The 72,089-nt window shown below is 37.0% G+C and overlaps 2 protein-coding genes, 1 long non-coding RNA gene and 2 pseudogenes across 5 annotated transcripts in view; 3 read left to right on the top strand and 2 right to left on the bottom strand.

Annotated features, from left to right (window-relative positions):
* Window positions 1–16,946: 16,946 nt before the first annotated feature.
* On the bottom strand, window positions 16,947–26,076 carry LOC148869867 (uncharacterized). 2 transcript variants are annotated; one of them, XR_016106454.1, is made up of 4 exons: window positions 24,633–26,076; window positions 24,403–24,459; window positions 17,336–17,569; window positions 16,947–17,197 (listed from the first exon to the last, which is right to left on the bottom strand). It is a non-coding gene; the product is annotated as an uncharacterized LOC148869867 (long non-coding RNA). The 2 variants fall into 2 exon arrangements; XR_016106453.1 differs by lacking the exon at window positions 17,336–17,569 and having other exon boundaries at window positions 24,633–25,371.
* A 5,979-nt stretch (window positions 26,077–32,055) lies between these two features.
* LOC148869866 (EG45-like domain containing protein) lies at window positions 32,056–33,547 on the top strand. Its single transcript, XM_088968755.1, has 3 exons — window positions 32,056–32,161; window positions 33,087–33,366; window positions 33,458–33,547. Exons 1-3 carry the CDS (start codon window positions 32,056–32,058, stop codon window positions 33,462–33,464), a joined length of 393 nt encoding a protein of 130 aa, XP_088824881.1. The 3' UTR covers window positions 33,465–33,547.
* A 3,698-nt stretch (window positions 33,548–37,245) lies between these two features.
* Window positions 37,246–38,108, top strand: LOC148869865 (EG45-like domain containing protein). Its single transcript, XM_088973891.1, has 3 exons — window positions 37,246–37,322; window positions 37,504–37,783; window positions 37,881–38,108. The coding sequence occupies exons 1-3, from the start codon at window positions 37,256–37,258 to the stop codon at window positions 37,885–37,887; spliced, it is 354 nt and encodes a 117-aa protein (XP_088830017.1). The 5' UTR covers window positions 37,246–37,255; the 3' UTR covers window positions 37,888–38,108.
* Window positions 38,109–53,238: 15,130 nt separating this feature from the next.
* On the top strand, window positions 53,239–54,131 carry LOC148869864 (V-type proton ATPase subunit G 1 pseudogene; annotated as a pseudogene).
* Window positions 54,132–69,846: 15,715 nt separating this feature from the next.
* LOC148869863 (RING-H2 finger protein ATL13 pseudogene) overlaps window positions 69,847–72,089 on the bottom strand; it is a 2,759-nt pseudogene continuing 516 nt past the window's right edge. The window contains exon 1 of the transcript XR_016108226.1: window positions 69,847–72,089. This exon is cut by the window's right edge and continues 516 nt beyond it. The product of XR_016108226.1 is annotated as an RING-H2 finger protein ATL13 pseudogene (transcript).

Below are 72,089 nucleotides of genomic sequence, written 5' to 3'. Positions count from 1 at the left end.
GCGTCAGATCCTAAGTCAGTCAAGTGTGCCCTCAGGATACGGACTCCTTTGGTGTCAGGTACGGTTGTTTAGTTCGACGGCCTGGAGACGAAGTGCCGGAGCGATGTGTGAGGTGAAGTCTTGAGTTTGGATAGAAGTGTGGCCCGAACTGCCCTGGGGTGGGCCAGTTCGGGTTGTTGCCCTTTGCACTCCTTGTAAGGCTCGAGGTCAAAGGGAGAGTTCGGAATCCTTTTGAGGAGTTCGGACCGCTGGTTCCTCCTCTCGGAGCTCGCGCCTTGAGCGTACTACCGTGCCGAGCTGTTGCTCATGCCAGGCCACCCTCGGTTGCTTCAATGTGTTGGGTGGCCAAGAGGTCGGGCCAAATCTTCCTCCATCAATTGCCCCCCACTCCTCACGCTAAGGGTCTTGCCCTAACGTGGGGAGTTCGCGAGGTGACGGGTGGATTTGACCTGTACTTCAACCGGTTGACTGATGGCGCGAAGTGTGCATATGTCAGGAGATTTTTGGATTCCTCGAGCGCCAAAAAGTCAGAAAACGTGCCAATCCGTCTTTAAATGCTGGGAGATGTGACGGCGGGCGTTTTATTTCAAATTCAAAAAACGTGCCACTGTTGCCTTCAATGCTAGGATACGTGATAGTGGGTGTTGTTTCAAATTTGAAAAATGCGCCACTGTCAACTTCAACGTTGGGAGACGTGCACCGACGCTGCTTCGATTTCCAAAGACGTGCGGCCAGTCACGTCTCAGTCTTAGGAGGCGTGCGGTCAGCTTGATCATGGGCCGTTGGGTTTGCCTCGATCAGAGCCATCAGTTTTCGGTCACTGTGGGTATAAATAGTGGGGGACCCCTAGTCGCTTTCCATTGCCATTCTCCTGCGTTTGCTTCTTGAGCTCGCGTCAACCCTCCGTAGTCTGTTTGTTTTTTTCGAGTGAGTCAGTACTTTCTTCATGGTATTCTTTTCCTCCCGATGTCTAGCTTGGACAGCATAGATAGTTTCTCAAGGGGGTCAGATGCAGGTTCTATGAACCGAGCTGCATCCCCCGACAGCCTTAGTGAGCCTGAGGTAGAGCTCGAAGAGGAGCTCGAGGAAGAGTTCGAACCCGTAGGCCGAGTCACCTCGGGTAGTTTGGCATCCTCCTCCCGTCGAGGTCGAACGTTAGACAAGTTTGGGCCCTCAACCATGACGCTTGAGGGGCTTTACTCCCTTATCACTCAGTTCAACCTGCCTAGGGAGTATACTTACTTTATACCCTCGGGCGACTTCCCTTGGGAGCACGATCCTGACGAGATCGTGATATTCCAGGAGCGGCTCGTCGCCAGGTTGCGCCTACCTTTCCACCATCTCATCGTCAATGTTATGAACCACTTCGGCGTCACCGTTGGTCAGCTCCACCCGAATTCTATCCGCAATTTGGTTGGGACTATCTCCCTCTTTTGTGAACACATTCTGCCTTTAGACCTGAAGATCTTCTCTTCCATTCTCATGCTTAAGAAGCAAGCGGGTCCCCCTCCCAGGCGTAGGCGGACATACTACCTGTCTCCTCGCCCGGGGTTCAAGCTTTTACACGATCTTCCCAACAAGGTCCCGGTGTGGAAACGGGACTACTTTGGGGTACAAAGTGCAACGGGGTGGCCGTTCCAAACTGGGTGGGGGTTCGATGCCCCCGACCTCGGTGTTATGCTAGATAGGGAGATAGCGAAGGGCCTCCAGAAATGGGCCTAGCTCGGGCTAAAATGCCACCATTATCTGACGGAGGCCAAGCTTATCCAGGTCGGCCTAAGTTTGGGTAGGTTTCTTGCTCAGATGCTTACCTTTTGTTTTGCTTTCCGTTCTTTCGTTTTCCTGACGCCGAGTTCTTTTTGCGGCTGTGATGGACACAAAAAAGACTCATGGTGGGAACCTGTTTCATGCCATGAAGAGGAGGAAGCGAGTTGTCAAATGGACTCATGCCGAATTGCCCCGAGATGCGGAGCCCGAGGTACCAAGCTATTCGCCAGTGGATTCGCCCAGGGAGCCCGAGATGGCCCCTCCAATACAAAAAGCGATAGGGGCCTCTTATGCCGAAGCTGCTTATACGACGACTCCTTACGCTGAGGCTGCTTATACAGGGGCTCCTTACACTGAGGCTGCTTATACGCGGGCTTGGCCTTCAGGCTTGGGAGGCCAAGGCGAGTTTAGGAGCATGCTATCGCCGAACCACGCTCTTCAAAATAGTAGGGAGGCCATTTACCCTGAGGAGGTTGCGGCGTGGACCGAGTTTCCTTTGAACCACGTAGTCGGGCGTGTTGCCTCTTATGCCATGGTGGTAAGTCAACGACTTCTTATCGGGCTCCTTGTATTTACCTTTCTCGCTATTGCTCTTTTAACATTCTCATTATTTTTCCTTTCGGTAGGTGAACTCCTCCATCCATGCCTTAGCGGCCCAAGCGGAAAGGAGATCGAGGCGACACAAGCTGCCGAAGAGACTTCCCGCGTTGCCGAAGCGGCTTCCCGGGCTGTCGAAGTGGCTTCTCGCACTGCATAGGCCAGGTTGGTGAGGTCTCAGAGAGACACCAAGGCCATGGGAGTGGCGGTGAAGCACATGGCGGACCTGAGGCTGGACTTGCAGCATCAGGTCGAATACCTTCAGGAGGATATTAGAGAGAGGACAGAGATCTTTTCTCAGGGCATCGAGGATGCCAAGAAGAAGGTCGTTGATGACTATATCGCCTCGCAATGCTTTGACGACCTGATGGTGGGCTCGTACAGAAGGGGTTTTAAACTGAGCCGTGGATGATCAAAAACACGTACCCCGAGCTCTACATCAGCGCCATAACTACTTCGCGCATTACTCAAGAGATGGCCAACACGGTTGATGGTGAACCAGATTCTGAAGATGAGGCAGGACCCTCGGGTATCGTTGAAGTGCCTTCCGAGGGTGAGGGCTGAGATTGTCGGACTGCTGGAATATATATATATATATTGCAATGTAAGCAAAGTATTTTGTAATGAAATGTTCTTTTGATTAAGTGTTGTTCTGTCACCCTCTTTTTTCCGAACTGACTATATTGCCGAACTGACTATATGCCTTTGATGATGAGATGCCGAGGTCCTTATCAGCTTGCTGTTAGCACTTTGCCTGTCAGCTTGGTGTTAGCATTTTGCCTTTGCGTGCCCATGCTGAAGACGTGACTAAGTCTTATGGTGTCGAGGTCCTTGTTAGCTCGACATTCTAACCCTCAGGCTCTGGTAGCGACTCCTAGTCCACTTCGCTTGGTGATTTATAGGTAGTATCATTTTAAGTTAACGACGTTCCACACTCGGGGTACTTGTTTGCCCTCTAATGTTTCGAGCTCGTATGCTCCCCCGAGCGCTCTCTTTACTCGATAGAGCCCTTCCCAATTCGGTCCAAGTTTGCCCACACCAGACTCGGGTGCCATGATCTTATGGAGAACCAGGTCACCAATGCGGAAGTTTCACTTTTTTACTCTGGCATTGTAGTACTGAGCTACTATTTGATAGTAAGCTGTGGTCCGGATGTATGCGAGGTCTCTTACCTCATCCAGTAGATCGAGGTTGGTACGTAGCTCATCTCCGTTTGTCTGATCATTGTATGCTTCTAGTCACAGTGTAGGTACTTCGGTCTCCGTCGGGATTACTGCTTCAGTGCCATAGGTGAGGTTAAATGTGGTCTCTCCCGTGGCAGTTTTTTTCGTAGTTCGGTGAGCCCATAGAACACTTGGTAGCTCGTCTGCCCAAAACCCTTTAGATCGGTCTAGTCGCGCTTTCAACATGTGGAGGATAGCTCTATTCATCAATTCTATTTGACCGTTTGCCTGCGGGTGCGCGACCGATGTGAAGTTCTACCGAATCCCCATATCTTGGCACCATTCCTGAAATTTGATGTCCTCGAACTGCTTTCCATTGTCGAAGAGGTAACCCAAAGCGACATACTATGTTCTTCCAAAAGAAGTTCTATATGTTTCGAGCTATGACTGTTGCGAGAGGTTTAGCTTCTACCCACTTTGTGAAGTAATCTACTGGCACCACTAGGAACTTCCTCCCACCTGTTGCAGGTGGGAATGGCCCTAGGAGGTCGATGCCCCATTGCGCAAAGGGCCATGGATTGGTGAGATACTTGAGGTCGACGACAGGCTGATGGTGGATATTGGCATGCTTCTGACACTTGTCGCATTTTCTAACGAGCTCGATGGCCTCTGCCTTCATCGTTGGCCAGTAGTACCCTTGTCGAAGTGCCTTTTGGGCGAGGGCCCTGCCCCCCAAGTGTCCATCGCACAGACAAACATGAGTGTCGCGGAGTTCGAACTCGGCTTCGGCAGGTCGCAAGCAATGCAGGTAGGGGAGCGTGTAGGGTTTTTGGTACAGTCGTTCGTCTATTATGACATATTTGGCTTCCTGGCGTTGCACCCTTCTGACTGCATTGCGATCTACAGAGAGGGTCCCATCTAGCAAGAAGCTCGTGAGTGGGTCGATCCAGCTCGGCTCTGTTTCAAGGATGGGAGCGACCTCCTCTGCCCCCCCCCCCCCGAAATGCTAAGCCGAGGTAAGTCCTCTATGTACACGGTTCTCATGGCGTTGTTACTAGTGCTGGCTAACCAGGACAGGGCGTCGGCCTCAGTGTTCTTTGACCTCGGGATTTGCTTGATGAAGTGTGACTGGAAGTTGAGCAAAGCCTCCTTTACCTTTTCCAAGTAGGCGATCATAGTTAGCTCGCGTGCTTCGTATTCGCCCATAACCTGATTGACCACAAGCTGGGAATCGCTGCAGATAACTATGCGTTTCGCTCTTACCTCTTGCGCTAGGGCCAACCCGACTATCAATGCCTCGTACTCCGTCTCATTGTTAGACGCTGCAAACTCAAAGCGTAGCACGTATTCCAATTTCGTGCCACCCGGGCTATGTAGGACTATTCCAGACCCGCTGCCTGGTTGCTTCGAGAAGCCATCTACGTGAAGGATCCAAGGCTTCTCATCCCAGTTCGCGTTTGGCCTAACTAGGAGAGGTGCCATTCTAGTTGCTACCTCACGGGGTTCGGACTATATTGGCCTGGGAGCTTCGGGCTCACCCGAACTGGGGATATCGGGCTCAACCGGCCTAGGGACTTTGGGGCTGAACGTGCATTCGGCGATGAAATCTGCTAAGGCTTGGGCCTTAATAGCAGTTTGTGGCTTATACTGGAGGTCGTACTCGTTGAGCTCGATGGCCCACTTCGTCAGCGGACCGGAAACCTTGGGCTTGAGTAAGACTTGCCTCAGAGGTTTGTCAGTCAAGACGATGATAGTGTGAGCCTAGAAATATGGGCGGAGTTTCCGAGCTGCAATTATTAGTGCATATGCCAACTTTTCTATCTGCGGGTATCTTGTCTCTGCTCCCTACAAAATTTTAATAACATAATAGATGGGTCATTGGACCCGGTCTACTTCCTTTATTAGTACCGAACTGACCACCTCGTCGCTTGCCGAGAGGTACAGTTCTAAGACCTCGTCCTCCTCGGGCCTGGTTAAGACTGGCACACTAGCGAGGTAGTTCTTTAGCTCGTCGAACATGAGCTGGCAGTCTCGGGTTCATTTGAACCCTTTGCCTTTAATTGCTTTAAAGAAAGGCAGGCATCGGTCTACCGACTTGGACATGAAGCAGCTCAGGGCGGCTATGCGGCCATTTAGTCTCTGAACCTCTTTTACTTTTCAGGGTGGTCTCATATCTAGGATGGCCTTTATCTTGTCCGGATTGACCTCAATACCGCACCGGTTGATGATGTACCCTAGGAACTTACCCAAGTGACACTGAAGACACACTTGTTTGGGTTTAGTTTCATGCTAAATTGATGCAAAATTTGGAAGACAGAGTGAAAGTCTTGTATTAATTCATGCGAAAACTTTGTCTTGACGACCATGTCGTCTATATAACATTCTATCTTCGTGCCAATTAAGGGCTGAAACAGCTTATTCACGAGTCTTTGGAAGGTCACCCCAGTATTCTTCAGTCCGAAGGGCATGACCTTATAGCAATACAGGTGAACTTGGTTATGAAGGTGGTTTTTTCCTTGTCGGACTGGTATATCCTGATTTGGTTGTGGCTCGAGTAAGTGTCCAAGAAGCTTAGCAACTCATGTCCCAAGGTCACGTCCACTAGGTGGTCAATTCTAGGAGGGGGAAGCAACCTTTCGGGCAAGGTCGGTTCAGGTCGGTGTAGTCGATGCACATGCGCCACTTTCCATTTGCCTTTTTTACTAGAACTGGGTTGGCTACCCAGCTCGGGTAATGAACTTCCCTTATGAAGTCTGTTGCAAGAAGCTTCTCGACCTCCTCATCAACCGCCTTCCAGCGTTCTGGGGCTAAGTTGTATTTCTTCTGTCTAATGGGTCTAACTACAGGGTCAATATCAAGTTTGTGAGTTATAAGGTTGGGGTCAATACCAGGCATGTCGGCCGTGGACCATGCAAAAGTATCTAAATTTTGAAGTAAGAAACTTACCAGTTTGGATCGTAGAGGTTCCTGGACGGAAGCACCGATATGAAGCGTCCAAGCCGGGTCCGTAGCTGAAGTTGGGTTTGCGATCGTTTCTTCTGTGGGCGCAGCTCGTTCTTCGCCTTGCTCCATAGGCCGCTCCAGTTCGAGGTCGTTGGCCACTTTGGTTTTTCCCTTCAGGGTGGCAACATAGCACTTGCGGGACTCAAGCTGGTCGCCCCGCGCTACCCCCACACCGAAGTCTGTAGGAAACTTCATTGCCAAGTAGTAGGTGGAGACCACTACCTGTAGGACATGAGTGATTGGCCGCCTTATTATGGCATTGTATGGGGAGGGGGTCGCGACCACCAAGAAATCGTGGTTGAGTCTGACCGCACAGGGCCATGTGCCGACTTCCACAGGTACTGTTATTTTCCCGGGGGCCTGACTTCCTCTCCGCTGAAGCCCACCAGAGGAGTGTTTGTGGGCTTCAACTCGCTTCTCTGCAACTGAAGCTAGTCAAACGCCGACTTGAAGAGAATGTCCGCCGAGCTGCCTGAATCAACAAGTACGTGCTTGACTTCAAAGTCGCTGATTCTTAATTTTATGACAAGCGCATCATCATGGGGGTAGTGGATCCCTCGCGCATCGTCTTCCGTGAAGAAAATCGGTTCCTCCATCTTCGGCCTCTTTGGAGGGGACCTCCCACTATCACGTGGATGGTTCCCTGAACTGGCATCTCTTCCAGAGGCTGTCTTTGCAACTGTTCGGTCGGCCTGCTGCTGGACTCGGGGGCATCCTTACCGTGCTTCACTTGCCGACCTGTCTTATTATTATTATTATTATTATTATTATTATTATTATGCTGTACAAAATTTCTTAAGTACCCGCGACGGATGAGTCCCTCTATCTCATCCTAGAGATTATTACAATGTTTGGTACTATGACTGTGGTCTCTATGGAAACTGCAGTACAAGTTTTTGTTCCTCTCGTTTGGGTTCCCTTTTAGGCGAGGTGGCCACTTTACGTACGGGGTGTCTTTCATCATCATCAAGATCTCAGCCCGCTTCATGTTCAAGGGCGTGTAGTCTGTCCGACCTACCATGGGAGCTCAGAACGACTGGCTTGGTTTTGACGCCCAAGCTGGATCCTTTCGGTTGTCTCTTTGATTGGGGAGTTCTTCTCTCTTCCTTTTTTCAAACCCGCCCCCAGTCCTTTGGTTGATCTCCTCATCTGTTCGCATGAACTTGTCCACGAGCTTAAGGAACTCAGTAATGGTCGCGAGTTGGTTGGCCACTATGTGCCACTTGAACTCCTTGTGTGTTACCCCCATCTTGGCTGCCGCGAGCTGAACTGCGGGGTCCAAGCGTGGGATCTGTAGGCACACATCGTTAAACCGCTTGATGTAGCTGCGGATGGGCTCCCCTTCCTTCTGGACCATGCCGATGAGGCTCTCCTCGGTTCGGGGGCACCGCTTGCTGGTGATGAAGTGCGGGGTGAAGACCTGCACGAATTGGGCCCAGCTCCTTACTGACCTGGGGGCTAGGTTCCTGCACCAAGTGCGAGTCACTCCTTTGAAGGTGGTAGTGAAGGCTATGCACATATAGGACTCGCTGGCCCTAGCCAGGTGCATCTGGGACTGGAAGGCATCGACATGGTCGCTGGGGTCAAAGGACCCATCATACTTGTCGAGTGGGGGGAGTTTGAAGTCTCTGGGCATAGGAACTGCAAGGAGTTCTGATGACAGGGGGAAGGGACTGAGAGGATTGGGGCAGCCTTTACCCCTTTCAAGCTCGCTTCTTCTTCACCTCGGAGCTCGGGTAGGATGGGGGTTGCGGTTTAGCGGGTTCGTCGGCGGCGCCTCTACTGCTTGGAAGGCCCGGCGTTGGCACTGCTTGCCTCGATGCTTCCAAGCTCGATGGGCGTGGACTGCTGGAGGTAGTCCGTGGCTGAGGCGCTGAACCAGTTTTCAGTGTGCAGGTGCCCATCCTGAGAGCATCGAGGTGATGCTAACTTGATGGACCGGGTTTCTGGTCTGCCGGCGCGTGGTGAGGCGGGGGCAGCCGCTCTTTCTCTCTCCTATCGGGGGATGAAGCATGGATTCTAGAGGGTCTCCGAGCCTGGGGACCCGAGCTTGGGAAGCCTCCTGGTGGGGGCGCCCGCCTTGAGGGGAGGGCTTGGCTCGCCTAACGGCGGGGTGCCGAGGTAAGAGCCGACTTTGAGGCAATTGGGGGAATTGTTGCTGGTAGTGGTATTGGGATACATGGTGCAGCATTTGCTGCTAGTAGATTTGATGTTGTTGAAGCTGCTGCATTTGGGCTTGGATGGCCCGCATGCCATGCACCAGGTCATCAAGCTGGTTCTGGCTAGTTGCCGGGGGAACAATGGTTGGTTCAACAAAGGTGGTTCCAACAGAGGGAGGAAGGGGGACGTTCATGGTGAGAAGATTCACGGGTGCCACTGTTCGTGGCGTATTTAGGCCGGGGATCCCATCCACCGGAAGGGGGATGGTGAACTGTCCGATGCACACCACGGGGACTTGAGGTTGTTCCCCGGTGGCGTTCATCTCCGTGCTATGCCCGACATTGCTAGAAGAAGCCATGGGTGTTGGGGTTTTTTGGAAAAAAAGTGTTATAAGAGTTTTAGAGGGAGGCTTTTAGAAGTGTTTCCCACAGACGGCGCCAATTGATGGAGTGCAATCCGGTCGGTCCTAGTTGTCAACGATCTTGCCTCTGACTGGAGAAAAAGGTGCCTGAAACGGGGAAGAAAGCGAGTAGTCTCTGGGGAGGAACCTGGTGAGAGTGCTCCGAAGCTCAAATCAGTATTTCCTCAAAGACAAGATAAAAAACCAGATGGCGCAAAGTTATCACGTACCTCTCTTCTTGGGGGGAAGGGGGCCTTTTATAACCACTTCGCGCACTCACTCCCAAGCTCCTGTCAGGTCGGGTATCATTGCCTTTGCACTTCTGCCAGTTCGGGTGTCATCATCTCTGTTGGGGCAGACAACCGCCACTGCTCTCTTTGTCAGAGTTGTTTCTGTAACTGGAGGTGGCAGTGGTAGGTGGCCGTTGAAGTGCGACTGTCAAGTGTCAGATCCTAAGTTAGTCAGGTGCGCTGCCTCAGGATACGAACTCCTTTGGTGTCAGATATAGTTGTTTAGTTTGGCGGCTTAGAGACGAAGTGCCGGAGTGGTGTGCGAGGTGAAGTCTTGAGTTCGGATAGAAGTGTGGCCTGAATTGCCCTGGGATGGACCAGTTCGGGTTGTTGCCCTTTGCACTCCTCGTAAGGTTTGGGGTCAAAGGGAGAGTTTGGGCTCCTTTTGGGGAGCTTGGACCGCTGGTTTCTCCTCTCGGAGGTCGCACCTTGAACGTATTGCCGTGCCGAGCTGTTGCTCATGCCAGGCCACCCTCGGTTGCTTCCACGTGTTGGGTGGCCAAGAGGTCGGGCCAAATCTTCCTCGATCATAACTCCAATTTTTACTTCTTTTCAATATTCAATGTATCGTAGATTCTTGGAAGCATGGAAATGGTCTCCAACTAGGGACTTGAAGATGAATGAACTTACTATTGGGTGTTAGCATCTTGCTCTATAAAGCACATTGTTTCTAGGAAGTAAGACTTTAAGTTTGTAAAATACCAAAAAAACAATAATATTTACTTAATTTGGTTTCAGGGGGCTACCCTATAATTTTCCCAACTTGGAGGGACTTTTAGCAACAAAATAAAAAGAAAAACATATAAAGACTAAACCTAAATGTTTAGTTTCGAATGCAGGACTTTTTTTTTTCTTTCTTGTTTGAAACTTAAGAGAATTTTATCTTTTCTATTAGACGAAGGAGGGGTTCAGTCCTCAGAGACTTAAAGAAGGATTGATTTAGATTGAGATCTTTGCTGCAATCAATCATCTAGGCAAGTTATTTTTTCCTTAAATCACTGAATTGTGATTTCTCTTGCATTTTAGGATTAATTTTAAACAAAGAATTAGGATTTTTTGTTGAGCGCTCATTTCCAGTAAGAAAAATGATTTTAATTGAAGCCTCATGCCATTAGAATCCCAACAAATCTAATTTTGTAGCATTTGGATTTGTAGATTTAAAATTAAGTTAATTTTAGATTGTAATAGAGTGGATGTCAACCAAATTTAGGCCACTAGAAACATGCCCTCTGGCAATGTTTTTTACTAGATTTTGACTCCAAGCTATACTTCTTGGTGAGCTCTTCAAAACGGAAGGTAGAACTCCTCATTAGGATTTCTGGGTAAAAAGCTATGATCTTGAGAAGAAGGTATGTTCAAGATACTAAACTTGGGAAATTTAGAAAGAATGATGATTAACCAATTTTAAACCACCATAAAAGGGCCATATGGTGATTAAAATGGTCAAAATTTTTGTCTAACTCATAGTATGTCGCAAGGTCTTTATAATAGTAGGTTATATTCTCAAAACGAATAATCAAATTAGAAGTTATGGGCTTGAGAAACCAGGTACTTGATCATGACAAATCTGGGTATTTTGGAAATAGTCAGTTAATCAAATTTGGGTAGCCTAAAAATAGTTTTTTGTAATATTTTTGGGTGAAATTTGATTCTATTTTATGCCTAGTTGTGGGGAGCCTATATTTAAAGGATAAATTTATAATGTCATTAGATAATGAATTATAAATGTTGGAAACCGGCCCTGAGATGAACATGTTGGTTGAAAATTAGAAATTAAAGAAACTTAGAAGCCCAAGTGATAAACCATTTTAAATTTAGTTGGATTTGGGTAATAAGTTAGAGGAATATGTATCATGCATATAGAATCTACAATTCTAAATTTGTCGTAATAATTCTATTTACAAATTTATTTTTCTATTTATTATTATAGGCTTTCACCACACATTTTGACTTGGAATATACATTTGGTACTTGGAATTTAGCTTATGAGGTATGCAACCTTCCATCTGTACAGTTAGTTTGGAAATATTAATTGAATAAAAAGTATATAATAGTTAGTTGTTTCTTTTTTTTTTCTTTTTTTTGTTTACTTACACAAATAGGATTAAGCAGGAGAAAATATTTAACCTTATGAAACTATGGATTATAAGCAAAAATTTTTAGATAATTGTAATTTAGAATTATGTTGATTACATTGTTAACTATTCGGAATGATTTATTTGATACTTTATCTTTCTTAAGTATTCTATTGATTTTTGTGAATATTTGGTATTCAAGTTGGATATGTTTTGGTTATTATTATTGAATATGCTATTAAGACCCATGCATGGATTGTTATATCTATTTGCATTCTAAGATTAAGCGACTTCGCTTTAGACCCTACCAGTATGTTTTGGACCCTCACCGCAAAGCATATATGTGGTTCTAGACATTGCCATTGGGTTAGAGTGGTTGTAGTATACTTTATGAATCTGTAATGTGATATCCATTACGTGTTATGTGTTTTAACCATTTTTTTCTAGTATGTGAGTTTTGTTTTCTAACTAATAGAATATATATTGATTTATCTGAATTTTCTGATAAAGCATTTTTTATCAGATATCAAATTATTATAATGATTTTTAGCATCAGCATGATCCAACTGGTGGGATGAATTTCTAATTACTGATTAGTGTATTCATTCATTTTCTTTCCACATTTTTAGACACCGAGGAGTAGCTTTTGCAAATTTACTTAGGTGTGGGAAGAGTAGGGAGCTTGTTTCACTAACACATTGGTCTTGAGATCTCATTAGTTATTTATTTATTGTGTTTTAAAGGAACATTCTTTGAAGTTAATTATTAGTTCAATAGTAATTTTGATCTACTTGTTAACTTTAGAGTAACTTAGGTTATTTGATTTGACTAACTCTACTTTATTATTGCTTAGTTAATTTTTAGATCATAAATTTAGTACACTTGCTATACTGAAATAGTAAATATTTGGAACAATTTATGTGATTAACTCATGATTTCAACATTACTATTTGATTCAATAGGTCACTATGCCTCCCCGCTCAAAGAAGATTGTCCTTGAATACTCCCATGCCGTAAATATCGAAGTCATCAATCTAGGGGTCCCCATCAACAAGATGAAGTTAATGATTTTGTTGGTAATGCTAGGAAAATTAATGGAGATTAGATACCTCTGCCTAATGTTGTGCCCCAACCTAGTGTTAAGAAAACTTTTGAGATATATTAAATGCTACAACAAATTGTTGGACTCGCCTAATAACAAAATACTACAAATGACAACATATCTACATTATTAACTATTAGCAACAACAATTTTAGAACTATCAAGTATCAACAACAATTGGAACAAAACTTGATGGCATAGTGGAAGCAACATAACGGGTTTTTGGAATTTAAGAGGATCACTCTACCACCTTTTGAGAGTACCATTGACCCTATCGAGGCAAAGAAGTCAACCATATCTAAGAGATGGAGAAAGCTCTTAAGGTGTTTAAGCGCCCAAAGGAGGATAAGGTAGTATATGCAACCAACTCACTACAAGGAACCACTAACGATTGGTGGAGAACACAAGAAGGGGTGTGTGAGAATGAAGGAAATTGCACTTGGGACACATTTGTAAATGCTTTTTATGAGCATTACTTCCTTAAGAGTGTTGGTTGACAAAAAGAAAGGTATTTCCTTGATCTGATGCAAGGTAACTGAAGTACTGAACCATGGCCAAATATGAACTTCTCTAAATTTGCTCCTAAATTGGTGCCAAACTAGGAGAGTCGTGCTCACAAATTTGAAAAGGGATAAAATCCCTACATCAAATAAATAGTTGCTGCAGTTGAATTGAAGGCTTATGTTTAGGTGCTTAGTAAAGCATTACTAGTAGAGGGGGGCATTGTTCAAAATCAAGATACTGGCAACAACAACTAGAAGAAGAAGCAGGGATAATATGGGAACCTTGATGGTTAGAGGTTAGGGAAACAAGTTAAGAAGCTTGAAAATTAGAACACTAGAAACAAAAACCAACAAGGTGGGACACCTAAGTGTTGTAAGTGCTAGAAGCATCATTCTAAAGCAAGTTGTTGATCCACTTAAAATCTATCTAGCCTAATAGCCCATTATTACACATATTATAGGAAACGTGAAATATGATTCTTACCATGGTTTTCACCTTTAACCCGGTATTTTTCTAAAAGCCATTGACTTGGTTAGCTATCACTGACCCAAACAATTAAACCATCAATCCGTTCAACCCAAATAATGGTTTTGACTATTTTTTGATTTAATATTTTAATATTTTTTATTTTTTTAAATTGCAATGAATCACCCATTTAGACCATGGGGTTGAACCACTGACCTAAAAACTGGTGGCTGAAGCGGATCTAATTCTGGATTGGCTTTTAAAACACTGATCCATACAAGAGTCTCTTATCTAAGATCCAAGCCCAATAATTATTCATTTTGTTCAGGATTGGCTATTCATTGTCATTAGTTGGTAGCGTAATCAAGGTGGACTCCATAACTAGGTTAGGCCTCTAAAAGGAGAGAGAAAATCTACGTCCCCCCATAGTAATAGGTCTATTGTGGGTTATTGATAATTGGTACCCATATAGGTACGGGGCCCCTATTTATAATGTTTTGGGCCTCCCATATCTTGAAATCTTGCAATTTTCTTTTGTCTATATTACCTTTTAACTATTATTCTAGAAAGTTTTAGCACTTAAGTTGATGCTAATAGTTCTAATTAAGTAAATAATTGATTTGAACCGATCTATTCTTAAAGGTGGTGTTGAGCTCACCTCCCCCTCTCCTCCTAAAAGCCCCACACTAAAATCCAAAAGCACAATGCCTGGCCCAAACAAAGAGCTTACGTTCAAGATGCTCAAACAGAGAGTTGTTTTTAATAGTTAAGTGGTTGAATTGAATGACTTATTATATTGATTTTTTGGGGGTAAAACTAGAGGTGATCATTTCGGTCTGACCCAACCTCGAAATTCTAGGTTTGGGCTTAGGTTTTGTATTCAAGCCCAATCCATCCCACATATATTTAAATATATGTATTTGATTTATAATGTATAAATGTTTATATACGTCATTTTATGTTATATTATATATATTGTATTAAATATTATAATAGGACACTTATAATTTATATTAAAAATAATAATTTATATTATATAATATATAAAACATATTTATATGCACATTATATGCCATTTAAATATAACAAACACACACATATTGTGTGTGTGTGTGTGTTATTTTGTATATAGGAGACATAGGTCAAGAATCAATCCCAGCCCGACCTAGACCAAGGCTTATTTTTAGGCCTAGAACCTAGGCTATGTTGGTGCCATCCCTAGGTTATAGCCCTTATTTTAAGTGCAAAGCCTGCCCAGCCCATGGTCACCCCTAGGTAAAATACAAAGAATTACCCTATACTTTGGAGGTGGTGACACATTTAGGTCCTTGAAGTTTTATTTGTGACAAAGAACTACCCAATAGTTTTAGATTCCAACATTCTACTCCTATTAGCATTCCATCAATTTTGAACTTTTATGAGAGCATTTTACACTCTCCTTCATTACATCTCCAAAATCTATGTTTTGAACTTTATAATTGATACTCTACCTCTTTCAACTCTCTTTCATCTTTCTTTTCTCAATAGGTGAAACAAAAAAAAAAGACAGAAGATAAGGAAAAAAAATTAAAAATTTAGGCTTTGGAGATACATTAAAGAAAGATGGCAAAGAAGTCTCATAAATATTTAAAGGGCAAATTTCTTAAACTACCTCTACTATTTGTGAAATTGACTAACTATACCTTGTCTTAAACAGTTAAACTACCCTTCAAGTTTTTTTGACAACTGTCAAACACCTTCCTTACCATTAGTCGACACATGTGACACCACATGACTAATAATCTTGTATAAAATTCCTAAAATACCCTTTTATGATTGAAAATGCCCTTTTCATTTCAGTTCATTTCATTTTGAGCTCGTTCAAGGCTAGATTGTTTCTTACATTAGCAGTAGTGTGGTTCTGCCTCTAATAACCATCGGTGTCCCCTTACAAGGAGGAGCTTTGGCACTATGGTGTCGGTGAAGGAGCAAAGAGGAGGCTGGAGAGCTCAGTCTTGTTCTCTCTCAAACCATTTTTGTCACTCTCGTTCCTGAGTGGGGTATGTTGACTGACATCTTCATCGTGAAGGTGATTGGAGAGGTTTCTACAGTCCACTTGTCAAACAGATGCAAGCATTGACTGCCACCTTCAATGGGTTTGAATGACATCTCTATTAGGTTCGAACAAATGTAGGTATTAACTAGCATCCGTTCGACAAAATAGCACACAACCCCAACCCTCTTGTCGCATGCATACCCATCCCCTTCCTGTCACACACATGCCCATCCCCCTCCCCTCTTGTTGCACGCCCAGCCCGCCCTTCCATGTCGCACGCCTAGCCCCCCCTCGCGTACAGTCATCTCAGCCCCTCACCCCCCACCTTGCACAGTCATCCCAGCCCTTACCCCTAACCCGCACACACGGTCATCATAGCCCCCCACCCCTACTCCATGAACACATCATGTTTGTTCGCTCGATGAAATGTGCTAATAAATAATTTTTTTAATTTTAGGCACACCAATTGTATTTTCTTGAACTGTCACCATGAATGTTGTGTGTTCATGTGGTGGAGAGTGCATCATTATTGTGGCTAAGCATGGAATGACTGAGAACGTAGGTTGACAGTTCTATGACGGCCACTACTATGTATGTTAAAAGTTATGCACATGTTATATGTTGAATAACCTATGTGTATTCATTGTAGCTCATCCCTGATAGACGATGCAACTTCTTATGGAATGATGAGACAAAAATGTGTCGTTATGATATTAGGCTATGCAGAGTATTCACATCCAAAAGGCCTGGTAGCCAAGGGAAATAGTTTCGAATATGTGCAAAACTTCAAGTATGAAAAATTTTGTAGGACGCAAGTGGCTATAAATTCTTTTCATGGATAACTTTAGTGGAGAATGTCAAACTAGCATGGGGAGTGTAACCATGAAAGGAGATGGATCAAGACCTTATGGCACTACTGGAAAATTCATCTATAGAGGCAGCCAAAAAATGCCTCTAAAGGTTATAGGAGACGGCCAACTAAATGCCTCTAAAAGCCCTATCGCTAAATGTTTTAGAGGCACTTGGTTAAGCATTAGATGCAGATTAAATTAGACTCTAAATTAGACTTTTAGAGGCACATACAACTACCTCTATTGCTCTGACGCTAAAAGTCCTATATAAAGGCAATTAAAAATGCTTCTAAAAATTCAATTTAGAGGCACATTCGAATGCCTCTAAAGGATTTTATGGCAATTTTATGTGCCTCTAAAAGAAATCTAAGAAAAGGAAAATCTGTATTTAGAGGCACTTTTGGCCGCCTCTAAAAAGGATCAAATTTTTTTTAAGTGCAATATATTGTGAATATTATTACATATAAATTCCAATTGATACACATGCATAAAAATATATGCAATCAAAACATAGAACTTGTATGAAAACATATATAAAATGCAAAAAGATAAACCTTATCCATAAAATTCCAATTGACTTCCATCATCATTTTAAGAACAAAAAAAAACAAAAATAATACAATATTCAACCCTCATTATATTCATTCTTCCTTTTGAATACATGTCTTCTTTTTTTAACAACCTACAAATCATATATAGAGTAGTCCAAAAGAAAAATCTTTTTATCTCAAAAAAAAAAAAAAAACTCTTTGTAGTCTTCATCCAATCCTTTCTTCCTCTACAACCTACAAAGAAAAGCAATAAAAAGAAAAAACAAAGTAAATATCTATAATCTTTGTAAATTAATAGCCATTGACTAACTAATCACATATAGCAACAAAAAATGAAATAAAAATAATTATACATAAATTTGTAATATTTACCAAAAACGAAGGCCAAGCAATAGTAACTCCAACAAATGTTCCAATTGTCTTATGACGTCCATGGGGTCTTAGTAAAGGCTCCTCACGAATTATCAGTACCTCAACATATACCTCTCAAAAATCTTGACCCAATTCAATATCTTCTACTTTTTTACATGGGTCTTTGCTTATAACAACTGCTTTGGCCACAACTTCTTACTTCCTAAAACTCTTCAAAAGAACCTTAATCATATCCTACAGTCATTTTTTTTTTTTTTATCAAATCCAAGTCATCAAAATAACATAAGAAAATAAATATATTTCTCTTCAACTTAATTACTAGATAAGAAAGCATACTTAATTGTAGGTTCTTGGACATTTTGGATTTGTTTATGCAATACAGTCTTTACTTGTTGAACATGGAAAGTCCATTTCAGATTTGGCATTTGACATCCAAGTCTTTGGCAATGTGAGTTTTTGGACATTTGCTAACAAAGGCTTTACTTGTTGAACTGTAAATCTTTTTTAGGGCTTTAGCAATGTGGGTTCTCATTGGCCATTTCAGATTTGACATTTGCCATCCAAGTCTTTGGCAGCAAAGCTCATTCAAGAGAGAAGTTTTTGTGAAATGAGTGGTTGCTGCAAAGCTGCTCCAAAAGGAGCGGATGGCTGGGTCCAACTATCAATATTACATGAGTTTCTTTGGTTTTCTAGCTGGTGGAGACTACAAGCTAGCTGATTCCAACCATGAGTATTACATGAGTTTCTTTATGACCAAGGGAGCATTCATATTATGTGGGCTTGTACTTCAATTAAATTAAATAAACCAACTATATATTGAGAGTATTGATAACATTGATAGTTATCACATTTTAGAAATATTTTGCTTTTAACTTAAAATTATTGACACACATATATACACAAATGCATTTGTACATTAATATATTGATTCATACTTGTATATTTAAATACATGTGTATTTAAGATTATGCATACAAATATAAGGTTAAATCTGATTCAGGTTGGATTGGATTGGACAAGACTTCAAACCCAACCAATATTATACTTTTCAATAATCTGACTTTTTTCGGGTCCAGTTCGGGAAAAAACTGCCCAAATTGCACCCCTGGGTCAAGAGAAAACATGACTATTAAAATGGTTCTGGACTTTGGGGGACCCATAGCCTACCACCTATCCCATGTTTATCAGAAATATGACCCTGAGCAAAATGATAAATGCGCCAAAAAATACTATAATTAGATGACAAAGTCTGCACATTTGTGCCTGATTTCTTATCTTCTACTAAATTATAGCTTTAGTCTTCGTTGCTTTTTGTTTTTTTCAAGTTGTTTTTTTTCTTTCTACTGCTGTATTGGCTTCGGCCTTCCTTGTTAGTTTAATGAATGGCTGTTCTACTTGAGGAAAAGCAAATTGGTGTATGCAGTAATAGGGGTGAGCATTGTTTGGTTAAAACCGAAAAATCAAACTCAAAATTTTGGTTTCAGTTTCACTTTTCAGATTTGGAAGTTCAGTTTCAGTTTCAGTTTCAATTTTCAGGTTTGGTGTATTTAGTTTCAGTTTTCAGGTTTGGTTAACCAAACTTTATTATTTATAATATATTAATAAATTGATGAACTGAGTGGTCCTTATTGTTTCTGCCTGAATAAAAATGGTTCAGAACTTTGGCATATTGGCATTTCAAAACTTTCTATCATCATCTCAATTCCCATCCGCAATACTTTACTATATGCTTACCCTTTCTTCCTGTTAGTAATATCCACTTGAAATTCTATTGGATAGGAAATACAAATTTTAATACAATTTATTAATGACTACCCAAACCTTGGCATAGGAGTATTCTCCAATTACTTTTTTGCTGAAAGAAAAAAAGAAGCCACTCATTTTGTTTCTTATTATAGAACTGAAACTTTTTTATTCCTTCTATTCTTTTTTCACTATAGTGCTTACATATTTACATCTTATAACTATTAACACAATGGTACGGGCAAGTTGGGTGGGCTGAGCCGGGTTTTAGCTCAACCTACAACCAACCCTAAGAGTTGGACTTAAAGCCCAAGCCCAAGGTCAAGGCCAAAACCCTGTACTGTCTTCATGCCATTTTCATACTTGTATACGATAGCACACAATGGATATTATCTAGGGTTAAGGACTTGGAAAGAACTCAATTAATGAAACCTGAAACCCTATACTGTCTTCATGCAACAGGTCAAAATTAGCATCACCAAGCAGGTAAAATTAAGTCCCTTGGCATTCAAAGCTCTTGTTTCTAACTTCTGAAACTCTTATAAAATAAGTTCATTATCAATCATCAGTCATTTTACCAAAAAAAAATGCTTGACATGAAAAATCTCATGAAGTTTACAACATTAGACAGGACTGCATGGATAACTATAATTAGGTACACTTAAAAGGATACGGTCTGATATGAAGTGTCATCAAATAGTCATATCTAGTATCATGTGTTGTTCAGCCCTCCCACATTTTCTGTTAAATAATTTGCTTTCTATCTGACAATTTATTCAATACAAGCAAAGACAAAAAAAACGTAAGTGAAAAGACAGAGATTATGAAAATTTCTAACAGGAAGCTTCCACTCAACAAACTGCCATATACCATTCCTCCTACAGAACTTTTTTTTTTGATAATTAATTGGAATGTTTTATTAAGGCCCAACTAGACAGCAGGCCAATAGTTACATAGTATAGCTCCCTGTCATAGGGGGACCAACACAAACATGAAAAAATAAAGAGAAGCTATTACAAGCTGCAGCCCAGTCATAGACAACCCCATTCTATCTGTTCCTTGTCTGCCCTAGCTCTTGATAGAGCATTTGTCAACATGTTAGCACTTGTGGGCACTCAACTGAATGACACATTCAAGGTCAGTGATTCAGTATAAGTAACTTATTGCATAATTATAGTCCTGCATTACAGCTCTTGTATATGTAGAATGATCTAGTTACAGCCCTAGACAACCCCATGCTCTAGCTCTGCATAATTTTAGTCCTGCATTACAGTCCTAGACAACCCCATGCTCTAGCTCTTGCTAGAGCATCTGTTCCTTGTTCAAGACCAAAGCCAAAACTCCATAAAAGGGCCTAAACCCACTCCAACATAGAATCAGGACTAGGCCCTAAAACAACCACCCAGACTAAGAGAATGAATGGACGAAACCAGAACTAGAGTACACACAACTCCTCAAGGTAAATGTTTCCCCCAAGATGAAGATGGCATACCTTTTGTAGATTGCTAATATGATATGGAATTGGAACTGTGAATGAATTGTTCTGTGTTGGCAAGATTTATCTAAACCGACTGGTAAGGGACCATGAAGTGAGAACTTAAACTGTCCTTCCATTTCACCAAAGCTTTTGCTTCATCCTGAGCATGAGATTCCAGGAAAACACAAGACGGAATGAGAAAGTAGAGAGTGATATGTAATGTTTCTCTCATGGCAGCAGCTCTACTGGTTTGCGATGTTTAGCCTTGCCCTGGTTCTATGTGAATGATAAATTGCTATGTAATCAGAATTCATTATCAAGTCAATGAAGGAATTGTTATATATCTTGACCAGAATTGTTGAATTGCGCCACCAAAAAAACCTATAATATTTGAACAACTCCTCAAATCAACTCCTTGATTATTCAACAACACACTGCCTCTTTAATTACAAAGCCAAGTCAATAGCAGCTACATTTGACTTTTAGGCTCAGTTTGCACATTTGCACTGGTATATATATATATATATATATATATATATTATATAATGGGTTGATTTATAAATTCTGGTATTCTTGTATGGGTATGCAAATTTCATTTGTGTTATTTGTTTGTGAGAAGTAATTTCCATTTTATATGAAAAAGAATAGTTGGAGGAGGGTTATTTGTTTTGTTTTTTGGAAAAAAAGATGAACAGCAGAAAGCAGAAGGGGCAAACACAACCAGCCAGCCAAACAGGGCTGGACAGGAAGGAAAGCTGGTCAAGCAACTGAAAAGCCCTGATGGGTAAGATGAGCAAGAACATTAAGCTGTTAGCACAAACGATCCCAATCCATCTTGTTAATAAATTCAGTAAAGTTATAAAGAAGAAAACTTCGCCACTGAGTAGTGAGCCCAAAAGCATGACACTAAGGATGCACCCACAAGATCCCAAAAGAAATGAAGCTATCCTCAGGTCAACCATACATGGGCTTCATTGTTGGTAAGGCAACAATCCATCTTGTAAGACCATTAAGTAAGAGAAACCAAATTTGCATTAGGGGATCCGAAATTGCATTAACCCAATCACCCTACATAGAAACACTACCGTTTTTTGTGAATACATAGAAACACTACCATGAAGGATGGAATAAATGGTGGAAAATGGTTTAGAATCTACAAAATAAATGAGTTAGAAAAAACACTAAAATTATGGCATCAAAACTTGCAAAGATGGCCCTTGTATTCTTGCAATAGTTCTCTAGTAGTCCTGTCATAATCAACATCCATTCAAATGGACAAATGGAATATAAATTACATCTATTTTACGTAAAATAACCGCAAGACATTAACTGTTCAAAAGATGCAGAGTCGGTCGAAGCAACTATCCAATATGCAGTTACCATCATTTGGCATTGAAATGCAATTCACAGGTTGCCTCAAGTGATTAGATATGTCTCTAATAGATAAAAAATAAATATTAGAAGTGTTAGAAAATCCATTAATCAAGGATATGATAGGTTTCAATCTTAGAGGAGCAATACAAAACTAAAGATAACAAGCTTCTTGAGCAAATAGATGTGGCACTTAAAGCAAGGAAACTGAATTGACCATTGGTCTTACATACCTACCAATACATGTCAAATTTTTGAACAGTTCAATCAGCATTCCCATAAAGTATTTCACATTTTATCAAACAAATAGACATTATACTCTCTGAGAACGTGTCGATGATTTACAAATGAACCATGGCAAAAGTCAGTTAATAGGAAAGAAAATGAGTGCTACAATCTCAATTTCTCAGTATCAAATTGATGATACATTAAATTAACCAGAGTTGGTTAAGTTCTATGAGATCCACAATCCAAATCACATACTGAATTATTATACCCTACTGATACTACCACAACAGATGCATACTCATTGAACTTCACACTATTTACCTAAGATAAGTGGAAAAAATTAGAAAAAGTCAAATTACTAATTTTCACTGATAATGTATAACTATACCTAAAAGTCTACTTGTGTGTGTGTGTGTGCTTCTGTGAGAACATAAATAATGGACATGTTTGGTTTGGTGGGAAGATGCTGTGGATGTGAGCATGACAATCACCACATCTTACTTTCTTCTTGGACTGTATTTTGCAGTATAAGCCTAACCTGTGTAGCTCACTAACTAGTAATAGCTCACGACAGCCATAATTGAGTATGGTGTTTGGGATTGCTCATTGAAGTGCTTCTATAGCTTCCCAGTTCAAAAGCATTCTTCACATTTCAATGGAATTTGGTAATTAAAAGTAAGTGTTTCATAGATCCAAGAACATTTTTTTGTGCAGAATCAGAAGGCTAAAGATATCTCCTCGATTTCTTTTGAAAGGCAATATATTGTGTTAATCAGACCAATCAAAATATATATCAGCCCATGTACAATGACAGGATGTACAATGGAGATATGCAAAACCAGATGAAACAAAAATTTGTATGATTAAATGAAATGAGATCCACCAACAAAATAAGAGCTAAACTGGACTCCCTGAAAAGGTTTTTGTATGCTTAACCATGAACACAGTAATCTTTTTAAATTCCTCCTTACTACATCCATATCTATATATTTATTTCAACAATGTGCATTTTTATTTCTCTCAACACTGACCATATAATATATAAGTAGGCAAATACCCCAAAGGACCTTTGCTCCACTGCTTAAACATTGTATTCTCCATCCTTTTGATTAATTCTAGTACTGTTTTCAGCATGCAACATTGCACACTAAAAAATTGTTAAGGCTAGAGTTCTTAAATGGTGAGATAACTTGCAGTGGATAAAAAGGTGGCTTGTGCACTCATTACAAATATCCAGTGGTCAGATCTCCAAAAGTCTGAGGAATGGCTCAAAGTTGATGAAATGAATCAGTGGGGGAAGAAAAGGAAGATGGGAAGGATAATCAAGAGAGTCCCCCTGGGTATGGAAATCATCCCTTTAAACAGCTATGCCATGAAAGTGTAGGTGGCATTCATGGCTTGACCTGAATTGCTATTTCATGAACCAAGCTGAACCGGGCCGATTTGGCTTTGGCTTGAGACAAGTTAGATCAGGCCTATGACATTAAACATGTCTATGCTCTCACACTTCTTCTTAACAACAGATAATTTGTTAAACATCTTTCAAGCAAAGCTGTCCACACCAAGAAAGCCACCTTTGATGGGATGCAGGGGCTCCATATTTTAACCCAAGGGAAGTGATTTGGTTCTTGTGAAACCAACCTTGAACAATGAACTGGCCATCCTTTTTCAGTTTCTATATCCAGTCCTCAGCTTCCATTGGGTTTGCCTTGATGGTTTGTAATAGTCCTATCAACTCGACCATTGGTTCAATTCCCATTCATTTAAATTTCTTCTAAATGAAGGTCCCCATATCACTTCATTATTTGCCTGTTCAAAGCAATCTCCCACTTTAGCATTTCTGTTCTGGGCTATTTCAAAAAGGAAGGGAATTGCTCTTCGAGTAGACTCTCCACACTACCTGTCAGTCGAGAACTTCCTGGATTTTCGCTCCTTTGAGATGCTGAAAATTAGATCACTTTCGTAGGTTTTAATTTTGAGGTCATTCATAATGGCCTCCATTACCTTCTAATCCTTCTAATAAAGAAAGGTTTCCATATTGAATAAACTGATCAATAAAGAACAAAAGAAAAGGTGTTGTTCTTCTTATTATCAGTCAAGAACATTAATATTAAAAAAAATAAAAGCATTAATTGGCAGAGGAGCAGTAGCAGTGGTTGATTAGCAGCTAAATACAGGATAAAACACAAAAAGAAAATGAAATTAAAGAACACTATTGACTGTTCATTGGGGGCGATAACAAGCTTACCTGATTATCGTCCTCTCCAACAGCCACGAAGGTGAAGTCCGTCCCCAATCGTCCTCTCTAAAAGGGAGTGGGATAAATATTAGCCACTGCAACTCAAGGTGATAGAGACGATGAATAGCGTCCCAGTAGCGAGGAAAGAGAAGGAAAAGGGAAGGGGAAGAGAGAAAAAAATAGAGAGAGTGTGAGAAAGGAGAAAAGTAAGAGAAAACGAACAAAAATGGAGAGATTACCTGGTTTCATCTCCAATCGTCCTCTCCGTAGTGTTGCTTGCAGAGAAGAAAGAAACTAGGGCAAGGATATCGTCCTATCCACGATGTTGCTTGCAGCGAAAGAAGAAACTAGGGCAAGGAAGAAAAGAAGGGAGCGGGGAGCTTGCAGCGAGAAAGCGAGGGGTGCTCGATTTTGTTTGGGCGCGAAACTAATATCAACGACCACATTTGTGTCCGCCAAAATTTCCGAAGTGCCTCTAAAATGTACGTCGAAGTTGCCTCCTATGATGCATTACAGAGGCAGTTTTTTTTTTTTTTACCGCCTCCTTCCTATTGCCTCTAAAATAGAAATTCTAAAAGTGTGGAAACAATGAAAGGTCATCTAGCGACATTAGACGAAGTTGTAGCGGTTGTCCAATTTGAGAAGAAAAATTTGGATAGAATGATCAAACATTGTTGGTGGTAAATTTGGATAGAATGATCAAGGATTTACGCATCAAAAATTTATGATGTGATCTTCTACTTTTGCATTAGTCTTTAAAGATACAATGATCAAACATTGTAATGATCAAAAATTTTGTATAAAATTAAGAAAAAATAAAACACGTGTGGTTTACTCTCTCTTTTTCCCTCTCTCTCTACTCAAGCCACAGTATGCGTGTAAGAAGATTATAAAGTAGAACTTGTTATGCTTGTGTAAATAGACAAACACTTGTGTGTGCTTCGGTAATAATAAAACCCAATCCAAGATAATACTTAACATCATATACCTATGAAAGTTTGTTGGGCTGGGATCAGGGGCAGTTTCTTCATATTATAACCTGGACAGATGTTTGGTGTGAAGAAAGACAACTAAAGGAGATTTTCCCTCAACTGTTTAACATATCACACGAAAGGAATGGGATCTTTTTAGCATATCAGGTGAAAAGAATGGGTTGGTAGTAGATGTTTAGAAGACATCTGTTTAGAATGGTAGAGCAGAGTGGCTGCCACTATTTAGATATCACTGTGGTTCACCATATTTAAATGATTTAACTAAGGATAAATGATTTGAAGATGTTTAAATGATTTGAACAAGGATAACATGTTTAACATATCACAGCTGTTAAGAAGACATTTGTTCAACATATCACACCTAAGTAACAAGAGTGGGGTTGATTAGGCTCCTATGGGCTAGAAACAAAAAGAATAGGATGGCCTCCTTTGAACCGAAGTCAAGAGTAAGTATTGGTCTATCATATTTTTACAAAAAGAATAGGATGGACTCTAATGAGGGCGGATTTGGCCCTTCAATGACATTGTGACACTTAGGCAATATCTTACTCAAGATGATGGTGTCCTGACCTAGCAACCTGGCATAGGCACTGAACTGGCGACCTGGCATAGGCGCCGACTTGGCGACCTTGCACAGGCGCCGACCTGGCGACCCGACACAGGCACCGAACTGACGACCTAGCACAGGCGTCGAACTGGCGACCTCGACCAAAATTCAGGTCAGCTAAAAGCACCTCGTCCAGGACCGACTTGCAACACCTCATCACTAGCCGAAGTGACCTTAACACAAGGAGCGACCTCCCTCGAGGGCGTGCCGGCCTGATTGAGGTCCAGGTGGCGACCTGCGAGAGGATGGTCAACGTGCATGGCGGTTGCCTCCGAGAATCTCGGACCACTCAGGCGACCTCTTGGAAATCCCAATTATGCTGTGTGAAGCCCACGCCAAACAATGCCTATATAAAGGCACCAGCCCCAATGACATGGAGGGGGGGGGGGGAATAAGCATATTCTAGCTCTCATACTTTATGATTTTTAGCTCGCAGTCTACTATGAGAGTACTGACTTAAGCATCGGAGCGACCTCACCGAGTTAGCCACCCCGGGTCCTCTGACATTGATTCCTTGTAGGTCTCTAAAGAATTACGAAGCTCAACAATCAATTCAACTCGATGGTCTGGTCAGCTCGACACCTAGCCTGCCCCTAGCTCGGCCTGGTCAGCTCACCACATAATTTGCCTCCAACTCGGCACCTGATCTGCCCCCTACTCAACTAGGCACCTGATTTGCCCCCTAGTCAGCTCGACACCTAATCTACCCCCAACTTGGCCTGGTCAGCTCGACATCCAGGTCCTCATCTAATAAAAGTTCTCCACTTCGGCATCTGAGTCATCGACCACTTGGAAGCAGACCAAATGACGAAGTACTTAGCCAAGAATTGATTCATCAATTGGTGTCGTATGTGGGAAACGCTACAAAAGGCTAAGTTCTCATCTTCTAAAAGGCTAAGTCCTCTTCTTCCAAAAAGCTAAGTTCTCACCTTTTAGGAACTAAAGCTCTCACTTTCTAATTCCCATTTTTTATGAACTCAAAGACTAAGCAGGAAGTTGATGGCCAACAGACTAAGTAGCTTTGCCAACTTTATTTCAACTCGGATAAAGCCTCATTAGTACTCTTCATGAGGTACCCTCTACAATATGAGCTCTTCGTGGCTCCCGTGGGAGTTGACAGTCAAGGAACTGCATGGATGCCCTTGCCAATCGAGCTTTCGAGGGCTCCCGCACGAGCTGGTGACCTAAAGTCAGTAGTGTTGCCCCCGTAGGTCAAACTCCGAGTAGCTTTTTGTAGGAGTGGGTGACCGGTGTCACTAACGAGGCTGATGCAGCGCAGTCGTAACTCTAAAGTGCCGAGCTGATAAAAGACCTCGGCACCACATAAGACCCAGTCACCTCTTCGGCATGGGCAAAATCAAGGGTAAGGAGAGTGGACTGCGAGTCGCTCCCATAGTCCAAGGGCTAAAGTACCGAGCTGATAAAAGATCTCGACACCACATAAGACCTAGTCGCCTCTTCGGCATGGGCAAAAACAAGGGTAAGAAGAGTGAACTGCATGTCGCTCCCAAAGCCCAAGGCTACAAGCACTTGGACTCTTTTGACTTGAGAAGCAAACTGGATCGACGCTTACGAGCTCATCAAATTAGTCATTCAAAGCCAAAAGAAGCGATCTACTCCCTTCGTCGAGTTACTTTCAACTCGAGAGTGGGGGGTAATTGATGAAGGCGGATTTGGCCCTCCAATGACATTGTGACACCTAGGCAACAACTTAGTCAAGATGATGGTGTCCCGACCTAGCGACCTAGCACAGGCGCTGACTTGGCGACCCGACACGGGTGCCAAACTGACGACCTGGCACAGGCGTCGAATTGGCGACCTCGACCACAATTCAGGTCGGCTAGAGGCACCTCGTCTAGGACCTACCTGCAACACCTCATTACTAGCCGAAGTGACCTCAACGCAAGGAATGACCTCCCTCGAGGGCGTGCCAGCCTGATTGAGGTCTAGGTGGCGACCTATGAGACATGCTCGCCGACAAATTCAGCATGCATATTCCAACACTCCCACGATCCTTGGAAGTTAGCCCACGTATCGAACTTTCCGGAGGATGGTCAACGTGCATGGTGGTTGCCTCCAGGAATCTCGGACCACTTAGGCGACCTCTCAGAAATCCCGGTTATGGTGCGTGAAGCCCACGCCAAACAATGCCTATATAAAGGCACCAACCCCAATGACATGGGGGGGGGGATAAGCATATTCTAGCTCTCATACTTTATGATTTTTAGCTCGCAGTCTACTATGAGAGTACTGACTTAAAGCATCGGAGCGACCTCGTCGGGTTAGCCACCTCGGGTCCTTTGACATTGATTCCTTGCAGGTCTCTAAAGAATTACGAAACTCAACAATCAATCTAGCTCGGCGGTCTGGTCAGCTCAGCACCTAGCCTGCCCCCAGCTCGGCTTTGTCAGCTCACCACATAATCTGCCTCTAGCTCGGCTTGGTTAGCTCGGCACCTGATCTGCCCCCTAGGCAGCTTGGCACCTAACCTGCCGAACTCGACCCAGTCAGTTCGACACCTAACCTGCCCAGCTTGGCTCAGTCAGTTCGACACCTAACTCGCCCAACTCGGCCCAGTCAGTTCGACACCTAACTCGCCCAGCTCAGTCCAATCAATTCGGCACTTAACTTGCCCAGCTCGGCTCAGTCAGTTCGTCACCTAATCTGCCCCCCACTCGGCCTGGTCAGCTCGGCATCCAGGTCCTGATCCAGCAAAAGTTCTCCACTTCAGCCTCTGAGTTATTGGCCACTTAAAAGCAGACCAAATGACGAGGTACTTAGCCAAGAATTGATTCATCAGCCTCCTTTGAAAAATAGGTCTCCTATCGACCTAAATTCTTCTCAAGTCTTCTTTAGGCTACAAAGACTGACCTGTAATGGTAGCTCAAGATAGAAACTTCTCACTCTTCAGATATTCCAAGAAGAAAGTTACAACCAAAATGGTTTTAGATGTTCCTATCATATGTGGTGTAATTCAGATGTTCCCATCATATCATGGGTACATCTTACAGATATTCTCAAGTCTACTTTTGTATAGGTACATGAAAACCACGCCAACCAAAAGTCACAATAAGCACCTCAATGAAAACATGCCAATGATAAACCTGCTAATGAAAGCTACATCATTTACTAATCAATAAAGAAAATATACACCTCATAACGGTAAGCACCTCCTAATCATGACACTTGCTAATAATATCGACCACACATACATCATAATATGTAAATATATGTTAATCACCAATAATTCACAAGATACATTATAAGTATTAATCAACCTATGTGGTATATCAATCATATCACCCATTCATCCACTTTAGTTAGTGGCTATTCATCCCACGATCAACATATATGGAGTTTGTGGCATTCAAACATACAAGAAATGATATCAATGTATCCATGGGTGTGTCAAATTGTACAAAAAATAAAGAAGTCCTTGTATGCCATTTAAAAAACACAACCGCCACTGAGTTGGTTAGTGGCTACCATTCATTTAATCATGGGCCCTTCATTTATTTAGTAGTAAAAGCAATTTGAAACATTAAATTAGAATGTTTTATATATGTAAATCCACGTGTGTTTTACATTATCAATGTTAAGTTCCCCATGTTGCCCATGTTTTACATATGTTAGAAATTAGATAGAAACTAATGTTTCTCAAAGTTTAAATAGAAACCAGTGTTTCAGGCATTTTGTCGAGCACCTGGTGCTATTCATGTCAATAAGCAACCAATTCAACATGTATGATGCTGTTATTCACGTGTGGATCCCATGTGTGTGCATTGAAGCAAGTACATGGGTCCCGACACACCACATATACCTAGATGAAATAAACATATTTGTTCCAGCGCTGCACAAACTGAATTGAAAAAAGGCATAAAAAGTTTGATTGACCATACTTTTGATGATAGGCTTTGAACACGTAGAGAATAGGTTAAACGAATCCTGCCAATCCCACTGCAAAATAATGAAACAAAATGAGCAAGGAACAAATGTCGTCCTTCCATCAAAGAAAAGGTTTAGGGTTTGATGTTAGGACGAATACGGTTTTGCTATGTACTCTTTAGCATGGAGAATAGGTATAAGTTTTTGATACAAGCCTTGCACCGCCGTACCACCAGTTGGAGTTTGCAACGGCATTTGTCGTAGATGATGGCAATGTTTTTTCGGGACAAACTTCTAAATGGGTGACCGACCTTTGACCGATCCTTTGTGTGTTTTAATAGAAGGGTAAAACCATAAATTGAACTAAAAGTTCGATTTTTGTTTTGTCAGTTAACGCCTGATTTAACAATGATGACAATTGTAAAAAATTTAAGGATAGCTTTAGATAATATGTAAACAAGAAATCTGCCCATATTTAAAACCGACCGAATCCTAAGGGTGGGAGAAAAGTATCAGAATTTGAATGTACAAGATAATTATCCGTCACAAATGAAAGTTGAGGGACCTAATATTTTACCTTTTATAGTGAGACACCACTTTTGCTCCCTCGGTGCTGATTTGTCCTGTTATTTGAATGTACATATGATTACTCATATAGCTAGTTTGAATAGACTAAATATTTGAATTGTACCAGCTTTTGATTGATTTTCAAATTCTTTGTGGCATGTGATTTAACCTTGAGCAATTGAAGTGAGGCTATGGCTAACGCTGTTTTTCACAACTTTCATTCATCCATGTGAGAACTTGAACATGCCGCCAAGCTAGACTTCTAAAGTCTCCCATTCACATCTACTCTGTGGCATCTTGTACTATGATCCTTCCATTTTTTCTTCTTGGTTTAGATTTTGTTTTCTTTCCTTTGTTCATAAAAAAATGATAATCTTTACCATAAACATGGGTTAACGTTAAGAATTCAGCAAGTGTATTAAATCATATTGTACTTTTATAGAAACAATAGCATTATATATATGAACAAATCCTTCTTTCAAAGGAATGATTAGGTACATCCTTTGTGAAAGATAAAACCCTAGCCCTATTAAGTAAGCTTAGTGATGCCCATCTTTTCAAAGCATAATAGGTCGGTTTGCCATCTAAGTACAATTCTTTCTCCTCTCTTGAAGCTAGGGTTTTATTTAAAGCATTTTTAAGATAGGAGGTTCCTCACATGCCATGAACGTAGAGGATTTGTGTGTTCTTTAGGTAAATTTTTTTAAGCCTTATTTAAATAGAAATTAATAACAATCATTTCTCATTTAAAACATGCATATTGGATATATAGAAAAAATTCTATTAATTGATAATTAAGGTTCAAAGTATCAATATTTTCAATATGCAAAATTAGCATAATTGGAGTTTATTTATTTATGTAGATATTCTTTTTCTTTTAAGCTCGTTTTTTTTTTTTTTTCTTTTGGTTTGATAGTGTGACAGTGGACATGTTATATCAGTTATTAATAGAGAATGGTTTGTAAATCATTAGAAGGAATCAAGTTGGTTAATCAAACTATCATTAGATAATATAATATGATTTAAGGAGATACTAAGACTGCAATATGATTCTCCTTGCATCACACTTCCTTGACTAACATATAAAAACACACCATGTGGTACCCAGTTTGCAACTTTATTTTAGTACTGGTCCCTATAAGTTGAAAGTTATAGGGAGAAACTTTATCCTTCATTCAGTTATATGTAGTTTTGTCAAAGCCTTTTGTGGAGTCAAACATTAATTCAACAAGTAGTTGGCTTAAATAAGTTTGGCTCGGAGTATTCCTTCTTGGGCATCCATCAAGTGATCTTTTATTAACACTCTTTGATCCTGGATTTTTAAATGAACTGATCATAACCATTGGATTAACAATCCAATGTTGCCAGACTCAGACCAGACCAGACCATTCAACCATAACGGTTCTCTATCTGGTCCGGGTCTAACAACATTCATCATATCTTGTCTAAAGGTCCCTTTAAGTTGGAAGTTTTAGAGGAGACGTGTGATGACCGTCAAGTATGAAACAGTCAAGAAAGAAGAAGGAATGGTGCTATATCTTCTATAAAAGAGGGTGTGAGCCTCTATAATTTGCTACAAGAAAACACCAACAGTCAGAGAGAGATAGAGAGATGGGCATGGAGCTGCGTGCTCTTATGATGGTATGCCTTATAATGGGCCTTATCTCCACTGCATTAGCGGTGGCAGGAACTGCAACATTTTATACTGAGTATACTCGTGAGTACACATATATTAATTAGTTTTTTAAGTGCTAGATATGCTAATTAAGTTGCATTTGGGTTAGGGTTGATTTGAAATTATGTGAAATTTAATACTCTGAAGCAAAATTACATTGAAAAAAATAAGCTGGACATGCAGTTCCATGTTTTAGCAGACCTTGAATTTCTTCTAATCAAGGTAGAATGGAAAATTAAATCCATTCTCCAACTAAGTACTATCCAAAATTAAAGCAGCCTTAAAATTAAGTGATCCTTCAGTGAATAAGTTTGGGAGTATTTAAAATTAAGGCCCTGCTCTCTTTTCAGTAAGTTATTACCCGGGTAAGTGCATTTATCGATGTTCTTTTATTTTTTAGGTAAATAAAATAAATATCATTTTAATCATAAAAATTTTATTATCAAAAGGGATATTTTTGTCACATCCAAGTGTTGGCAATTTTTCCCTATATGGGATTGAGAAAGTTAATTTATGCACCTATTAAGTGATACCAAAAAAAAAAAAACTTTCTCAAGTACCCAAATAAATCTGAAACAAGAACGTGGATTTTTCGGTCCCCATCAACCAACTTTTCCCCATCTCAAAATCCCAAAAACAAATGCCCCCTAAATGTTTATTCAAACAAGCATTTATTTTGGGCCCAGACCATACTAATAAGAACTTATTTGCCTTTTGGGAGATAAGCCCGAAATAAGAATAAGCACTTATTTGAAAACTTAATCGCTTATTGAATAAGTGTTTATATCCTTTTTGGCCTATCCTGACCCATCGCATCATTTTGAAAACACCTATACTACCCCAGTTTAAAATAAGTGTTTTTTTTTTTACTAAATACTCATAAATACTTATTAAGCACTTATTTTTGAAATTAACTTAGCCGAACTATCTACTGACCATATATTAATTTCATCACTGAACTTGACAGCATCGGTATGTTATGGGAACCAAGACAAGGGTGTTATGATCGCTGCAGCAAGCCAGAGCATATGGAATGGTGGAGAAGCATGTGGGAGGATGTACAGGATAAGATGCACTGGATCTACAGACCAAGGCATCCCACAGCCTTGCACAGGCAAGAGTGTCACAGTACAGATCGTTGATTACTGCCCACCAGACAGCTGCCATGCAACCATTGATCTTTCTCAACAAGCCTTCGCTAGGATTGCCAATACTGATGCTGGAAAAATCAAAATCGATTATACCCAGTAAGCTACTCTTACTGCGCTGTAACCCCATTTCTGCCTCCTTTTCTTTTGATAGCAGATGCTCATGCTAGTTCCTTCTGTTGTGATGCAGGGTCTGAGTTATATTTTCTATGCAGAAAGGAGTTCTCCATGAAGATTTGAAGGATGCATGCATACCCAACTCATGGAAGGCTAATTACGTTGTAATAAATAAGGCAGATAAATTCTCCATGGGTGATGCAGAGCGCGCTTGTCCTTATTTAAATAAAGACATATGTAATATGCCATGTTATATTAATAAATTATCCAAACTTACTATATATCTCTTGCATCTTGGTTTGTTTCACGGATTTGTTGTTTTCTTGAATCCCAGAATCAGTTGCCAACTGTTCTTAGGGCGCCCTAAGAACCTGTTTGGATTAATGCATGTCTATTTAACACCTTATACCTACTATACAATAAATTAATTGGGCTTAATCCAAAATGAGCTCCATTGGAGAGACAAGCTCCAGAGAGCAGGGTTAAAAGAGGATCCATGCATACTGCGGAGATTTGAGTAGAATCATAGCCTGGAATTCTACCCTGTAAATACTTTTGTCCCTAGCTGCCCGTTGTATACTGTTCACAGCTTTTCTCATAGCTAACAGTAAATAAAGGCTAAACAAATTACTGTGATATGTGCGGAAAAAATTTGGCTGTCTACGTACAACAGAGCAGTGTTTTTGAACTGTAGTTGACGTGGACTGTTTGGCTTGCATGGTAATGGGTTCCATTTCACCCTTATTCCGCTCTTAGACTAAAAACAGTTGACTTTGTCAGATCTTAGATCATTAGATCCAAAAAACAAGAGAGAGAGAAGAAGAAGAAGAAACAAGATTTGTAGAGGTTGGAGAGAAATCAGATCTCAGATCTGTAACCGTTGCCACTGCATTTGTTGTCGCCACCGTCACTGTAACCATCGTCACCGGCCGATGAATGTCAGATTGTCCATCTCTTCTTCCTTCTTCTTCCCTCTTTCCCTCCTTCCTTCGTTTCCTTTATCTTTCTCTTTTTTTTTTTTTTCCTTTATCTCCTTTGTTTCTTTATTCTCAACTGACAACTGCATAGTATTCTCATACTGATAAAAGTCTAAAAGTTGCCCTAATAATCCAAACTTCCGGAACCATTAGACCCGGATGACTGAACCATTGATCCAGAAACCGGTGGCCACAATAATTCCGTTTCCGGGTCAGTTTTTAAAACCTTGCAATAGAGTTAGATGTCTACAGGGCTCTCCCTCTCCCTAATGAGTGACACCTAGTACATGGTAACTTCTCAAAGAACAGTTCAACCTAAAAGCTTAAGATGTTAGGTGAGGTTCATGAATAGGCTTTTATTCTCTATACGCCCCTTCCTGTTGCAAGGGTTCATGGGGCTTAAACGGTGAATAAGCACAAGCCTTATTAGATCATACCTTGTGCTAAAATTTAATTAATTATAATGGGACAAAAAGGAACAAACACTAGACCATTGATACCATCTCAAAAAACTGTTCAGCCTAAAAGTTTAAGCTATCAATTAAGGTCTCTGAATAGATTTTATTCTCTAATAAAACTCCATGCAACACTAAACAGTGCTGGAGTCATGGTTGTATACCGTAAAATATTAGAAAACCAAAAAGACTGCATTACTTGAATATAGTAATTACAACTAAAACATGTCGAACTTATTCAAAATCAAACTCCATATTATCTATTTAAATCTATCACAAACTCTATCATAATATAACAAACTCAACCATATCATCATTATCCTCAATATATATATATATATATATATATATATACCAATCAACGGTGTCACATGGAGATTGGAGAGTCTTTGGACATCAACGTGGACAGAGGAGAATTAATTTTTGGTATCAAGAACCAGGATTATTTTAGAGCCAGAATGCCTGCCAAATGACCAAACTAAAACATTATTTTTGGGTGACGTTTTATATTAAAAAGTTGAAATCTTGAAGGCCTAAAATTTTTTGGGAAAACCAGGCGGATAATTTGGACTGGATGATTGAAATCTGGCCAATGAAGAAGTTCCACACTTTGGTGATGGATGGTTTGGATCTGCTACATCACCCTTCAAGTGGCATGGTTTTGAAGCTCGCTTTTAACGATTTCATCAGTCATATACAGAGAAGAAGAAAACCCTAAAGAGGAGAAGAAGAAAAGTTGTGGAAGTTAGAATGTTCTGATTTTCGAATAAGTTGAGGGTCAATGGGAACCCTCAACCCAATCCGCCCTGACCTTTTATTCCTGACCCTATTGAATTACTGGACCTATATTGACCCATCAATAAAATGGATGGAGAATCTTGAGATCAAAATTGCCAGCCCTACTTCATTCTTTCATTTGAATGAATTGAAGAATTGAACCTTTCAACCCGTTACCCAATCACCAAGACTGTTTAATCGGCGTCCGGTTAGTCTGAGTTTGGCAATTCTATAATATTATCCATTCCGGCCCACAATATTTTGGGTGCCATGCATATATGTGAAGTTTGTGGAAAATGGGAGTCCATGTACACCACAACTTATTAGCCACCTTGACTTCCTGGCTGATTGTGGAAAAACTTGTTTGTAATTAAAATGACTCTTCTTTCAGCCCTAATAAGGGATGAAGTATTATTCATGGTTTAATAATCAGCAATATTGGCTGACACCTTATAAATCATTTTTCAGAACAAATTACCCCTCTCCATTTTTCAGCACATTTCAATCGTGTATTGAGAACATCTCCCAATAATAAGTATGGGAAATGTTCCCAAATGGCCAAATGCACGCTGAAATGTACATGTGAGGCACTGGTGTGATCTCTTCACAAGGGATACATTCCAATTCCAAGTTGATTGGAACTGTGCTAAGAAATTCCTACAAACATGTGCATATGACGCTGCAAATGGGTCCTGAAGAAGATAACGCAGATTTTTTGTCAAGGGATAAGTTGATTGTACTCCACCTCAGAATTCTAAATTTAATGATAGACTTATAACAATTCAAAATTATAAATATCTCCACCTATAACACCCATCCTCGCCCATAAATTAACATCAATTCCAAACTGGCACCTCCCCTAACTATAGGGTGAAACTAAGATTTCTGAGAATGGACTAAACAGTAAAAACCCCTTTTGCCAATAACCCAATAGATCGACTTATCTGCAGACGTGCAGAACTTTCCTTATTTTTTTTCAAATATCTTTAGTTGATATTTGATAAGAGAAGACTTTATGAGATATTTGTAGTATTTTTACTTTAGGCTGTGATTTATTTAAAAGAAAAATTAGGAAAATGTAGGGAAAAGAATTGTAAAGTGGGTTGGGCCACTTGTATATGTACAAACTTAAACTTTGTATATGCTTCCTTACCTTTCCTACTTTGAAACCATACCATTAATGCAAACAGCACTCATTTGGACTGGGGTGACAATTTTCCTTTTCCTTATCACGTGTGCCGTAAGCCACGTGACATCATCTTTGTGGATAATGGTAACTGATGACCACTCATTTTGCTGCTTATGCAAAGACTTGTTTATAAAACGACTCATCTTTCGGTCATATTAAGGAATCATGTGCTCATCATTTAATCAACCCAGGCACCTTGCTCTAATTCAGTCTTCTGGTTAAATGATCACAGCCTTTAAATTAAGATCTCATTCCATCAACAATAGAACATAATAGTCAATATGGTGCCACAAGTATAACATCACTATAGTTGTTTCTCTCCAAGAGTTTTCTAGAACAGAGAAAAAGTCGTGCCAAGACCTGTAATAGAGAATGTGATGGTCAACAGTATCTATCGATCAGTATGGAATATTGGGTTCTGTTTCATCTATAAAAGGGGATGGGGTCTCAGTTGCTTGACGATGGGCCTGATAATGGGCCTCATCTCAACTGCATCAGCCACCGCTGGAACGGCGACTTACTATACCCCTCCTTATGTTCGTGAGTACTAACAATCTTTTCATGATAATTGCTAACAATACAAAGTATAGGGTCACACATCTGGGCCTGGGCCTAGTCCCTGCATATTGTTCCTTGTGGCCCATGACTCATATGTTTTTTGCTACAAAACATCCTTAGTGACTGTCTACCCATTAACCATTTGCCTGTTTTTGTTTGTTAGCATCTGCTTGCTTTGGCTACCAAGACAATGGCGTTATGATCGCGGCAGCCAGCAATGCCATATGGAACAACAGAGCAGCGTGTGGGAGGATGTACTCAGTAAGGTGCACAGGTCCTACAAACCAAGGTGTACCACAACCTTGTAGGGGGAATAGCATCACTGTGAAGATCGTCGATTACTGCCCACCACCAGGCTGCCAAGCAACCATTGATCTGTCTCAAGAAGCCTTCGCTATGATCGCTGATCCGAATGCCGGAAAAATCAACATCGATTATACCCCGTAAGAAACAAAGCTCAAACCTCTTCCTATACAGCTTTGATTTTAACAAGAAATTAGCTCATGAGAATGAGAGGCTCATGTGTCTTGTATTGTGCAGGCTCTGAAGTTCTACTGCAGAGAGAGGACTTCCCTAATTGTGGACTTCTCAGAGATTTCTAATTCAGGGAAGCTGGTTTTTATTCTGCTAAAGTTACTAGTGAATAAAGAACATTTCATGAAAATTGACATGTCCCGTGGCTCATACTGAGCTTAAAGTTGGCATGTTCCATGTCATGAATCATGATGGTATTTAAGAAATAAAGGATTTTCTGTGTTTGTTTTCTATGTAAGTTATTTCTTGGTGGAGTTATGTAGGTGGGTCTGAATGAATGGGTGTACCAAGCTGGGCTTGGGCTTGGGCCGAACTAGGTTTCACTCAAGAGCAGCCCCAGTAGAATTAGATGCAGTCATGCAGGTGCAAAATTTAGTTGGATATCATAAGGGAAGTAAGCATACTCAACAGTCAACAACACAGTGTCCTTGTGATACTGAAGAATGAAAATCAATTTAGGGGTGTCAATGCACCGGGTTTGAGTTGGACTCTATCCAAATCAAAATCGATTTGAACAGGTTGAATGGACCAACTAGACATGTTGAAATTGTACAAGTACAGACTTAATGGTCCAAATTATTTATTGGACCGGATTGGACCTGGTCCATCTGTAATGGATTTGTGTTGAATTAGGTTGGATTGAATCAGTATCCGGTCCATTGAAAGAAATAAGAGTATGGGTGTCACTAGACCAGATTTGGTTGGACCCAATCTAAATTAAAACCAATTTGAACAGATTAGATGGTCTGGATGTTGAACTGGACCAGTCTAGAATGGTCCAGAGTATTCATCGGATTGGGTTGAACCTGGTCCATCTGTAATGAATTCATTCTGGGCTGGGTCAGGTTGGACCAATATGCATCAGAATCTGACATCTCTTGTGAGCCAGATTCAGCAAGATAAAGAGAAAAAAAGGCTGTGTTTGACATGGGCCCCCAAAATTAATTCTTCTCCATGAACGTTTGTTGTTCCGCTATCTTCCACTCACTCATTAATGGTTACCTCATAAATATTAATAGCTTCTAGTCATCTTCTCTAGCAATAAGAACTAATCGGCTGTGGTCTTCTGCCTCATTTAAATAGATACACTGATGTGACTTTTAAAATAGATCTATTGAACACTTAATAGATCAATGTTTTTAATAACAAAGAAATATAGCTTGCCAAACTAGAATCAAAATACGATTCTCGGGGCCTATTTTGTTTCATTGGCGATACATACTAGTGTGTGGACAAAACCACAATAAATAAATAAATAAATAAAATTACAACTAATATTTAAACAAAAGTAACAAAACCACTGAATTTGCACTCTTTGATTCCAACATAACATAGAGGATAATATAAGATTTTATTAATGAATTTATATAATTTCTATTCAACATATCATAGATGACAAATTCAGATTTATCTTATTGAATATAGGTGATAATATGGAATTTATTTCAATGAATTTATATATATAGTTATAGTTATCCCTTAATTTTATATTATTATTTTTCCAACCTTTAATAAGATTTTTATCACCAAATTTATATTCTAATTTTCTCTAACTTCCATATGATATTTATGACCGAATTCATGTTATAACTTTTCCAACATTTCATAGAATATTTATCCCCGAATTTATATTTTAATTTTGTCCAACATTTCATATGGTTTCTATCACTAAATTTATATTCTAATTTCCCAACCTTTCACAGGATAATATTTATCACCGAAATTATATTATAAATCTTTTTCAACATTTAATAGGATTTCTATCACTAAATTTATATTCTAAATTTTCCTAGCTTTCATATGATAGTTATCACCGAATTTATATTATAATTTTTCCAACATTTAATAGGATTTCTATACCAAATTTATATTATAAATCTTTCCAACATTTCATAGGATTTAGCTCATCGATTTTTTTTTTAATTTTATTTTTCATCGAATTGAACTAATCTGTTCTCAATCCAAAAATTTCAAGCAATGTATTATGCTAAACAACAAAAAATTTACAACACCACTTGAAGCTTTATAATGCAAGGCAAGAGATAAAATCCCTAAAAAAAATCCAAGCTAATAATATTGGAAAGTTATTAACATACGTATTTGTGGAAGGGAAAGAAAGAAAGAGAAGAATACAGGCGGGTGGTGGTGTTGAAAGAGACGGATGGGGGCGGTGCAGTCGTGGTTGACTGGCAGAGGGTGGGTGCAGGAGCAAAGGCAGAAGAGAAAGGATGAGTCAAATCTTGTTCTGAAGATGGAGAATAGAGCCAAAAAAAAAAAAAAATAGAAACATACAAACGTATATACTTGTTTCAAATAAGAACTAGCGGAAGGGGCCAATGCTAAGTGTGAGCAAATAATAAGGTAAGGACATGATATAATTATTAATTTATATTTGATAATTTAATATTTAGTTGACTTTTTTGTTAATGTAAAAATATAAAAATAGTAAAATAGAGAACCTTGATGAAATTTAAAATGTAAACTTAATAACTGTCAAGACAAGCTTGATAAAATTGGCTAGGTAATGTGGCCCAGTTTACAATTATGCAAAATCTTCCATGAGCTCAAAAATAAATTTTTCTTTCCTTGAGTGTTAAGGGTTTTTAATGACATAATTCCTCATTTACATCCAAGTTATTGGTGATTTAAACATCTAGGACATCCTTCAGCCTTGCTATTACAACCCACTGCAATAGGAAAATTTATTTTTGAGCTCATGGAAGATTTTGCATAATTGTAAATTGAAGTATCGGTTTCGTATCAGTATGTATTGGTTGATACAATGCGATATGAACCGATATATATCTATATCGGTCTGATACACATGATTGATAAGATACACTTCCAATCATAGCATATCTCATGTCGGATGCTACCAATATCGATACATTATGTCCTATGTCAGACATATCGTATTAATATTTCAATCAGTGCTCAACAACCCACAAATTCTTCATCAAAAGAGTTCATTAGACATTCCAAATTACTAAAATTGATTCAGCTTTTGTTTTTCTCCTTTGCATCAAATTGCATTTTTTTTCTCATTCCAGCCATCTATGTTATTTTATGCACAATCTTCAAGTGCTCTCATATTAGGTTGCCTCCTTATAGGCCTTCATCTCCTTTCGACCTACAAAAGTTTATCCCAAAACTGCATCCTAGTTTTTGGAAATTTAGCACTTTCTCCCATGAAGGGAGTTTTTTGTCCTTTTTTACAAAACCTACCCAAAATGACTTCAAGCCAAATCAATCCATGCAATCCATCATTTTAAACATCACCACAATGTTTCATTGAAAAATTCTATCCCTACAACAACTTATGGAAAATCTACATTTTTTAGTGCTCTGAACCAGAACCTTTTTAACCACCTATAAATCCTTTCTTTAGTTTTAAAATCATCCCTAAACCCGTCTTAGCCCATCATTACCCTTTTAGTCTTATATCCTTTAGCCATACCAATCCTACATCAAGTAGGAACAAACGATAGTTTTTCCATTGACTGAAAATATGGATGCTTGTAAAATGAGATTCCAAGTATTGAAATATTGAATAGGGTAAAATATAAAGACCTCCCTTGAAGTTTTTGACAATCATAAAAACCTCTCCTATAGTTTCATTTTAACAAATACCTCTCCTGAACTTTTCAAAAACTCAACAAAACCTCCCTTCCATCATTGTCCCAGATGGAAAATGTTATATTGATACATCAGTTTTTTCCAAATACCCATTCTACACTTTTATAAATATCAAGTGCATTATCTATGGCATATGGGCTGTGATAGCAAGGCTGAAGGATGTCGTAGATGTTTAAATCACCAATAACCTGGATGTAAATGAGGAATTATGTCATTAAAAACTCTTAACACTCAAGAAAAGAAAAATTTATTTTTGAGCTCATGGAAGATTTTGTATAATTGTAAACTGGGCCACATTACCTAGTCAATTTCATCAAGTTTGTCTTGACACTTGCATTAATCTGACCCTAGTAGTTTCTTTGACAAGCATTAAATTGCACACTAAGCGGCTTTTTGGCATCACTGTCATTTCCTGGAGCAACGGTGCCACATCAGCACCACATAGAAAAAAACAGTGCTCTAGGAAACAACCATCTATTTAGAACCATTTTTCCATAGAAAATGGTGCTCCCAAGCCACGCCTTGAAAATCGGGAAGGCAAGGCTTGGAGCAATGCCAAATTTGACGTTTCCTGGAGCTACAGCTCGTTGCTGCCAACAGGGCAGTGATGTGGCACTGGATAATGGGTAGAAGTGCAGAAAACGTTTCCTGGAGCATTGATACCAAACAAAAAAAGTTTTTGTTACTTCAGGAAACGTCCTACCTGGCAACAACGCTTCCAAACAAAAAAATGCATTGTTTTCTGAAAAAACGGTGCTTCCAACCCACACATCAGTAGTCTGCAAATGTAGCATCAATGCCAAACATATATTAAGATGTGTGGTGGGCAAGAACACCTTACTTGAATAAGTTGAGAATGGGCTCTAACCCACTCTTAATTACTGCAAGAGTGATAAAGTAATGCATGGAGTTTTTATTTCAAAAAAAAAAGTAGTTCACAAAATCATCTTAAAAGCACAAGATACCTTTCTCAACTTCAGAAGCAAGAGTTGGCACATAAGAGAGGAATTATGGGTATTGTCCAAATCTAGATCTTCAATAGACATAAGCAAAACCTACAAAGAAAGCTCACCTTCAGTTGATTCTACAAAAAAATGAAGGCAAAGAGAAATTTGAAAGAAATTATTAAATAACAAAAGGTAATTAAAACTTAAACACACAAAAAAAAAGAAATCAATCAACTTTTAAAATAAGTACGTTGAATAACTTTTCTCATACATTAGTAATAGGAGGTCAGTCGAAAACCCAAACTACCAAAATACATATACAAAATAAACAATAGTAAAACAATAACCTCTCCAGCTCATTAAAGAAACAAACCGAGAAAACCTGGTGCTTGGAGATGATTTCTTACTAGTTGAAATTGAAAAAGATCAAAGCCAACTCACTTGGACAATTATCACATTGTCACAATCTTGTCACTTTGCTATATTTGCAATGGACTGTATTGGACCTCCAATTGACATGATATCACACTAAAATTAATTCATCAAAAAGAAATAAAAGTTTGAACCTATTTTCTTGGTGAAAGATGTTAGAAAATTAGAGAAAGCAGAAGAGGAGAGAGAAGAAAGAATTTTGGGGTCCAAAGAAAATAGGTTGACGGCACCAGCTTTAGTATTTATATTAGGGCGACCCAACATAATCCAAAAAAAGGAAAATACAAATATGCCCCTGTGGAAATAAATAACAGAAAAATTACAAAAAAAAAAAACTAATAGATTTTAACACTCTCCCTCAAGTTGAGACTTAGATGTCAATCATGCCTAACTTGTTATAGAAGTCATTGTGGCGCAAATGATGTAATCCCTTTGTAAAGATGTCTACAACAATACAAGGACATGGGATATCAATTAGAAAACCTAACTCACTCAATAGATTCTTTATCTAAATAACTTCAGCCACTCCATGGGACATTGCTCTATATTCAGTTTTAACACTAGACTTGGCCACAACATTTTGTTTCTTGCTTTTCCATGTGACTAAGTTTCCTCTCACAAAGGTACAATACTCACTAATAAATTTTTTGTCATCAATTGATCCAGTCTAGTTAGCATCTATATGCACTTCAATCTTCAAATGTTTATTCTTCTAAAACAGTAAACCAACTCCCATAAACTTTACATCTGTATGCACTTCACTAATAAACTTTCTGTCATCAAATGATCCAGTCTAGTTACAAGTCTCTGGAATAGCTTTACATCCTTGATAGTCACACCATGACAATCACCTAGTTTATGGTTTGGATCAATGGGAGAGTCAGTGGGCTTAACCTCTAGTTTTTCTATATCCTATAACAAATCTATGATGTATTTTCCTTGAGAAATGAAAATCACCTTTTGTGAATGGGCCACTTTAATTCCAAGAAAATACCTCAAGGGACTTATGTCCTCCTCAAATTGAGTGAGTGGGAACTCGTTTAACTTCTAAATTTCAACTTTTTAATCATCTATATTCAATTAGTCACTATGTCATCAACATACATTATCAAGGCTACAATTTTTTCTTCTCCTCTTTTCACAAATAATATATGATCAGTCTAATACTATTTGTAGCCAATCTACTGTGTAGCAAGATGAAATTTGTTAAAAGCTCTTGGTGATTGTTTTAACCCATACAAGGACTTCTTTAACCTGCACACTTTCTATTCTTTGCCTTGGAAAAAAGCCAAAAAGTTGTACCACGTACACCTCTTCTTCAAGATCAACATTCAGGAAAGCATTTTTAATATCTAAATGGTGAATATACCAATTAAGGTTAGTAACAATAGAGAAAAGAACTCTCATAGAATTCATCTTAACAATTGGATCAAATGTCTTTGCATAATCTACTCTATACACTTGAGTATACCTGCCTTTTCCCACTAGCCAGGCCTTGTACCTCTTTACTGTTCCATCATCCCTATGCTTCACTATGAAAGCCCACTTGCACCCTATTGGTTCCTTATCCACAAGAAGATCCACTAACTCCCATATACCATTTTTATGTAAGGTGTTGATATTTTCTTTGATTGCATCTATCCATTCAGGTACAGAAAGAGCCTCTGCCACATTTAGGGACACTACTAATGGAAGAATGGAAAGCACAAAAAGAAGATATGATGTTCTTATAGGAGATCAAATGGAAGATAGAATGCTTGGTGGTACAAGACCTAACTCCCTTTGTGCAATAAGGATGTTTAGGTCATTAGGAGATGAAGGATCAATAGCAATAGGGTTAGAGACATCAATAGTAATAAGAGTATCTAGTTGGATAGGATCTATCCCCAATGAATCCGATGATGTTGGTGGTACAAATTCAAGTTGTTCTGTAATTCTTAAACTCAGTTGGCCTTGCAATGACGATGAAAACATAGAATAAAGGGGGTCAGGTAGAGGAGGAAGAACTTGGGCCTGTTTCTCCTCCACCATACTCTCCCCCTAAGGAGAAACAATAAAGAAAGGGTCACTCTAAAAAAACACATCTATAAAGACAAAAATATTTCTTGAAAATAGGGTCAAAACAATAGTAACCCTTTATAGCACGAGAATCAAGTTTAAGATGAGTAAAAGACAAGTTTTGAATAAAACACTGATAACCAGACACACAAATAGGGATATAAAAGAATGGAGCTTTGGGGAATAGAAGCTAAAGAGGGGCCTTGTACCCTAACAAATGAGATGGCATACGGTTGATAAAATAGGCAACACATAGCACAAAATTCAACTAAAAACGCTTTGGAACATTCATGTGGATGAGTAATCCACAAGCAACTTCAAGGAGATGGCGGTTTTCTCTTTTTGCAACACCATTCTATTATGGAGTTTTGGCATTAGAGCTACAATGGATGGACTCACATGAAGCAAAGAACTTCATGAGATTAGTATGGAAATACTCTTTGGCATTTTTAGATTGAAAAATTTAAATCTTAATATGACATTAAGTAAATATCATGTGTTGAAAATATTTTGCAATTTTGGCACTTCATCTCTGTACCACATGGAATACACCCATGTATATCTAGAGTAGTCATCAATAAATGTAATGAAGAATTTGTAGCCAATCTGATATGGTAAAGTAACAGGGCCCCAAACATTAAAATAAACAATATGGAAAGGAAAGCAAGACCTTTAGTGACTCAAAAGATAAATAACCAAAATAACTATTCCATAAATAGACTAGAGTCTTACTAAGTTGACTCTTAGACTCAATAACCGCAAGATTAGCTTTATTCTCTAGCATATAGGCCATTCACCATACGACCTCTACCAATCTTCTTTGAGGTAGAATCTTGCATTACACAGGAAGAAGGAAAAACGATTACCGAACAATTTAATGAGTTTGTAATACTACTAGTAGAGAACAAATTTATAGGCAGATTTAGAACATGTAACACATTAGAAAGGGTAAGTCCAAAAGGAAGTGATATGGTTTCTTGACCATCTATGGTGGAAAAAACATTAAAAAAAAAACTAACCAGGAGGTCGAACTATTTTTTCCTTCGAGTCATGGATCACTGGTTCGATTGTCTGGGCCGAACAGGTCAGACCATGCCATATCAATGTCTATATATTTTTAAGTGTGTGTGTATGTACAAATACATATTTTATCAATAAATAATCTATAATTATATTTTAGACATGATATATGTATTATTCTATATTTAATTTATGATTTTAATTTCTTTTTTATCTTTTATGTAAACAAATATTAAAAATTATTATTTGAGTCCAAATAGGTTTTTTTTTGCAAAATAGTAGGGCAAGGAGCGCTTTGGCTCCTTGGAATGCATGGATCTTAAAAAGTTACCCAAAATAAAAAAGGTTTAATGGTTCAATCGTTTGGGTTGACAATTTTGTTGACTTTTCAACAGTTTTTGAGGCAATGCAAGGTTTTATAAGAATCGGACTTGGAAAGTCAACTGGGTGACAGTTCGAACGGTTTGATTGTCCAGGTCAACGACAAGTTAAAAACATTGCTTGGCACACTTCATCGAGCTGCTTCTAATCCTAAAAAAGCTTCTCTGATACCATGTTTTCTTGGTGAAAAATGTTAGACAATCAAAGAAAGGAAAAGAGAAGAGAGAGGAGAGAAGGGAGAAAATACAAATAGGTTGGTGCCACTAGCTTTGGTATTTATGTTAGGGTGACCAACATAATAGTAAGAAGGAAAAATACAAATATACCCCTATGACATTAAAGAATAGAAAAGCTATAGAAAAACTAATAGATTTTAACAAAACCATTTAAAATTATAAAATACTAATCAAAGAGAATGTTGTAGTTTGTGCTTTGACCTTGGTTCATCGAGCAACATCTTCAAAGAAATTAAAGAGAACATGAGAGATGTGAGCAAATAATAAGAAATTGTTTCTTTCAATCACCAAAATGTAAGGAATAGAGTTGACATCTCAAAGAAACTGATGAGCTAAGAGCATTGAGAACAAAAAAATGAATGAGCTCATTAGAAAACCATCGACAAAGAAACCCTTAGCGATGAAGAAGCCACAAAGAGTTAACGTCCCATAGAAACTGATAGGTTGAGAGCCATAATTAGAACTTAAAGAAATTGATGGGCTAAGAAAACTTACTTTGGCAATGGTGAAGAGAAAAAAGATACCATAATCTTTGGCAAACTAATGGGTTGAGAGCATAAAAAAACTTCCACTACCAAGAACAATTTCTCTTCTCGAAACCAACGGGCTTGTTAAAAAACCCAAACAAAAAAACCATTGGTGGTGAAGAAACCATAGAGAGATGAATAATCCTAGACATACAAACCTTTGATGAACCCTTTGGTTTACGCATGGTCAAGAAAGTGAAGGCAAGGCAATAGCGAGAGAAAAACAAATAGTTTTAGAGCAAAAAGCAAAGAAAGAAAGTGAGATAGGGGTAGAAGCATTTCTCTAGACTTCTTCCCCAATGAAAACTTGCAAAAAAAGATTTGTGCTAGAGAAAGAGATGACACATGAACACAAGAATGTAGAGGATAAGAGAAGTGGAGAAGGGGAAAAGACAATTAAGAATATGAGGGACAGGACAAGTGTTGAAAGCCTATTTAATGTGTTGAGACACAGAAGCGTCATACACACCCCAAGAACTTTATGATATTACTTATAAATACCAGCGGATGGTAGTATAAGAGGATGAAGGAAGAATGATGGTAGAGAAGCATCCTAGTTAGCTAAGAATGAAAAAGGGAAACCTCTATTCTATCTTCTCACAATGGTTAGAAAAATGGTTGAAACTTGGGCAAATGTGATGCACAATATCCAACTTGATTTTTGGCCATTTGTGAATGGTCCCCATCTGCAAAAAAAAAAAATGGTCGATATATTTTAGATGGACGGTCCTTATCCATGATATATGATGGATGGGGACTAAAATAGTCCCATAAAGATATATACACCCAACCCAACACTACATTAGTGGGATGGGTAATTGAAGGATAAATTTAATGACATAAATAATGATGAGAGATAATCAAATGAGTTAATGATGAAAAAAGTGAGTTAATGAGAAAAGATAAAAGTCTTAAATGTGATTAGCCACTTGTGTTTTTTCATTTAATTTTAAAAATAGAAAAAAGATTAGTTTATTTTTAAAACAACCAGAAAGCAAGAAAGTGTCACATTCTGTTTTCAATATAAATAAAGATTATATATCATTTTACTTTTGTATATTTAAACATTGCGTATCTTTGCACTTTATTATTTTTACATTGTATCTTTTATTATATAATATAAAACAATGCAAAGTGCAAAGACATACATAGATATCAAAAATACATATACAACTAGAAAGCAACATAAACATATAAAGGTAAAATATTATAATATATAAATTTTAAGGACATATAATAAGGTACTTGGGCTCTTATTAGTTAAAATCTTTAAATAATTTTACACAACATAAGATAACTTTCAATGAATTCATTCTAAAACACTCAAAAACAAAGAATCTAAACTTAGAGGAAACTTATGACTAATAAAAACTTGAGTGGTTTGTTGTAAGTCCTTAAAGACTTATTTATATAGTATTTCGACTCTATATTTTATATTGCTTTATAGTAATATATTTTTTCATATTCATGTATTAAAACATTGTTTCTTCATACTTTGTATTATCTTTATGCTATTTCTCTTTACTTTCTTTTAATTGTTAAGATTTACAACATAAAATTAGTAATGCAAAGTGCAGAGCTATACAATGTTTTAATATATAGATATAAAAAATAATACAAAATTATTTTGCATTTTGAAATTGTTTGGTAAAATAAACCTTAAAATGAAAATAATCGGTAAAGACCGGAGAAAACAAAAAAAAAAAAAAACATAAGGAAACTAAAATACATACACAAATTTACATGGTTCGACTTATAGCCTAGTCTACAAGTGGAGGAGATGGAATCCACTATGAAAATGACAATGAAGATATATAAAGTTATTCAAACACTTTTTTAGAAAACCCTAAGCCCTAATTCACTCAAGCTCTCACTTACAATACTTATATTCTGTCTATTTTCTTGTGTAAGCTAAAGATACATAAAAGAGTATAGCCCAAACAACATAATATAATGCATTCGAATATGATCCATAATTTAAAAATAGATCAGGTTCATACATTTACATCTACCACAAACCACTATGAAAAGGCTAAATAAGTGTCAAGAGAGATTGCAAGTAGCAAATAGGCGGGTTAAGTAAGGTTGAATACCTAAACACCCATATTGACCCACCAACCCACCATGACCCATCATCAATCCTTATTAAAGGTTCATAACCCACCCATATTGACCCACTTGACCCATCCATATTGACCCTTACTCACCCTCACCCATACTAACCCACCTACCCTCAACTGTAAATATGGAAATTGGTCAGGCTCGTATACCTAAAATAAATATTTTTAAGAGCAACATTTCTCTCTCAAGGTTGACACATAGCAAAAACAAGTTAGGTTGAACCGTATACCCAAAAATAAAAAAATTTTGAAAGGAACATTACTTTCAAGGCTGCCACGTGGCAAAAATGGGTCGAGGAGACACATATACCCAAAAATAACAAATTATTAGAGAATTATCTCTCTCAAGGAAGCCACCTGATAAAATTGGGTTGGATCAAACTATATATCCAAAAAGAAAATATTTTTGAGAGAATCATCTCTCTAAAGACTACAAAGTGATAGACACAGGTCAGGTTAACCTATATACTCGAAAATGCAAAATTGTAAACATTTGCAAATAATAGAAAGAAATGCAAAAAAACCAAGAAATTACAAAAAATACTATAAATTTACAAAAAATGCATAAGTTATGCAAAACATATAGAAAATAACAAAAATGTATAAAATAGAAAACAATTATAAAAAATGCAAATAATGTAGAACTTTTGTAAAAAAAATAAGAAAAAATGCAAATAAAAACAAAAAAAAATTGCTGGAAAAGCATGAAAACACTAAAAAAAATACAAAAGTAATGTAGGAAACACCAAATATTTGTAGAAAATGTAGAAAATACCAAAATAATTCAAAAATTACAAAACAAATGCAAAAAAAATAAAAATTTATAAAAAATGCATAAAATAGAAGAAAATTATAGAAAATGCAAAAAATAAATAAGCTTTTTTAGAAGAAAAGGATGTGCAGATATTTTATAATTTTACTTATAAAGGATCACTAAAGAGTCCAAGGCACTAAACATATGCACCTATTATATTTCAATTATTATTTTATTTTACTATTTTGATTTTTTAAAAATTAACAAAAAATCAACTTAGAGTATATCAAATTTGTTAAAATTTCTAAGATACATATCATATTCAAATTCATAGTTTTAATTACTCAAATAATTATTTCATTATTAATATTTTTTATTTCTATAAATTTTATGAAATAAAATCATTTTTTTGAAATAAGTGTAGCTTAGTGGATTTGATAGATTCAATTTAATATTATATTCTTCAATACTTTGTTTATAATATTTTTATTTTTTGTAAATGATAAATATTTTGTTATTACTTATTAATGTAAATTAAAATATTAGTTAATAATTTTTAAAAATATATAAAAATTTTAAGATTTATATCATGTGTTAAAATAATTATTCTATTATTAATATTCCATTTGTATAAATTTTTATATTAAAAATCATCGTTTTATATAAATGTGGATTTGGTGGATTATTTATTCTATTAGTTTGTAAAATACTATTTTTTAGTATTATTTTTTTTATTTTTAGTTAGAGATGTTAAATATAAATATGTTAAATATACTATTTTTAGTTAGAGATGTTAGACCTCAGAAGCAGCAACAATAGGATTCGGATGATGACTCCGAGGAGGATTTGAATGCAACATTGCCTCCAAGAAAGGTGGGAAGATTGCCACCAAAACGTAAAGTATATCTTCGCATTGAAAAGTTTAACGTGGGCAAGGGTCCCAATGGGGAGCTCAAGTTGATACCTGTTTATAAATATATTTATCTTGAGATGCATTTTAAGGAATGAAGTGGAAGGGTCTTAAAAAATTTGTAACTTTTTGGATATTAGAACCGTTTATTTTATGATGAATATTTTTGTATTTGTTCAATTACAATACGCTTGAAGTCTTGAACAAGTGTATTAAATTGAACAATGATGTAAAGTTTAAGATGACTCGTTTTGTTGATGTAAAGTTTTTTATCATTAGAAGGGCTGCAAATTCTGTTGCAGATTTATTATCCAAATTAGCTTTTAATAGTGCTCAATATGTAGGTTGGATAACAAACCCTCCTCTAGCTATTTCATCTCTGTTGTATGTAGACTTTGTTTCTCGTTAATGATATTTTGATATTATATGTTCAAAAAAAAAAAAAACAATGAACTTTGTCCAGTGGCAGTTAGCTTTGTAAAATGTTAGATGATGAATGGTACCATTCAATTTGCATATAAATATATTGAATACCTTTTTAAGCTAAAATTATAATAGCTTTTAAGCTAATTTGGAAAAATTTGTTAGTCTTTAAGTTAATTTGGAAAAGTGAAAATTTGATTTTTTTTAAATATATAAATCGGGCCAGGCTGAGCTTTAAAATTCCTCTATAAGTTTGACATCGTAATTCAAATCACACCCTCACTTGCCTCTTATTGTATGCGCAAAGCCTCTGTCACTTTCTGTCCACTCTTCTGATTAGTGAAGCTTCTCTCTCTTAAATGACATAGTGCCTCGACACTCCACTCCAAGTTCCTTCCTCACTAAGTATAATTTTACTATACCTTCTCTAATTTTTTTTGAAAGTAAAAATCTAATCAGCTTCTATCCATTGAAATTCTCTTTAGCATTTCCATCACCTACGATATATTCAATTGTATCAAGAACCAACCACACACAATAAAAAACCAGAGGCACATGTGTCAAGAAAGGGAAAAGAAAAATAAATTCAATTGTATCACGAAGCAAGTTACTGATTTATACCACTAGAACGAAAATTTGAAGATATGACGTTGGTTGGTTATGTTTTAATTTTTAATTCTGAACTTTTTTTTTTAATTTTTTCTTACAACATACTATAATTTATTTAAAGTTTACTTAGATGATGCTATTAGGAAGAATAAGATGTAGAGAAAAAAAAACATATTTTTAATCAAATATTATTTAAAAACTATACTTGAGTTTGTGTGAATAGGTCACAATATTTACGGCCTTGAAATTAAAAATTGATACTGGATATGGGCTGGTTTCCTATAGTCCGGATTAGTTAAAACCCATAAACCCTTCGCTCAACCCGTAGGCAGGATTTCATCTAAGTCTTCGCTACAATTCATTTTATGCAGGATTTCATCGAAAAGATTTTGATTTTATAATTAAAATAATAATTACTTATTAATAAAATAATAGAAAAATAATGGCTTCATAATTAAAATCACAAAATTAAATTATTTAATTTGGATTAATTGTTTTAATTTGAATAAACAAACTAATTAATTGTTCAAAATTAGTTACTTAATTACTAAAATTATAGTAACTATTTAGATAATGACAACAGTTATTTAATAATAACAAAAGCTAAATAATAATTACTTAAACTTTTAAAAATCATAAAATAAATTATTATCTAATTTATGTTAATAATAACTTATCTAATTTATTATTATTATTATTATTATTATTATTATTGTTATTATTATTATTATTATTATTATTATTGTTATTATTATTATTATTATTATTATTATTATTATTATTATTATTATTATTATTATTATTATTAAAGTTGTAATGCACTTTGGTTGTGAGGTTTCACACAATTACTTATGTTTAAAATTAAATATGACACATTTTTCTGCAACGCAAGGGCACACCCGCTAGTTTTTTTTTTTCCTTAAAAATTTGATATTCTTAACAAATATATTTGACTTTATATTTGATATACTTTTTTTGCCATACAAATTATTATTACCTCTACATAATTTAAGTCAATATGTTATAATGTAGACTTATTTTATATAATTTTATCCTTCTTCAATTATTTTACAACCACTTACGTGGATTTTTCAATGAAGGTTCTTTTAGTGGCCTTGTTCAACGTGTTTAGCTAAAACAACTCATGTCTCATGGGTTAGAATTGGTAGTCTGATAGATGTAGGGCCGGTATCGGATTCCTAGGCACCAGTGTCTCATTGGTCTGCAACAACTAAACTGCACCGCAAAGCGCGGGTATAGACGTATGGTTAGTTCCCTAGAATTGAATAACTTTGGTGGTTTTAGTGAGCACCCATGCTTAATTCTTAACGTTGCCAAAGCCAAACTAATAAGAACACCCAGCACCTCTCTCTGTCTTCCTCTTCTTCCATTTAATCACCGTCGACGCCTCTTCTAAAGAATTAATTGCAGTAGTGTTTGTGGGGAAGGATGAATCCCAACAGGAGTCACGGTGGCATTCAGCTCTTGCTAGCTGCAGAACAAGAAGCCCTAAATATTGTAAATGATGCCAAAAATGCAAAAACGTCCAGGCTTAAACAAGCAAAAGAAGAGGCCAATAGGGAGATTGCTGCATACCGTGATGAAATGGAGGCTGAATTTCAGAAAAAAGTTGCAGAGTCCAGTGGAGATTCTGGTGCTAATGTTAAACGCCTACAACAAGAGACTGACGGTAAGATTCAGTACTTGAAATCAGAGGCTGGAAGGGTATCCAATGATGTTACGGACATGCTTCTAAAACATGTGACAACTGTTAAGAAATAAGTTTTCTTTGTTGAGTGAAGACAGCATTATGGCATTACGGAGGTAGACTGGCTGATATTTTCAGTTCTCTACCCATATATAGCTTATATTTGAACTGGAAGCCCTTGAACTGGTTATGATCGAAGAGATTTTGTTTGTTTGTTTAGCCAATCCCTGAACAGGTGAGATTAGTTAAAAATAATAATTTTATCCTTCCTTATAAAGTGTTTGGTATAATAACATTGTATTATGTTGGGTTTTAAGCTTATGAGAGATTTTTTCCCAAATTTGTGAGACATTTTTTCCCACCGAATATTACAACAGTTTTTTTTTTTTTTTTTTTTCTTTTGATTCTTATCTTTTAATGCATGTAACTTGAGCATGTCTCTATATTTATTTGTTTCTGTTGGTGCAAGTGAAACAAAGGATGAATCTCTTGCAAATGATTTCTATTGTTTCAAATGATTCTTATCTTGTTAATGCAAATCTCGAAGATTGGTTTGTTAAAATACAACTATTGAGGTTCTCAACCTCTGATTCTTAATAGGTAAGTTGTTCAATAGATCACATATGGGCCAGCTAACAAATACATTTTGCACAACACATGATACCAGATTGGGGTTCAATAGATCAATTCACTTTCTGCTTATCCTTGGAATATCTCTGGAATTGAAATTTAAGACTAGAGTCTTGGCTTATAGGAGATATTGTTCTCCTTGATTCCAATTTTCTAATTTTGCTAATAACCTTGCTGACTTGTTGACCCGGGTGCCAAAGGGTTGAGGGATTCTTTGTTCTTTTGCAATATTGATTTTGCAGCCTCTGCATGGATCAATTATGTCAAATTAAGTGCAGCCTTAGCTCAGGGCCATTACCTAATGCTGATTCCTATATCCAGGGTGCTGAGTGTGGTGGAGTGGTTACAAACTAATACCTTGGCACTTTTCAGCATAGGATAGCTGCTAGCTCTCATACTGCAATCAGTATTTTCCTGCTTATCTACCCATGGTGTAGTTTAGTGAAACCTTACCTTCTCCTAGGTCATTGAGGCTATTCAATTTCAAGCCTTGAAAAATGCACAACTATCCTTGAGGCTATTCAATTTCAAGCCTTGAAAAATGAAACAACACATTGGATGGTTTGGATTAAGATAGTTTATGAGAGAGAGAGAGCTACTTTTGCTAACTAAATACTACGAGTATGTTATATTTTCAATGCCCATGTTGTTTTTAATATTGCCATCTTAGCATGCCACATGTCAAGGTTCAAATAGTACTTTGCCATGTCACCCATAAATGGGGTTGTGATGCGTAGTTGGAGAATGAATATATTTGTCCAAATGGGCTCAAATGCTGAAAGCAGATTCTATAGGATAGTGGGTCTCAACAAACAAACATAGTGACAAAAAATGAGAAAATAAAATTTTACTTTCTCATCCCAATATTTTTCAGCAACCAAATAAACCATTAACTCTCGTGCAAAACCAATGTGTGATATTCAGGAGCATTTGCTAATTATAAAAATTTCATTATTTTTTTTCCTTTAATTTTTTCTAATTACAAAAATGTCATTATTTATCTCTTTAAATTTCCTATTAATTAAAAAAGTTCCACTGAAAAAAATTATTGTCTATTTTTTAGTTATGCATATGACGTAAAGTTGTCATGTAATTAGAAGAGTGCCATCAACATGTAATTACAATATTGCCACAACATTATTATTACTCTCTTTATACTTTTCATTTATTGCCTCTTTTTCTCTAGGGCTGTCAATGGTTCGGGATGGACCTAAACCAATTGGGTCAATTCGGATTCGGTTCCTAATATATTAACCCGATTCTTATTGGGTCGGAGCATGTTCCACCCAATCACAAAATATAAATATATTATTTGTATTGCATTTTTGTAAATTTGTTATATTATTCTTTTATAAGAAAACATGTATATATGATGGAAATAGTTGAAAAGATACTTGTAGTTTTTGTTTTTCTTTATTTAAATTGTTATATTTTAATTTTATTTTAATAATTTATTAATTTAAAAAATTAGATCGGATTGAATCATATCTAAAAATCCGACTTCCTCAATAAATTAAAATTCAAACCCATGTTTTTATCATATCCGATCAGATCTTCGGATTGGATCTACAATTAATAGTGTTAGATCGGATTCGGATATACCCCTTATTCAAATCCGGTCCATCTACATCCCTAATCAATGGTCGGGTTGAACCTGATGGGCTCAAACTGATTGGGTTAGTTCAGTTTTTGGTTCATGATATATTGTCTCCATTCTTATCGGGCTGGAGCCAGTTCCACCTAATCACGAATTAATTTGGAGACAGATCTAAAATTATATACATTGAATTGGAAATTTGTGAATCTAATGTGACCTCAGGTTGGGCTACAGTATTGGACCAAAGCTTGGGCTAAAAGTTTGTAGGGCCAGGCCCAGACCAAGTGTAAAGAAAAATTTTAGGACCAAGCCTAGAATTTTTGGACCAAGCTAGGCCTTTTCATCTACACTTCTTTAACATCTCAATTGAAATTCATGGAACAAAAGATAACTAATATTTTAAAACATTTTTTCTTCTCTCAATCTCTCTCCAAGAATTCAGTCGCTTCCTCCCATCTCTCTCCCAATTCCCTTAACCCCTCTAATAGTATACACTTGTTAAAATGTCTTAGTTAAATGTATTTGTTAAGATTTTATTAATTATTTTAAAGTTATTATTTGTAATTGTACAATTATTTGTTTTAAAATTTGAGTAATTAATATAATTTAAGTATTAACTAAATTAACAAATTAATTGATTTACCATAGTTAATTAGTTAAGTTAAATTAACTAATTAAATAACACTAAATTAATTTTCTTCATTTATTTAAATAGTTAACATTAAATATGCCTATATGAATAACATTATTAAATGTGTTTTTGTATTCTTATCAGCCCTAATTACTAATTAGCAATGGATATTATTAATATTAATTAATTTTACTATTAATTGTTCAATAATATTTGAGTGCATTATTTAAACCAATCTATTTGGGTTCAAAGAACAAATATTTAAACAAATGGGATGATGTAATATGATATAATATATACTATATTTTATATTATTTAATTATATTATGAATGTATGTGTATGTATGCTTGCTTGAATGAATACATATAACATACTTATATGTAGAGATTATATTGTAAAAATAACCAATATAAAAAAGTGAAAAGGTAAAAAATACTAAAATAATAAAAAGTTATTGAAATTTTGGTAATATGATATATGCTAGAAAAAAATAAATGGCCAATGTAATATGACATATTATATACTATATTTATATATTTTGGTATATATATATATTGTCAAAGAGAGTAATAAAATAAAAAGTAAAAATGTAATAATAATCAAATAATCAAATAATAAAAAGTATTAAACAATTGTTAATTTGGGATACGATAGAAAATATGTAAAATAAATAAATGATTAATCTAGTGAGCTTAAAAGTAGTAAAGAGAACTTCATAAGTAAAATAAATAAATGACAAATTTAAATACAGAAAATGGGAGGAGGGGATTCTCTTTATTAAAGTTGTGTTTGACATGTGATTTCACAAAATATATTTTGTTTTATTTGTGCATGAAAATGATAATAGTTTTCTTATTGTTGATATATTATGATTGGATTAATTCTACTTGTGCAAATTCTAATGGTTTCTTTATAGTTGATAAATTCTGATTTGTATGCGTGTATTTATGTGTGTATATATATTTATATATACATATGCATACAAATATTTATATATGTATACAAACATGTATACATATCTATACTATATTATAAAGCGATTACGCTCCACATCAGCAGCCCTCTCCTTCTCCCGTTCCCCCTCTCTCTTCTTTCCTTAAACCTCTCTCCTTTCTCCATATCCCCTTTCTAGTTGTCTCATTCATTCTCTCTCTTTCCTCCTCCTCCCTACCCAGCCCACCCATTAAGCCACTTGGCACCACTATCTTCCACATTCTCCTAAATTATCTCTAATTTTTATTTATCTCTAAAATTATCTCTAATTAAGTAGAGAGTTTCTTTCCTAAATTATCTCGAATATGCCCTCCACGAACTTGCACCCCAAAAGCGTCCTATGGCATCATAAGATGCCATGTGTCCTCTACAAGCGGGCCTTCTGCCTCGTATGGAGCTAATGGGACAGCCGTTAGCTCATCTTGTTAGCTCCCATTTCACCCAAAAAGTATGTTTGAACTCAAAAGTAAGTTTGGGGTGGAAGTTCATGGGGGGGAGATTCAAACTCATCTATATCTATCTAAAGAAAGTTTGAATTAAAAGTTCAAGAATTATTTAAATATTATAATAAAATTATATAATAACTTTAAAATATTTATTAAAAATACAAAAATAATATTTTTATGGATTATTCAAAATAATAAATAAATAATATTTTAAAAATTTAAATAAAAATTATTTAAACAATATTAAAAAGGTAAAAAGATAAAAATAAAAAAAAATATTATTTAAATATTTCAATAAGTAAATACTTTAAATAAAAAAATATTAAAATATCTAAATACTTATACAACATAATATTGAATATTACTTGATGACTTTATAATAAATAAAATTTAAATATTTTAAATAAAGGAATATTTAACATAACTAAATTTTAAAATGTTAAAATAACGAAATTACATAATAAATTGAAAATTTTCATTACAAGTGAAAAAGTAATAAGAATATATTTCAAAATGCTTGAATTAATAATAATTTTATATTTCATAAAAGTAGTAAAAAAATTATATAATAATAGTATAAATTACAATTTTATAAATTATTAAATTCAATATTTAGTTAATATTTTAAAATATAAATAATTATATTATTTGAATAACTAAATACTATTGTAAATAACTAATTTTTAAATATGTTAAATATAAAAAATAAATAACTAAATCTTATTTTGAATATTAATTATAAATAGTTTAAATAAGGAAATTTTTTAAAAACTTTCAAAAATATATTTATTCATAATAATTTTAAAATATTTATGTATATTTATTATACATTTGTAAATACTAAAATTAAATTTTAACATATTTTCAGTAATTATTTATTGTATTTGTGATAAATATAATTTTAACATAAATCTATTTTTGTTTTGTTATTTAGCAAAAAAAATTCAATAATTATTGGAGATAAAAAAATATTATTTAACTTTTTTAATTTAATTTATTGTACTTATTGAATTTATTGTTTTTTTTATAATTTATTGATTAATATTTGTTAGAGATTAAACTATTCTTGGATATTGCACTACTTATTGACTAATTTAATATATTTTTAGTATTTATTGTATTTTCATAATTAATGTATTCATTGTATATTTATTAGTTATTTGTTGTATTTTAACTATAAATTTATTTTCAATAATTATGTATTTTTTGTATAAATTCTCAATAATTATTGAATATTAAGCTATTGTTATTTATTAGATATTAGACTATTAAGTTAGCTGAAATTAGGAGTGTTCATTGGTTATTCCGATTCGGTTGAAGGCTGTTTGGCCAACCAAACCGACTTGGTTGGGTTGAGGAGTTGTCACCCAAAACTAGACTTGTTCATGGGTCAGATAGCCCAATGGGTTTAGCTCGACTTGAAAATTAAATTTTAATCTTAAAAATGATAGCATTATTATTAAAAATAAATAAATAATATAAATTTACAATATAAAATACTTTAGACAAAGAAACATGGAAATTTTCCCACTTTCCTGTATTAACAATTATATTTAAAATATAAAATATTAATATATATCTATGGGTCATGTTGGTTTACAAATGCCCACACCAAAACTAACTTGACCTAGTCGGGTTAGAGAATTGTTGGACTATAGCTATCTGGAAAATAGTAAAACACAACCAACTTAAGTCGAGTTAGGTCGGGTTGGTCGATGTGAACATCGGGAAATGACTCATCTAGGTTGGTTTGGAGTCGCCACCCATCAAATTAGGAAATGGAGGTGATGGGACCCCTGAGAATGATATGAAAATCATTTTTGTTCAATAGTGACTCCAAAGCCCAAGGCACTGGCTAAACTAGCTTGGGTAAGACTCAGATGGGAGAGGGAAGCAAAGGGCGATGGAAGGATAAGAAAGAAAGAGAGGGATATCAGATATTAAGAAGAAAAACAGCCACAAGCGATGGGTATTTCCACTGCCCACTAGTACAACTCCTCTTCTCTTCTCTCGTCAATAGAATGACGAACAATGAGCAAAGATCTAGGAAAATGTAGATTGAAGATAAAAAGCAAAAGAGAAAGAAGGAGAGAGAAGAGAAACAACTGGAGATAGAAATGAAAGTAGGTTCACCACTTCTACCCCTATTCTCGTCCAAGCTTGGAAGATGATGAATAGTTGACCCCCCCCCCCCTAAATAAAGAAGATTAGGCTAGCTTTTATAATGGGGTTAGGGGAGGTTTTGTAATTTTTGGGAATTCGAGTGGCATTTTGGTAATTTTCAAAAAAATGGGTCAAATCGTGTTTAAAGGGGTTAGGCAAGTTTCTGGTTCAATGGTTCAGATTTTGGGTCAAATATCAAAGGGTTAAGGTGGCCCTGACCGCAAAGAGTGGTTTGTGTATACAGGCTAATGAGATCTGTCGAAACAAAATCTTTCTATATGGATGGATAAACGGGGGTATTTTTTACTGAAATTTCACATGGTGGGTTTTTCAGATAGTCCAAGTTGATTGGCAATGTTGGATTGGCCCAACTGGGCCCAGATTGGGCAGATATGGAAAGGGCCCAATTCAGTTAATTTAGAGTATCGAAACAGAATCTATGTGTGGTCAAGGGGCAAACAAGGGTGTTTTGAGCTGAAATTTTATAGGTGAGCATTTGGATGTGTTTGGTATCTGATGGTGATGTCTGATTAGTATTGAAGGGTCAAGATCGTAAGAATTTTGGGTTAACATGATGTTTCAGAATGAAATCTTGGTTTAATAGAAGGGCAAATGGGGGAATCTAGGGTTAAAATAGACATATTCATGGGCTGAGTAACCCGACCCATTATAAGTCGGGATTGGTCATAATTTTAGGCATGCGGGCTTGGACTCGGGCTTAAAGCACCGGACCTGACTTTTTTTCGGGCCGGGCTCTGGCTTTCTAAAAAATGCCCAGCCCAAGCCTGAGCCTGACTTGATACTATACATTAAATAATAAAATATATTTTATGTAATAAAAAATATATATACAATATATTTTCTTTAATTTTCTTCTCTTTTTTATACATGTAATTGTGAGATGTTTATTACTTTTTAGTTTTGAAGGTTTTTAATATAAATAAAACAATTTTTTATTGAATAAAAAAAAAGAAAAAAAAATGTGTTTTCAAACTTCTAGTTGGGCTTGGGCTTGAGCCCAGGCTTTTTGGGCTTTATATGAGTGTGAGGCTTGGATTCAAGACCTAGGTCCGATGGTTGGGCTAGGCTCGATCCATGAACAAATCTACTTTTGATGTATCTGGAGTTTAATGGTGTGGTCTGATTGGTTTGGATGTTTTGATATCAATGGAATCTAGGTTCCGAGTGTTTAGGCTAATGAGAGGCGTTATAATGGAATCTTTGCTTGATGAAGGGGTAAACGGAGGAATCTTGAGCTGAAATTTGCTAGATAGGTATTTTGGGAGTCCTAGATTTGATGGTGGGGTTGGATCTAGTGGTCAAGGTGTTGATAGGGATTGATTAGGGCCATCGGATTAGTATCGAAGTGATTTAATGGTGGATTTAGGGGCTTTGGGGTTGAAAGTTGAGACTTTTGGGTTTTTTGGTGTTTTGGGAGGATCGGAAGGGTCTGATCAGAAATTCAGGGTGAATTGGAGGTTTAAGCATAGGGATGGAAATTTTCCTAGTAAAATTGGGGCCCCGCCCCGAATGGGGCAGGTTTTCGCTAACCCTAAACGGGGACGGGGAATCATGGATAGGGCGGGGACGGGTTTTGTATATAATTCCCCGAACCTGAAGGAAAAATTAGTAAAATATCTCTAAATTTAATATTGATATTTAGAATATCTCTAAGTTTTCTCTAAATTCTTAAAATCCTAGAATCCCATAATTCCATTTTTTGAAGTACCCCCAAAGTATTATAATTTGATTCCTAAAATACCCCCAAATTCCTATATTATATGTGTAAATTGTCTATAAAATAAATAATTTTTAAGAAATTGCCTTGGAGCAGGGAAAATTCGGGGATTACCCGTCCCCGACGAGGAGTGGATGCCCCGCCCCGTCACCGGAGATGGGGTGGGGACAGGGCAAAGTATCTTGACTTTGGGGCAGGGATGGGGAGGGGTTGCCCCGCCCCGTTGCCTTTCCTATTCAAGCAGTGGACCGAGTAAAAATCAGGTATTGACAATCGGTTTCATCAATTTGATGACCATCCTATCTGAAATTAATTATTGTTACTTTTATATTGCAAAAAATATATAAAATATAAATAATTATTAATTATTTAAAAAATTAAAATATAAAATAATTATATACTCTTATATGTTTTTATTATTTAATTTTTATATAACAAAGCCCGTATATCGCACTAATTCCCACTAGTGTATATATATAGGGTTGGTTCCAACCCAACCCATCCATTTGCCACCCTTAAAATTAGGGTGGGTTCATAGAATACCTGTTATTTGATTAGTTAGGGTGAAAGTAAACCTGTACCGAATCCCAGCAAGGGGGAAGTAAATAGAGCCCAAACATTTAATCCTAAACCTAAAGCAGTAAAGCATAATATCTGGCTCTGGATTTAAAAATTGAAAGGATAATTGCCACTACCCCCAAAGTAGAGAGTAGTAATATGTAATTTACACCCCCTTGACAAATAGATCATGTACTGCATGAAAGCAGCCCAAACAAGAGTACAAACTGCTTATGCTCCAAGTACATTTAGCCATACAAAAGTGCAGCAACCAAAATGGCTGACACAACTGTTGGAAGAGTGGTACATGTTGGGAACACCCATCTGTCAGAAGTGATAGCAGACAACGTACATGCAGTCAGTTTTTGCGGTGGCCTTACACATTGACCTGATAACCGAGTAATTAGAAGCTTCTTGGGTCTTGGCTACAAGACCATAGATCACCGAGTAAAGGGTGGGTCATGGGTGGTGGGGGCTTCATTACTCATTATGCATTAGTGAGGACAAAATTTTAAAGGATCAAAAATAAATGTGGCCAACTGCATCCATTACTATTTAGAGCAATTTGCTCTACTCTCTACATGAGAAACAGAAACAAAGTTTCACTGTATAATACTGTAAAAGCATAAGGCTTCGAAATTTTGCACACTCAAAGCTGTAAATGTTACACTCCAATATTGGGTACTAAGTCTTGGTATATTGATATAACCAAGTACATCGTTGTTCAATTATAAAGTACATCACTTGTTCAGACATATTTACAAACGTATCAATGCTTATGGGTCGGACCTGGTGCGGATTTAATTGGGTTCGAACTAGTTGGTTTGGACTCGGGTTTGAACAAGCTTGTGCTGAATCCAATCCAAACCTAACCAACCTTAGAGTATTTCTCTTGTACCAAATTGAATCAATCTTAAGTTTAACCATGCTTGAAGGAACATTTCTGGTGTCTCTGAACCAAGAAAAAATGTTGTTTTTTCTGTTTTGGAAGGGAAAGGGGGATACAAGTATAAAAGGCTTTTACCTAGGGTGAGAAGGTAAAAGTCACCTGATCACCCCATATTATCATTAAAATTAAGATGAGCCATATAATTAGTAAGCCCTTAGACCAATTAAATTTGCATAGCATTTTAAACTACATGCATGATAGACACTAGATATGGATTATGGGGACTCATCACTTGTACAAACAATATATGGGCAAGAGCAATGAAAGACCAATACTTCCCACAATCAAGTATATTTGGATCAAGAAAAGGGAATAAGAGCTCACCATGATGGAAACAAGCACATGGTATGTTAAGAGAACTAAAGCCAAATCTGATGTACATTATCAAAGATGGCTTGAACATCCATGAAGGTACCCCCACATCCCAAAATGAAGTCTCTCCAACAAATCAACATATTAAGGTGGCGGATTTTCTAACATATGGAAACTCATGGCATCAAACAAAGCTGAAGAAGTTCTTCGACCCTAACCATATACATTAAGAAAATCATAGAAATTCAACCTAACCCAGAGCTGGAGTGTAACATGATTATTTGGAAGATCACTCCATCAGGGGAATTGAAAGTAAGCTCTTCTTACAGGCAACTAACTGCTAATCTCCCTATATCGAAAATACCACATCACTTCCAAATCTTTGCTTGGAAACTGCTTTGGGATGGGGTCCTCACAAAAGAGAAATTGCAAAGCCTGACTTCCTGAGGAAGAGCTAAAATGTGCATTTTGCCGATAAAAAGTTGGGACAACAAATCATCTATTTTTTACATGTACCCAATACTAAAACAATTTGGTGCCATGCACAAATTAGCAAAGTTCTACTTCCTATAGAACGCCAGAAATAAATGTGTTCGAGAGCATCTTATGTAACCCACAAGAAGTCATAGCAAAAGCTGACAAATACTGTGAACCATTTCATAGCTGAATCTCAACTACTACCATGGGGCCAAGTTCTACGCCCACAAGTATGCGCACTTCACATATTTATGGATCTTTTGACCTGTGTACAGGTAATGTAGAAAGCGCATTCACCATCAAACTCACCACAGGAGAAAGAGAAACCCTTGTGCATCTTGCTGGGTAATGTCCAACTACGATGCAGAAATAAAATCACTTGTGGTAGGGCTTGAAGCAGCTTCACATATGAATATATCTAGTATCACAGTATCAAGGTTTAAAATTTTTTCATATATCGGCCCGTGCCGGTCAATACGTATTGTTTCTTTGGATTACTGGCATGGGGAATGATTCTAAATTAATGGTATTGTTTCTTTTCGGCGTGCCGAAGGCGTATCAACCCCATATTGGCAACGCATGGGAATGTTTCAATGAGTTTCGATCGCATATCGATTGATACATGACGATTTTACTATTATGAAAACACAAATAAAAATGACTTTGAAAGAGCGCTTCTAAACCCATTTCAAAGGCCATCTTTCTTCCCCCAACTCTCTAGAAAACTTATTAACCTTCCTAGAGACTCAAATATAGCAAAGATCCATTAAAACATTTACAAAATTGAAAGATTCAACAAGTTTCTCAACGTTGTGAAACAAGGAGCGAAAATGTTTGTTTTTTCAAAATTTTTTACATTTTCAACTAATGCTTTTGGTTAATTTTTTTTTTTTTTTAGTTTGGATGCTTAAAAACATCTTTATGTATGTTGATATTCTATTCTTGTCCAAAAATCTCACTTATTTTGCTGCTATGTGTATATCTTTGTGAATATTTGAAGAAATTTCATAATAGTAAAAAATCTGAAAAAAATGAAAATTTTATATTTTTCTTGTGATCTACCTCTAGAAATTGATCATGTTGTAGATCTATGGATGATCTACCATGTCCATAAATCAATTGAATTTTTCCTAAATAATTGATTTTTTTTATTTTTTAAATGTTCAGAATAATATATATATATATATATATATATATATATATATATATAATTTCTTTAATTTTATGTGATCTAAACCTATAGGCTGAGTATGTTGTAGAGCTAGGGTAGATCTAACATGGTCCATAATTCCATACATCAATATATTCAAATATCATGTGAAATTTTTAATTTCTTAATTTTTAATTTTTAGATTATAAATATTTATTTATTTCTCTAATTTTTTGCTATGATCTAAATTCTAATAATAAATATTTACAGTAAATATATGGATGATCTATTATGTCCATAAACCCATTCAATTTTTTGTTACATATTTACTTTTGAATTTTAGTTTAATTTTTAGAACAAAACATGCAAAATAATTATTTGATATATTATGTCCATAAATCCATTCAATTTTTCTGTTACATATTTATTTTTATTAATTTAAAATTAATTTTTAGAATAAAATATGTAATATAATTATTCAAATAAAAATAAATAATTATTTAGTTTTTATAAAATTAGAATGAAACGTGTAAAATAATTATTTGATCTATTATGTCCATAAATCCATTCAATTTTTCTATTAAATATTTACTTTTCTTAATTTTAATTTAATTTTTAGAATAAAACATGCAAAATAATTATTTGAATAAAAATAAATAATTATTTAGTTTTTAGAAAATTAGAATGAAACATGTGAAATAATTATTTGATCTATTATGTCCATAAATCCATACAATTTTAGAAAATTATTGATCATAATATGTTTCTTTTTTCACAAAACCCACTAAAGCATATTATTTTTATGCATAAATAGCTCGTTTATGTCTTATATTTAGTGGTATTGATGGCTATTTATGATTTATTGGAGTATTTATAGAATTTTCATGTGTATATTAATTTTTTGTCCGTATCCATATGTATCCACCATCTAATTAAGTGGAGGGGGAAGCTTTGAGCACCCTAATTCTCAATCCAATCCTAACCAACCTTCAGGATTGGTTAGGATTGCATTATGCTTAAAAATAAGGTTCAAAATATCGATACATTTGATACATTCGTAGGAGCATATCGAATGATATCAATAATGTTTTTTTTGTCTTTTTATTTCAAAATCAATTCAAAGAGACTGGTTTAAGACTCCTTTACCTTCTAAACCGGTCAGAACCTCAATACACGCCCTATAAAAATGTATCAAGAAGCCACCGACACCGATAAGTATCAAACAATTATCAATACTTTAAATCCTGTTTAAAATAAAATTTATTAGTGTTCCTTAGCCAAGGTTCAAAATTTCTATATAAATAAACCCCCATATAAGAGAGGTGAAAAAGACAAAATATCATATCGAGCCAGTATTGAATTGAAGCACTGGCGTGTTCAAAACTCAATGGGGTGCTCCCGATTGTCCTTAATCGGGGGTAGCTGGATATGTATTCTCCAGCGATATATCTATTTTTTAAACCTTTCCAAACACTCCCATTTCTAAGTGTTAAATAACATAAACACCGGCCCCTGTGAAAATCTGAAAGTAAAAAGAATAAAAAGAAAAGTAGTTTTGATACTCAAAACGAATGTATACATATTTTGAACCTTGGTTTTAGAAGGGAGATATAATACTTTTACTAGGGTGGAAGTTAAAGTCACCTCACACCATTTGGGAAAGAGTACAAATACAAGTAAATACAGTGCAAATACAAGTTTTATAAATACTTGTACTAAACATATTTGTACAAATACAAGGTTTTCTACTGGATATGTTTGTATCCACAAAAACTAAAAATAAAAAGAAGTTTTTGCCCATGCAACACAAATTACTAGATATGGATTTATGATAGATTTTTTTTTTTTTTTCAAGAAAGCATGAATTGACTTAGTTTAATATTCTGTTAATTAGGTGGAAAAGGATCCATTTGGATGATAAATTTGTGCTTCAAGATGTAAAGAGACACCTGAATCACTTAGGCTCTATTTGTTTTCTATGCAAATCTGAAATAGATAAAAATTTTGCATCTGGTTAAGATGTTTATATCGGTTTGTTTGTAATGATGATTTGCACTCTTACCCAATACAAAATTTTTACTTTGCACTCACTGACAGTGCAAATTTGGCACCACCTTTCTCCTACATCAATCCTCTCACATTTAAAGTGGGGATTACATCATGTTGCTTCTTAACCTCACTCCCAAACAAACAATCGTCCCATCTCTTTCTCTTTCATATAAGGTGGAAACTACATAATTTTACTTTTCACAACCAAATAAGACAGTCGAAGCTAAAACAAAAATAAACCAGTATTTACACTCAGCATATTTGCACTTCCATGCATTTACAACAGCAAAAACGAAATTCTCTTGTAAACAAATTGAACCTTAATTTCATTTCAGGTGGGCTACCAAAACAGAGTCATCCCCAAGAGCAAGTATTCTGGAGTAACATATGTAAACAGAACTCACATCTCCTACGTCTGTATGAATGTTTCCTCCTACCTACCAATGAGACATCTCACATCAAAGGATGGCTTTCATCAGATTAAGAAGGAAACAAACAAGAAACAGAGCTCCTATCAACTATCAAGTGTCAAATTTAGAGTCCAATCTAATCTTGATGTTCCTCTTAATCGAATATAGATCACCCTGTCATGTGGGATCATCTCATTAGTTGGTAAGACAAGTGATCTCTAGCTTAATATCCTGAGCATCCAAATTCTATGAATGCAAACATCTTGATGATTGGAAAAGAGGAATTTTGGGGGCACATCTAATTTTTGATAAAACGAGCATACTCCTAATTTTTATTAAAATTTACATTTTCTAAATGACAAATATGCCCCTAGATGTTAATCTTAGTCATGTAAGTAGGAGGGGGGAGGGGTCCATGTTGCCTTTCCATAGGGCCATAGAGGTTGAGTCTCATTTTGAAAAAAAATAAAAATACTGAAATCTCTCAATCAAAATGCCCAACAAATCTAAAAAAGAAGGGAAGAAAAAAAAATCTCTGAACAGTGATAGAAGATTAAAGAGTGTACCTTTCATTATAAACAAAACAATTAAAAAATAATAAAATGAAAACTATAATACATCCATCTGTGTAAAACAATAACAAGTGTTTAGAAGGGCTCAAAATGCAACACCATTGGTTGGCAGCAATCCATATGATGTGAGCTCTTTCCCATGTCTTGGAAAGTGGATTTTCTTAGGCACCACTTTTCAGTTTGTAGAGAAGAGTAGAGTAGAGACAAGGCCCCAGTGACAACCATTTTCTAGGACCAGCCCCTCCTCGCCCACTAGTCAGACAAACAGAAGCAGCCAAACAATAACAACAATAACAGTAAGGGTTCTCTTTTTCACATTGTTTTCTGATTGAACAGCCAAGGCCAGGCCAATGCCATGCCCAATGCTGATGACTACAGCACAGAACAATGGTGGTTTGGCAGCAGGATAACTGGTTGTCTGTCTCAACCACCAAAATGGGTGGAGCTGTACAGGACTTGTCAGGGATCAATGGTGGTATGGCAGCCGGATAACTGGATGTCTGGCTCAACCACCAAGATGAGTAAAGCTGTACAGTACTTATTTCCTTGCAAACAGAAAACCCCATTAACTGTTTAGCAGATTAACTTGTGCTAGGCCATTAGATTTGAGCATTTCCATGTTTGATCTTCTCCGGCAGGCTCAGTAGCACATCATAGAGCAGAGGTGGTCCGGCAGGCACATAACTGTTTAGCTTCTGCCAGGCCACTGGACTTGAAATTTTCCATGTTTGAGACCTTAAGATTCATAGCTCCGGCCAAGTCCAACACTAACAGCATGTTCTTTCTTCAGAAGTACCTTATGAAGTGCTTAAATATTACAAGTGATTCACAATCTTGTTAATAATGAAGATATTGAGATGTTGATCAGGCTTCTGGATGTTATGGCCCATTATGATTCATGACCTACCGGCAAGACCACCATTACTGATTTCAGTTGCCAAGTTGCATCTCAAGCAGACAAGGCAAATTGCCACAGGATTCATTGTCAACTAATTCATGCTTCTGCCTAATCACAAGATTGCAGAGCTAATATCACTAATCACATTGCCAGAATCAACACCCTCCACATCTAAGGGTCCGTTTGGTTCATATTGAGAATTGGAATCAGTTAAATTGAAATGCCCATTCTCATTCCAATTCCAAATCCTTATTCCCAAGAACCAAACGAGCCCTAAGTAGCTTTCAGCTTTGAGATTAAATTCATTGGACTACTGTAGACATTAACTGCATTCTGAAACAGCCTGTAACACAGACCTTGCTTGGCAATTTCTGCAATTCTCAGTAGAACATCAAGGTTCCCCTGAAAAACAGATATCAAATTTGAAACCCATTTTGACCTCTACATCACTGGATCCCATAATAAAGGATCTAATTGAAAATTTTCTGCTTCTTTCTCCTTTTTCTGTTGTCTTCATTTTGTCAACTAAGAGATTTATAAAAAAAATAACAGATATGGTCAGAGATTCAGAATAAGACTGAGATACATGGAAAAGTGAAAACCAATCTTAGTAAAAAACAAAAAAAGAAAAAAAAAATTGAACATGAACCCACTAATTTTAGGATTCATGAGAAGGGAGGCAAAATATTAATCTTCCACATAAAATGCTTTCTCAACTGAGCATTCTACAGTAAAATGCAAAAAAATTGTATATAAATTTTACATTTTTTTCTCTTTTTTTTTTTTTTTTGTTTCTCATCTTCTACTAATTATTCAAAATTCAGGAATCTCAAGAGCAAGTAATCAAAAAACAAAGCCAAGAATCAGGGGTTAGGCGTGGGAGATGAGTGAACCACTTTATTCTGTCTTCCCACAAGCCAAAGCAGCGTTCTCCTTGCAAAGGATGGTGGATTAGCCTGAGAATCCAGACTGATACAGCTCCCGACTTCCTCATCCAAACCCAATTCACTGCCACCATTCTCCGACCTGCCGACATCAATCTCACAGATTGTCCTCCTACTGTCGCTATGCTTCAGCTTTAAATCGTCTGCCGAATTCCTCTGCAAAGGGTATCGGAAGGAGAATGCCCGCCTTGAAGAATCTTCAGTTGACGATGTTGGTTTCCCGTTCTTGGACCGTAGCCAGATCTTTGAAACAGAAAAGCTTTCCCCTCTAATACCTCCGGCAACATCTCCAGCACCAAAACTGTCAGCTCCATGAAGCTCAGTACTCCTATCTTCAAGCCCCTTGAATTCTGATCTAGTAGAATGACAATCACATTCAGACATGGCAGGCCTGTGGCCAGGCGTTAATGGCAGAGAAGGCTTCCCACTTGTCTGTTTTCGTGTGGGTGGCCTTATGGCCACCTGCAACGAAGAACTCTCATCCATGACATACTCAAACGACCCCATGGAAAAGCACCTCCTTGCATCTAAATTACTGCTACAGCTACTACCTTCCCCGCCACCGCCACCTCCGGGAGCAGCATCGACATTCCTGAACTTCCCAAGTTTGACAGGAACAACCTTTTCATCAAAATCCACTGGTATTGTAGGAGGGGCATCCTCTTTCGTTGAAATTTCACAAGATTTCTGAGAAACATCATTAGAAGAGGGCTCCAGTTCATCTTCCCCATGAAATCCCAGATGGGCACTAGTTCCTGGAACTGAATTGGTAGTACTAAGAACAGCTTCCCTATCTGCAGCGAATTCTCTGGAGCTTTCGCTCCCAGATTCAAGAACAAGAACAATGGGAGAGCAGCTAGCATGAGGAGAGAAATCGGGAAGCAGATTACCCCTGCAGAGAGGGCAAGTGGAGTGGGACAAGAGCCATGTGTCTATACACTCCATATGGAAGGCATGGCTGCATTTTGGGAGTAATCTGAGCTTGTCCTCGGCCTCAAACTCGCATAGACAGACAGCACAGTCAAATGGGTTCTTCGCCCCTATGATCGCTTTGTAAACAAACACAGGGAGGGTGTCTATGAATGCTTGATCTACTCCTGCATCATGCAGATGGAAGAGCTGCTGCAACTGCCCTTGCAAAGGACTGACATTTTCCAAATCTTCAGGCTCTCTAATGGGGGGTCTCAGAAGGAATCTAACAAGGAGGTGAAGCAAACCAGAGATGAAAAAGATAATAGCAAGGATTATGATTATGAGTAAGATGCTTGGACTGATCTTGTTATCCACACTGAAACTGTTGGACTGGAAGAGAGGAGGAGGAGGGGATGGCCGAGGAAGAATGAAGGTCGGTTGGCTGAGAGAAAGGGAATAATCTGGTTTCTGGGTATCAAAGAAAACCCAATTCATATTTCTAAACAAGAAACTAGAAGATTCAGAAAGACTGCAATTTTGGAACTTTTTCAGCTCCTCTTAGGAAGCCCATCTGCCTCCAAAGAAACTAAGCTAAGCAAAAACAATGAGAAACCCAGCAAGGTTTTCTAACTTCTAGTCATGTGAAGATGTAGGATTAGCAAGCCATTTGATAGGGACACGTGTTATTTTCTTACTGTAACTAAATAAAACCTGCAAGTCAATGGGAGGGAGAAGATGAAAATTAAAAACTGAAAATCGAAAAGTGAACACTTCCTATATGGGGAAGTAAATGGAATGGCAAATCTCAGCAGGTGAGCAATCAAAGTAGGTAATAAATCTTCCAACAGAGCAAAATAAATGAGATAAGCTTTTTCACAGAAGTTCTTAGTTATTAGCTAAAACTTGACTAAAATATAATTTGAAAATTAAAATTTTCAAACAAGAGAAAATAAAAACTCTACAGAACCCAAGGTTACTTATTGCAAATTTGCAATCCAAAGCTTTTCTTGGGAGGAGCCTTTGC

This window comes from Nelumbo lutea, chromosome 2 (genome assembly GCF_056320005.1).
Source record: "Nelumbo lutea isolate HS-2025 chromosome 2, American lotus-T2T, whole genome shotgun sequence".
In the NCBI taxonomy this organism is placed as follows: Eukaryota; Viridiplantae; Streptophyta; class Magnoliopsida; order Proteales; family Nelumbonaceae; genus Nelumbo; species Nelumbo lutea.
Note: the sequence above shows the minus strand (reverse complement) of the source record. Positions and strands in the feature narration are given on the sequence as shown.

Bases quoted from the DNA above. Each gene is read 5' to 3' on its own strand.
- LOC148869866 (XM_088968755.1), top strand. From the start codon at position 32,056: ATGGGCATGGAGCTGCGTGCTCTTATGATGGTATGCCTTATAATGGGC. The intron at 32,162-33,086 runs GTGAGTACACAT...TGAACTTGACAG, and splicing joins ATTTTATACTGAGTATACTC to CATCGGTATGTTATGGGAAC.
- LOC148869865 (XM_088973891.1), top strand. From the start codon at position 37,256: ATGGGCCTCATCTCAACTGCATCAGCCACCGCTGGAACGGCGACTTAC. The intron at 37,323-37,503 runs GTGAGTACTAAC...TTTGTTTGTTAG, and splicing joins CTATACCCCTCCTTATGTTC to CATCTGCTTGCTTTGGCTAC.